The sequence below is a fragment of the Hyperoodon ampullatus genome (genome assembly GCF_949752795.1).
Source record: "Hyperoodon ampullatus genome assembly, chromosome: 5".
NCBI classification, from domain to species: Eukaryota; Metazoa; Chordata; class Mammalia; order Artiodactyla; family Ziphiidae; genus Hyperoodon; species Hyperoodon ampullatus.
The window spans coordinates 144,239,443-144,309,616 of record NC_136918.1 but is presented as its reverse complement, the minus strand read 5'-3'; the positions used below and the strand labels follow the sequence as shown (position 1 = coordinate 144,309,616).

The following is a 70,174-nucleotide window of genomic DNA, read 5'->3' as shown; positions in this document are numbered from 1 at the left end:
GAAATTAAAAGACCACCAACTTAAAACAATCTTGTTTATATATAGACTGCTATATTGAAACTTCATGGTAACCGCAAACCGAAAATCTACAGTAGGTACACACACAAAAAAGAAAAAGGAATAGAAACACAACACTAAAGTTAGTCATCACATCAGAAGAGAATAGAATTACCTGTGTGAAAATTATTTTGTATCCTGATTTTTCAAGGCTGCAGGACAACAAAGATTTTTTTCCTTTTTCTACACAGTCTTTGTGATGCTGATTTTGAACAGTGTTTTGCCACCATCTGTACTGTGCTGAGGAACTTTTACGTAGTAAACAATTCTTTTTTAATGACATTGGGTTATTTTAGATTTTGCCATTGTTGTCACTGCAAAGAATTTTCTTGTGCCAAAGGGTTTTATCTCAGTTAAATCACTCCCACGCGATTAATTCCCAGTCAAGGAATAGAACTTCTAAAAATGGATCTTGTAATGTATTCTGCGTCTGTCGTCTCATATTCTTTCTTTAACATTTTTGTATGAAAAGTTTAAACTTTAATAGAAAAGTTGAACGAATTACACACTGGGTACCTACTGTCTTGATTCTACAACGATCATTTCACATAGCCAGCCAGCTACCTATCCAACTTCTACCCGTCAATCTATCTTATTTTTATGAATCTCAAAGTTAAGTTACAAACACCAGTACACTTCTCCCCACAAAAGACTTCAGCATGCATTTCATTAACTAGAGTTTAAGCTCAATATTTTTGTATGGTTCTTCTGAAGTAAAACAATAAACAATAAAATGCATGGAATTTGCTGATTCCTGGCAAATCCACACATCTGTGCCACCCAAGTCCCAATTAAGGTACAGAATGTGATCGTTATTCCAAAAGGTTCCTTCCTGCGCCCACCCACCCCACCAGAGGCCACCGTTGTTCTGATTCTCCTCTACTGCAGGTTAGTTTTGCCTGTTTGCCTTCTTAGAACTTCATATGAATGAAATGATACCGTAGGTGTACTTCTGGGTAAGGTATAAGAGGTTTTAGATTCATCAGTGTTGCTGCATGCATTAACACTTCTTTCCTTTTTTTTGCTCAGTTGAATTCCACGGTATGCATATAGCAGTTTATCCATTTTCCTGTTGATGAACACCTGGGCTTTTTCTAATTTGAGGTTATTATGAATAAAGCTGTGTTGTGGACTGAATGTTTCTGTAGCCCCCAAAGTTCATATGTTGAAATCTAATCTCCAGTGTGATGGTATTTGGAGGTGGGATCTTTGCGAGGTGATGAGGTCATGAGGGTGCAGCCCTCATGGATGGGATCAGCGCCCTTATAGGAAGAGGCCTCTTTCCATGTGGGAATTCAGCCCAGAGGAGGGCTCTCACAGAACCTGACCTGGCTTCAGACACCCCGCCTCCAGAACCGAGAGAAATAAAGGTCTGTTGTTGATAAACGCCACTCACCTCCACCCCCTGTCTTTGGTACTTTGTTACAGCAGCCTGAACTGACCAGACAAGCTGCTATGAAGATTCCTGCAAGAGTCTTTTTGTGAACATATCTTTTCATGTTTTTCTTGGTAAAAAACCTAAAAAAGCAATTGCTGGCTTATAAGGGAGTTGTATATTTAGTTTTATAAGAAACTACCAGCTCTTTGACCAAAGAGTTATAGCATTTTACATGCCCATCAGCAGTTGCTATGATGTTGCCTAAACTCCATCTTATTAGTTTTAGACATTCTGACAAGTGTAATGGTAGCTCATTGTGGTTTGTACTTTTATTTCCTTGATGTCTAATGATGCTGAACAATTTTTCATGTGTTTGTTGACCATTTGTATGTCTTCTTTTGTGAAGTGTCTGTTCAAATCATTTGCCCATTTCTTTCTCTTTTTTTAATTGATTTATTTTCTTTATTTTTTTGGCTGTGTTGGGTCTTTGTTGCAGTGTGAGGGCTTCTCTCTAGTTGTGGCACACAGGCTCCAGGGTGCATGGACTCTGTAGTTTGTGGCACGCAGGCTCTCTTGTTGAGGTGCACGAGCTCAATATTTGTGGTTCATGGGCTTAGTTGCCCTGCAGCCTGTGGGGTCTCAGTTCCCCGACCAGGGATCAAACCGTGTCCCCTGCATTGGAAGGCAGATTCTTTACCACTGGACCACCAGGGAAGTCCCTCATTTGCCCATTTCTTAACTAAGTTGTTTTTTTATTGTTGAATTTTAGGAGTTCTTTACATATTCTGGACCCCAGTCTTTTGACAGATTTGCATTTTACGGATATGTTCTTGCAATCTGTGGCTTGCTTATTTCTTTTCTTTTTTTTTTTTTTAATTTATTTATTTATTTATTTTTGGCTGTGTTGGGTCTTTGTTTCTGTGCGAGGGCTTCCTCTAGTTGTGGCAAGCGGGGGCCACTCTTCATCGCGGTGCACGGGCCTCTCACTGTCGCGGCCTCTCTTGTTGAGGAACACAGGTTCCAGACGCACAGGCTCAGTAGTTGTGGCTCACGGGCCTAGTTGCTCCGCAGCACGTGGGATCTTCCCAGACCAGGGCTCGAACCCGTGTCCCCTGCATTGGCAGGCAGATTCTCAACCACTGCACCACCAGGGAAGCCCCTCTTTTCTTTTTTTTATAAATTTATCTATTTATTTATTTTTTGCTGTGTTGGGTCTTCGTTCCTGCATGCAGGCTTTCTCTAGTTGTGGCACAGGAGCTTCTCATTGCAGTGGCTTCTCTTGTTGCGGAGCATGGGCTCTAGGCACATGGGCTTCAGTAGTTGTGGCTCATGGGCTCAGCAGTTGTGGCTCACAGGCTCAGCAGTTGTGGCTCACAGGCTCAGTAGTTGTGGCACACAGGCTTAGTTGCTCCGCAGCATGTGGGATCTTCTCGGACCAGGGCTCTAACCCATGACCCCTGCATTGGCAGGCAGATTCTTAATTAACCACTGCACCACCAGGGAAGCCCCTTATTTATTTTTTAATGAAGCATTTTGATGAGCAGAACTTCTTAATTTTAATGAAGTTGAATTTTCTCTAATGGTTATTGCTTTCTGTGTACTTTCTAAGAAATCTTTGCCTACCCCCAAGTCAACAAGTTATTTTTCTATTTTTACTCCTAGAAGGTTTATAGTTTTAGTTTTACATTTATGTCTAGGCTCCATCTCAATTTAATTTTGAGTAAGATGTGAGGTAGGGACCAAGGTTCATTATTTTCCACATGGGTATCTAGTAATTTCAGAACTGTTTGTTGTAGACTTTCTTACCTGCATTAGATCACTTTAGTGCCTTTGTTGAAAATCAAGTGTAGTATAAATAGGGGTCTAGTTCTGGGTTCTCTATTTTGCCCCAATGATGTATTTGTCTATTGTTTGCCAGTACTATGCAGTCTGCTTGCTGGAGTTTTATGGTGAAACCATAAAACTTGAAACCCAGTAACGTTGAGTCTTCCAACTGTTCTTTTTCAAGAGAGCATTGAATATTCTATGTCCTTTGCATTTCCACATTTTATTTTATTTATTAATTTTTTTAAATAACACATTCCAGGACTGGAAGATTCATTGGCCAGCCCTTATTTTTTAAAAAATATTTATTTATTTATTTATTGACTGCGTCAGGTCTTAGTTGCAGCACACGGGATCTTTTATCGCAGCACGCAGGCTTAGTTGCCCTGCAGTAAGTGGGATCTTAGTTCCCCAACCAGGAATCAAACCAGCGTCCCCTGCATTGCAAGATGGATTCTTAACCACTGGGCCACCAGGGAAGTCCCTCCATACACATTTTAAACCAGTTCATCAACTGCTCCAACCAAAGCTTGCTGGGATTAGGGCTGGGATTTTGCATTAAAGCAGTAGATCAATTTGGGAAGAACTGACCTCTCAACAATATTGGGCCTTCCAAATCATTGAACATGATATATCCTGGTATATATTTAGGTCTTCCTTAATTTCTCGCACCATGTCATTGTGTGTGTGTATGTATGTGTACATGTGTGCAGCTTATTCATTATTAAAATCATAAAATTTCATTGTAAAAAAAAAGGAAAGTACAGAAAAGTAGATACAACAAACAGAAAAGAAAAAATCACACAGTCTGTGCTGTCGCTCAGAGACACCCACTGCTAACAGTCCGATGTGTTTTTTCCCAGTCCCCTTTCTATGCATAGCTTTTGTGTGTGTCACATGGCTTGTTAGTATAGAAAGTTGTGAGCCTTGCATTTATGACTCAAGCATGCTGTAGCAAACCCTGTTGGTGCCTGCCCACGTGCCCTGGGTCTTCCCCAAAGATGGTTCCAACACCTGTTTCTTACATCTCTGCCTGAGGTGTCTCCAGCCCTGGAGGCTGCTTGGGTGGTGCATGGAGCTGCCAGAAGCACTGGGGAGTTGATGTCACAGGAGCAACCCTCCAACACGGAGACGGGATGCTGCATGGACCTCGGTGGAGTGTTCCCTGCCGTCTCTCCCGGGTCCTCCCCTCCCGGTCCTCTCCCGTCCCCCCTCAAGGGGACCACCCTGAGCCTTGGGCCAGCTTTGGTGGGAACCCACACTAAGATGCATTTCCCTGAGTTAGAGTTAGTCTTAATTCTCTGGAAACAACAGTTTCAGTCACTGCATAATATTCCATCCAATATATTGACCATTGTTTTCTCAACCCTTCCTTCTTTTTGGTGAGCTTTTCACTCTCAAGAGTTGTACATGATGCTTTTTTGGTATCTTAGAGTAATTTCCTTAGGATCGTTTCTTGGAACAGGAATTTTTTTTTTTAAGGCTCTGAATTCATTCTGCCAAAATCCTCTTCTGAAAAATTAAACCAATTTAGAGTCTTCCCAGTAGGATATAAAAGCGCCTGTTTTATCATATGCTAAGTGGCCCATGTCTTCTAAGAGGAATTAGCATCTACTCCTAGTTTATGTAATGGAAAAAATTTTTGAACCTGAGTGATTTTTTTCCATGTCAGGTGATTCAGGAAGAAAGCAGACACACCACTGATTTCCACGGCCTCCTCCTATGTTTCGCTTGTGCAGAAAATAGCTATTATTTTTATCAGGAGGTGCTGGTCAGAACGCCCCCGGAAGCGGGGGCAGCAGCACCCACAAAGATAACAGCTTCTGGGCCGTGAGTCAGGTCTGTCCTACATTCGGAGCAACCCAAGGACGCCTCACTGAGTGCCAGGATTTGAGCACAAATTGGTTTTTCAGGTATTTTTTCATTTGGCTGAAGAAACGTAATAAGGTGAGAAAACGTGTGTAGCTGAGAAATGTGGTTTAGGAAGAATAGATTATTAAAAACTAGCTCTTCACTTTGGTCTCCAAAGAATTCCCAGAGAGTCAGCCTCTTGGCATCAACCTCATCCCTGATGAGCGAGACTTGACCTCATGTTTAATTGGTTTCCATGGTGAACAGAATAATGCCCCCCAAAGAAGTCCACATCCTGATCCTCAGAACGCGAGAATGTCACCTTGCAGGGCAAAAGGGACTTTGCAGATGGGGTTAAGTTAAAGATGGGGAGATGCTGGAGGGGGCCGGGGGGACTCCATGTAATCACAAGGGTTCTGTGAGAGGGAGGCAGAGGGTCGGTGTAAGAGGAGAGACGTGGTGGAAGCGGGTCAAGCTAGGCTGCTGGCCGTGGAGGGGCCACGAGCCCAGGAGGCTGGCGCCTGTAGAAGCCAGGAAAGGCAAGAAGGGGACTCTCCCCCGGAACCTCCAGGAGGAAGACGGTCTCGCCCACATCTTGATCTTAGGACCTCCAGAACCATAAGATAATAAATCTGCGTTGTTGTAAGCCACTACGTTTGTGGTCATTTATTTGTTCTGCAGCCACAGGAAACTACTGCTGCTACTTTCTGCTCTCCAGATTATCAAAGACCCTCACAAACACGTCTCGATGGGAAAACCTCTCCTAGAAACACCACTTTCTTAAAATGTCCAGCAGAGTAATAATTACTTTTTTAAAAACTCCAACATGGATAGACCTAGACATGATCATACTACATGAAGTAATTCAGAAAGAGAAAGACAAATATCATATGATATCACTTATATGTGGAATCTAAAAAAATGATACAAATGAACTTATTTACGAAACAGAAATAGACTCACAGACATAGAAAACAAACTTATGGTTACCAAAGGCGATAGCGGGGGTGAGGAGAGGTAAATTAGGAGTTTGGGATTAACAGATACACACTACTATATAAAAAACAGATAAACAACAAGGACCTACTGTATGGCACAGAGAACAATACTCAGTATCTTGTAATGAACTATAATGGAAAAGAATCTGAAAAAGAATGTATGTATGTATAACTGAATCACTTTCCTCTACACTTGAAACTAACACAGCATTGTAAATTAACTATATTTCAATTAAAAAAAAAAAACTCAACCAGCTTCCCAGACACAGCAACTCTGCAGAACCTGCCCAGAGACCGCCGACCCGGGACAGTGCGCGCTGTCCATGCGGACCCAGGAGAGCAGCCCCCAGCAACCCCTCTCTGTGCAAACAGAGTGGGGGGAAATGGGGTCAGATAGTAAAAACTAGCAGTAAATTTAGGAGAAAAGTTAATTCTACTACATATAAAAGATAAAATGGAGGGACTTCCCTGGTGGTCCAGCAGTTAAGACTCCCCGCTCCCAGCGCAGGGGACCTGGGTTTGATTCCTGGTCAGGGAACTAGATCCCACATGCCGAAACTAAGAGCCTGCACACCGCAACTAAGACCTGGCGCAGCCAAATAAATAAATAAACATTAAAAAAAAAGATAAAATGGACACCTTTACTCCAAGACATTGCCCGTTGGCTCCGTTACTGGGCTTCAGGTGTACATGGCCGCACCACGCGTTGGAGGGCACTGTGTAGACGCTCCTCTCCCAAGTCCGTCCACAGGGATGCATCTGCCCTCTCCCGTGGGAGGAGGAGGGGAACCCAGGTTGTGCTTTTGCTGTGAGTCCTTCCGTGGGTCTCAGCGCTGTCTCATGTCCACGTGGTCGTGTTCATGGGGGACCGCTGCCCACAGCTCCAATTTGATTCCTTTAGCCGGTCAATAAAGCAACATTAAGCACCTACTGTGTGCAAAGTGTGATGTCACTATTCCTGCCAGCTCGGGGCCATTTAGGGGAGGCTGAAACGCGTCACACTGCCGATACCTTGACTTAATTTCTGTTCTTTTCTTTTAAAAAGTAAGCTTTAAATTGTGAAAGATGTGCTGTCCCTTGGGCTCCCCTCACTGTCCCGGTGCGTCTGCACACGTGTCCCCCAGCCCTCCGGTGGGACAGAACCCACCTGCAAAGCCAGCTGAGCCTGTCTGGGGCTGTTCTGTTGTTGGCTGGCCAGTTTTTGGTTTTTTTTTACTTTTTAAAAATTTATTTAATTTTATTCATTTAATTAATTTTTGACTGTATTGGGTCTTCGCTGCTGCGCACGGGCTTTCTCTAGTTTCAGTGAATGGGGGCTGCTCTTCGTTGCGGTGCGTGGGCTTCTCATTGCAGTGGCTTCTCTTGTTGCAAAGCATGGACTCTAGGCGCGCGGGCTTCAGTAGTTGTGGCACACAGGCTCAGGAGATGTGGCTTGCGGGCTCTAGAGCGCAGGCTCAGTAGTTGTGGCACACGGGCTTAGTTGCTCCGCGGCATGTGGGATCTTCCCGGACCAGGGCTCGAACCCGTGTCCCCGGCCTTGGCAGGTGGATTCTTAACCACTGTGTCACCAGGCAAGCCCTGGCCAGTTTTAATGTTGCTGTTTCCTTGGAAACTGCTGAGCCCATGTCTGACGGCAATCAGAGTTTCCAGACTTTCTCTTCCTCTTGTATCAATTCTGGTAAATCTAGGTTTTGTTTTTTTAGGAACTGGCCTTTTCATTCAAATGTTTTAATATGTTGGTATAAAGTTGTTTGTAAAGTTCTCTTGCTCTTGTTCTCTAAATGTTTTTTATTTATATCATCTATTTGAAACTTTTGGGGTATTTTTTTTCCTTGGTCGTTCTTTGCTGAAGGATTTTCAATTTTTCTTGAGTGGCTTTTCAAGAGCCAGGATGGGATTGGTGGTGTTGATCTGTTTTATTGTCATTTCTGACTTTCTGGTGCCACGTCTGGTGCCAACCTGCCTCAGTGCGGTACCTCGTCAACCAAAAGGTGAGTGAAATCACAGGGAGAATTCACTCAGCAAATGACTGAAACTGATTAAATGATTTATATTGTGAGATGAAGATGGTCTTCTGTGTTTTAGCTTTTTTAATGTTCCAGCAATTTAAACAGTTACTATGTACGATAAGATTACTATTTTAGAATGACTGGTTAATGAATGAAACTCATGTGTGACGGCACCTGTTAGCACTCCAAGGGAAAGTCTGGGCAATTCACCTCCGCTCAGCATCTCCGTATACTGTGCGCAGGTGGATTAACCGTTGCCTCTTTGGGTATTCATGGAGCACACTCACAAAGCGGCCTGGACAGGCCAGTCAGGATGACGCAGGGCCAGCGGAAGGTCCCCCGGCCTGGGGACCTGCGTGTCCTCCCGGTGCTCACCTTTTCTCCTCAGCCACAGGTGAGAGTTTGGATTTGGAGTCCACGAGCCCATGGTTGTCAGCTTGGCTGTACCTGCTGCCACCGCAAAACCTCAGCCCACCACAGTCTCAGAAGCTGCCACGGGGCCTCGCCCGCCTTCGGGCCCGGTGGGGAGTGGCCAGCGCTGCTGGACTGAAGTCCCCCCACTTCCGGAGGCCTGGAGGACGAGGACAATCCCTCCACCACGTGCAGGCCTCGAGATGCCACCGTGCAGGCGATGTCGCGTCACACTGGGCCCCAAACCGCACACCCAGTCCTGTCTCCGCCTCGCAGGGATCAGGTCTCGATGATTTTAGTCTGTTCTGATGGGGCCCGAGGTGCCAGCAGAGCTGGCCGGGGCCCTCCCTGGCCTTGCTGCCCACGCCGAGGCCCCTCCCCATGCCCCCCACACCCCAGCGTCTGCCCAGCGTCACCCGCTCCTGTGGGTCAGGTCGGCCCAGCACAGGATGCGGGCCCCCGGCTCTGCACGCGTGGCGCTGGGCGGATGCCGCTGCATCGCTCCGTCATCCCTGTAGCCGTCGCGGCCACGTCTCCTTCCCTGCAGCTCTCCCTTCTCCCCTCGCAGCCCTCAGCGCCTCCAGGCCCCCCACTGCAGCCCTGCCGGGGGCCTGGGTCTCCCCTGAACTTGGTGCTGTAGGGGCACGGGGAGGGGGCGCCCACTCAGTCCTAACGGAACAAAGTCATCGATCCTGGTGCGTCTTCTGCTTCCTCAGCGTTTCCTTCCATCGTGGAACCCGTCCCTGCGGAGGGGACGGAGCGCGAATGCTCGGCATACTCGGCCTTGGGCCGTAACATCAGAGCAGAAACTAACTTGATGGAGGCTTCCTGCGGGTCAGGACCGCTGGATGCTCCTCCCTCCCCGCTAGCGTGTTCACTGTCTGCCGTGGCCGGTTCTTAGCCGTCAGAGCTGGGGTGGCTGCCGTGCGCTCACACCTCACCTGGAGGGGCCGCCCAGGTGAGCAAGCAGGTGGGGAGGGGGACCCCTCCACGTGAGAAGACCTCCGAGAGGCTGAGTGGGCCCCAGGAGGGGGACTATAACCTCTGACTCCCTCTGCCCGAAGGACAAAGTTCAGCCCCAACCCCCGGCCCAAGTGCTGGGGTGACCCTCCCCCTGGCCTCCAGAGAGGGGGGCAGGAGTGAGGGGCTGCTTTTGCAGAGCTGGTCTCCGCGTGGCCGCTGCGGGGACAAGTGGCCAAAGGATCAGAGACCGAGAGGCTCTGAGAGGGCACAGGGGAGGTCAGGACCCCCAGACGGGGAAGGGGGCCCCTCCCGTTAGAGGCTGAGCCCTGCCCCAGAGGGCGAGGCGTTCGCAGGCTGAAGAGATGACCAGAGCCCCTCCCGGCCTTCCTGACCCTGGTCCAGTCACCGGGACCTGGATTTCTTGCCCAGGGGCCACCTCCAGGGTCTGCATCCTGCGGGGGAGAACCACCCCAGGCCCGAGGGGCTGCTTGCTGTGGGGGCAGGGGTGGCAGGGACCCAGGCTGGAAGGGCCGGGGGGCAGGGGGAGCAGGCTGGTGCCCCCAGCACCACCTTCCAGAGCCCCTCAGAACAGCCAGATTCCCAGGTCCGACCTGGTCCCCGCTCTTTGTGGCTCGTTTATGACTCTCAAATATTCAGGCACAGCCGCCTGCCTGCATGTGTCCCGCCCACCTTGCAGGCCTGTGACTGGGGGGGCCGGCGGTGGGTCGGCCGTCAGCGCCATTCCCGTCCCCACATCCAGTGAGGAGCTGAGCTCAGGGGGACCTTCCTGGGCCCGAGAGAGAAGAGTGGAGTCGCTCTCCCAGCAGAGTCAACACCGGGCAGACACCTGGCAGGCACTCAAATGCCCGGGTGTGTTGGGGGGCCTGCACACCTGAGCGCCTGCTGTGTGCCCTCAGTGAGTCACCTTCAAACAGTCCCTTCAGAACAATCCCGAAGATAAGCATTAGTATGTTACGGTATTATTTTCTTTACTGCATTGGTGAGAACACTGGAACAGACTGGACGAAGGGGCTGGAAGACCCCTACTCCCTAGAGCCAGGTGACTGCTCTGACCCTCAGTCTCCTCATCTCTGAGATAGAAATGACCACGATGACTGCAGTCCTGCGAAAGCGCTGAACCCAGCGCACTCACAGCCCCCGAAGGCACTGCAAACCAACAGGCTGCTATTACTATTACGACCTCCGTACTCCAATTTCCTGCTCCAAAAAATCTCCGGGACACAACTAAACACACATAAAACATAAGGGCAAAGGATGCCGACCATAAAGCGAACGTGTCTTTGATCACTCAAAACACACTGGCCTTCAGGGATGTGGCTGCGCAAGGCCCGCCTTGAACTCAGGACAACCTGACCGATGACCAGCCCTGTTAAGAAGGGGACCCGGCTGACCAGGTTTTTCTGAAAACCGCACACAACCAAGCTGGCCAGAAATAGCTGGCCCGAGGAGGGAGACGCTGGCCCGGCCGTGAGTCATCGGCAGTTCCTGATGCCCACACTTCTAGAAACAGATATTCTGGGTTCCTTTGCAGAGTGGTTTCCAAAGAGGAGTTTGACTGGGCCATCGTGTACCAAGGACGCAGAGAAGCAGCCCTCAGAGCCGAGCTCGGTGTGTGTGGGGGGTGCCGGGGAGGGCGCTGAGCCCTCCTTCCATCCTGGGGGCCCGGGGACTGGGGTTCCTCACACAACCACTTCAGGCCTCTGTTTGTGTCTGGGCTCAGGACGCGATCGCGAAAGGACCCCAAGGGAGATAGGGATCTTTTGGGGGGTGCATTTCTGAGGGTTCTGCGTGGCTCTGACCAGGATGCCCTCCCCGCCGGGGTCTCTGTGGGGATCTCCGCAGCCCTCTCTGCAGATCGCGGCGTGTGCTCCAAGATGAAGCAGGCCGAGGTCACCGGGGGGGACAGACACACAGTCAGGAGGCCTCAGAGCAGAGGATCCCCGCCCCCACTGTGGGCGGCAGACCCGGCCTGGAGGGGGCCTGAGGGACAGGAGATGTGTCAGCGCCTCTCTCTGGGCCACTTTCTTCATTTGCATAAAGGAAGCAGCAAGAGGAACTTGGGAGGATTCTAGAAGACTCAGCACAGGACCCTCTGCGATGGAGGTCTGGACAGGGGCAGTGGAACCTGAGACCTCGGGACTGAGGCCGGCCGCGCCGCCCGGCTTCCATCTGCGTCCTAAGTGCTCCGACCCATTACAGTGGGCAGGTCACCTCCTGCTGCCTGCTTGTCAGACGCCCGTCCTCGGCACAAAAGGGCTGTTTCCGCCCCAAACAACCTAAAAACAGATCCGCCAGGGACAGGGGTGCTGGGCAGGTGCTCTTTCCAGGCCTGAAAGTGGGGAGCAACTGCTTCTGGAGACATTCTTAGGCCCCAACACAACAGCTCTCGACGGACTGTGTGCGGGAAACACCTCCTGCTGAGCCCAAGCTGGAGCCGGCAGGCCGCAGGCCGGGGGCCTCGAGGGAGAATGGACTCCTGCATCCCGGATCCACCCGGCTGTGTCAGCGGGTTCTAGAAGCCTGTGTTCTCATGGTGGAAACTGCCAACAGCAGTGCATCTTCCCCATTTCTGACTGGGGCGTTATCGTGACCGGACCCATGGTGAGGATGTCCTGCTGTGTGGGTTAGGGGTTGTCTAACGGCCAGAAGCTTGGGGCCGCAGGGACCCAGCACCAGGCGGGAACGGGGTCCCCCCACTGGGGCCCCTGCTGTCACCAGAGCCTGTGCTGGGAAACTGGGACAGTCCAGTGTCTCTCTGTTCTCAGCTCCCCCGACTCCCTGGCCTGGCTGCTATGTGAACAGCTGCGCTTGCTTGCTCTGGGCCCATCTGCAGCTCTGCCCGGTGACAGAGGTCTGCGGGGTCACGCCCCACACTTCCCTGCTTGCCCCTGCCGTTCCCAGCAGCCTCTCTCTCCAACAGCGTCCTCCCTTCCCACTTCAGCTCTCTCCTGCCAGCCTGCAGGCACTGCCCCCTCAAGGAACCTTCCCCCGCCCCCTGCCCTGCTGGGTGGTCCCGATAGCCTCCCCCTTCTCCTCTTGCCCCAGGGTGTGGGACCCCCCCCACCAGCCATGCCCCTGAGGAGGGGGCTTACATCCCAGTCCCCTGCATCTCTGCACCCAGCACGGAGCCGGGGCTATGCTCAGACTACAGTGGACAAACAGGCGATTAAAGCAAAATGAAAGCATCCGTTTAAAAAAATAACAGTGGTTACTCTTGGAAACTGAGAAGAGGTGGGACCTCCCTGGCGGTCCAGTGGTTAGGGCTCGGCGATTCCACTGCCGGGGGCCTGGGTTCCATCCCTGGTCGGGGAACTGAGATCCCACATTCAATGCGGCACAGCCAAGAAAAAAGAAATTGAGAAGAGGTGCGGGGTGTCGGGAGTGAGGAGTGGGTAGTTTTTTTTAAATAAATGTGTGTTAACTGACTTTCAAAAAACCTGAAAAACCCTCATGCCTTCCACCGACATTATTTGAAACGTGAAATTAAATTCTGCGACCAAAGACAAATCAGAGCTGCAGACACAGACTGCTTATCTCCAAGTCTGCTTATCTCGTGCAGGGGGGCCCACGCCCCAGGAGGATCTCAGCCTAAACTAGGCTGCAGTGATGGGTCCCACTTTATTCCAGCCCCCTCCTCCTCGAGAGCTGTGGTCACTTGGGCCAAGTACAAATGTTTGCCCAAGTATGAGTTTGTGATGGTCAGTGGGTTTCGTGAGCTCTGCTCTCCGTCACCTCAACTTCTGTGGCCACAGAGACTGATCCCAGCCGGAAACAAGACCCAGACTGGGGAGGGCGGGCGTGTGCAGGTCTGAATCAGGTAGGATGCCGGCAGGGCTCAGACCCATCCTCCAGCAAACACTCACACTGCACTCCTCTGTGGGCCAAGCAGGACCGGGGCCGGAATTCGGGGGACAGATCAGCCCAGCCCCCACCCTCAGGGAGTTTGAACTTTTATAGGGAGACACAGTTACAGACTGTGGCTAGTGCCGTGAACAAAGCAAATAGGGGCCAAGAAAAACAGACGAAGCTTGGGGCACCTCCTTCAATGTGCAAGTGAGGAAACTTGCCCCTCGCAAGCTGTCCGATATCCATTCTCTTCTCCTCCCTTTTAACACAACTCCAGTATTGGTGGTGCAGCCATGAGCACAGCTCCGAAAGTGTTCCTCATTTCCCCCTGCAATGGGGTTTGCCAATGAGATATAAATGACAGGCTGAGACTTCCAGAAAAGTTCCTTATAGAGGGTGGCCTCCACTAAGAAATGCTCTCTTCCTCGCTCCATTCTTCTTCCTGCCTGAAATATGGTTGTGAAGGTTGGAGCTCCAGTGGCCGTTTTGTGACATGAAGTGACCTTCTCAAACAGTGTTTGGGAATCCAAAGTTTAAACAGCAGGTAAGTTCTAGAGCCAAGCATTGGACTTTTGATTCTAAAACCTATATTCCTCACCCTCTCCAACCCCTTCCCTCTAACACACACACACACACACACACACACACACACATAACCCTAAGATGGAAAACAGGGGGAGCCTTTCCATGTTAAGGAGACCTTCTTGTGGGATGGAAGCCTCCTATGACTGCAGGGAAAGATCTTGCCCATGTGAGTTCGGCCTCAGGCAGAGGAAGCAGACAGACCAGATGACAGCAATTCTTGTTCTACTGAGAGCTCTAAAATCAAATTCCCAATTCTCCTCTGTGACTACACCAGATAGAATTACACAGTGCCAGCAACTTATAAATAGAAGAAAATAAATGGGGAGAAACCAGCAGATTAAGCTGTAAGCCAACGGGAGAAATTAGAGGGTGGAATTTGCTTGGTTGCTTTTTCTTGCATCCTGCCAACACCGTGGCTGGAATTCTCTGTGCTCTGCATCTGCTGTGTATGGTCCCCCGTGAGTCTCTGGCTCCATCCCCTTCTCACATCAGCTGAATCCGAGGTGACAATGCAGAACATCGTGCTCTGGAACCTCATCTGCACTTTCGAGTCTGCTTAGGACGCTGAGTCCATAGAGTGAGACAAATCAGGAGACCCGTGGTCACCTCGATGGTCTGTATTTAGTGGCGCCACATTCCTGCAGGTGAGGGTCCCCCAGAGAGCAGCCCCAGGCAGACCCCAAGGTAAGCGGGGTGGCGGAACACCATGTTAATGGCCACGTCAGCGAAGGGATGCGTTTTCTCCTCCGGCACCATTTCTGACTTGCTCTTAACCAGGAATCAGATGTGCACTCGTCTTTGCAAACGCACTTAAAGTGCACAGGACGTCGACATGAAGCAAACCGAAGGGGAGACAATATTAAAAAGAAAAGATCCAGTGCTTTGTCTCTGGAGCTGCGGAACTCTTCTGATGTGCAGAAGAGGCACAGCTGTGATCTTTTTTTGATTGCATTGCTCCGCCACACAGAAGGCGACATTGAAATACGTCAGGCGACATGGTGAGAGCCAGGAAAAGCTCATCTTCCCTGCGACGCCCCCGCGATCACTGCCCAAAGAGACGTCTGCTGGGGGCAAGTCTCAAGCAGCCCAGCCTGCATCTCAGGCCTGCGAGTTTCTTTTCTTTCTTTTTTTTTTTTTCATGGAAGAATGAGGAGTGTTTTCCTCTTTCTTTTTTCGGTCTGCGAGCTTCTGAGCAGGACAGAGAGCCTGCCCCGTGAAAGCCTTGGGCACGGGCTCCAGGAAGGGTCTAGGTACCCACATGCAGTGGTCCTGGCTGCTTGCTGTTTTATTATTATAAAACTTTTAATTTTAAGATAATAGTAGATTCACATGCAGTTGCAAGAAATAATACAGAGAGATTCTTTATTCCGTTTCCCCCACGGTAACATGCTGCAAACTGTAGAAGAGTGTCACACCAGGACGGTGACGCTGACGCAGACACAGAACCTCCGGTCCCCGCGAGGTCCCTCCTGCTGCCTTTCTGCAGCCTCACCTCTTCACTCTCGCCCCCCGAACCCCATCAACCACCAACCTTCCCTCTGTTTCCATAATTTTGTCATTTTAAGGATGCTCTCTAAAAGGAATCGTAGGTATGTAACCTTTTGGAATTGGGGTTTTTCTGCTCAGCTTAATTTTCTGGCGATTCGTCCAGCTGGCTGCTTGTCAAGGCTGTTCCTTTTGGTCACTGGTGTCTTTTGAATGGCCCATCTGTATTCGGGGAAGCGCCAGGTCATTGCTGCCCTGGTGTAGGAGCCCGAGCTCCCTCTCCACCCCCAGCAGCCCGACCCAGCCCGGATGCACCAGTTGAGGCTTCAGATTGACGGGGCGGGGTGGTGGCGGTGTCAGCACTTGACGTGTGTTTCCAGGTGCAGGTGAGCTCGGGTTGCTTTTAGCGCCACAGCGTCCAGGGTCAGGGTGGGCGGCCGGCAGTCAGGAGCTTTCCTGGCACGAGTGTGCAGGACCACGACAGGGGCTAGGGGATCCTGGGGCCCCGTCTCAGCGAGGCTTGGGGTGCTGCTTTTGGAAGCTTCCCCCTGCTTCTATGGCCTTCCAAGCCCCCTGACGTCCCTTTACACATCCCCTTCCAGCTGAACTGAACTGGCCCGAGAAGCTTCTGCTGCTGTCAACCAAGGACCCCAATCTAGGTGCCCTCTTCTCCGGAGGTGAGACGAGGCACCAGGCCCTGCCAGCCCTGAACGCACGGCTGGGGACGGAGCCCCACACGCCCGATCGAGCCCACCCGGGGTAAGGAGTCCAGCCCAGATGCGCAACGGTCACACCCCCGGCTCTCGGGTCTCGGTCTCCTCGGCTGGAAGCCAACTCGTATCCCACAACGCCTGTCACGGCCAACATCCCTGTTTAGGGGACGAGGGCCCCAGGTCTGGCTGCGAGGCTGTCACCGGAACGGAGGAGGAGACCTCATCTCGCAGCAGGTCGGGCCGATGGAGCCTCCTCCCGGGCTCCTTTCTCTGCCCTCCCCGCCCACGCACGCTCTCTCACACACGCTCACGTTTGCACGCACGTTGCACACCCATACTCGCATGCTCACAACCACACGCACACATTTGCATGCTTACACCCAACACGTGCGCCCACACACGCTCATGCTCACACTCTCACTCTCACATTTAAGGTCTGAGCTCACTTTCTGGGTCCTTTATGTGCCTCCGTCTTTAAACTCAAAGATGAGCTTGAAGCAGGAGAAAAAAAGAAAACAAAATCCGTGGCCCGCCTGCTGTTTAACTGCTTAATCTTCCTGTCTTTTGCTACCTGGGCGAGGCACTCGTTTGGTTTTTGTTTCGTTTTGTTTCTACTTCTTAGGAAATGAACCGATGGAGCCGGGCAGGCATCTGAGGGCAGGAGGCCCCGCCCTCACCCTCCTCCAGCCGGGGTCGGGGATGGGGGTGACTTCAGGCCTCGCGCCCCGCCCGCCCTGGTGGTCCAGGCCCCACCGCAGGGTCCCCTCCTCTTGTAGTCACATCCCACTAGGCCCAAGGGCGTTACCAGGTCACCCCAGGCTGGGAGTATAAAGGACAAAACCCCCAGATGCTGGGGGGGGGCGGGCAGGGGAGGCTGGCTGGGGTCCCCCAGGGATCCTGCAGGCAGGGCAGGGCCAGGCAGGAGAACTGTGCCTATTTGGGCGAAGTACTTAAGGAGGTGCCAAAAACTCAGCAGTGAGATAAATAAGTTCATTTCAATATTTTAATAAATAAAAATGGATGCCCCCAGATCAACAATAAACAAAATATCAAATTTTTAAATAAAGGCAGAATCCGGCCCTGGCCTCGCCGGCTCTTTTCACTCACCTCCCCCAACCCCGGCCCTACCCGTGGGCAGCTCGGGCCCCAAAGCAGGGAAGGAAGTAGGGGTCAGGGGTCCCTCCGTGGCTCAGAGCTCTCTGGCCTTTGCAGCCTGTCAGATCCTCATGTCACCCATGTGGCGGGGGGCTTTGAGAAGTGAGATGGGTCCCTTCCCTGGAGACCCATAGCTCTTGCCTCTGGGCGTCCCCAATACACACACACACGTGTGCACACACACATGCACACACTCACATCCATACACGCACATGTGTGTGCACAGCAGCCAGCCTCCAGGGAGCCCCTCCTCACTGCCCACGGGCCGGAGCAGTGGCTGCAGAGTCCTCATCAGCATCTGAATCCGGGTCAAAGGCCACCTGGGCAAGAACTGGCGGAGGCCCAGGCGCCCCACGGGGCTGAGTCGATGATGCTCCCTGACCGGGCCCCAGCCGGGCAGCACCGACCCTCCGACCCTCCGGCCGTGGCACCTCCGCGCATGTGCATGTGCGCTCAGCATCTACTTCCCCGGCTGGACGTCACCTCCACAGGGCACAGCCCGGCCACACCATCCACCCCTTGACTCTGCTGCACAGTCGCTCGTTCTGCTAGAATGAATGAATGAATGAATGAACCAATGACGTGGGCGGGGAAGCACTGCACTTAGCTCTCAGCAGGGGGTGTCCCGTTGCTGTGCAGCCCGTCCTGTGAAGCCCCCTTGCTGCAGGGTGGACCGTGGTCTGGTGCAGGCTCGACAGGCCACGTGTCAGCCGCATAGCTCTTCAGGGCCGTGGGGAGGGCAGGTGGGCTCGGGGGCAGAGGTGCGGCCCCCACCGGCCCCAGGGAGGGCCCGGTACGGAGAGTCCCATCCACACCGGCCGGGCGAGGAGCCTGAGTCCTGCGGCCAGTAGAGACGAGGTTCTGTCCTTCCTTCCCGCCCAGCAGTGACCCTTCTGCCCGGACCCACCCCGCCGTGCACGTTAATTGCTATTCCGAGCACCTTCACCCCCTCCTTGCTGCTTCCAGCTCTGTCAGTCCCACGATTTACAGCTGACTACTTCAGAGACACAAATGACTACTGGGACGTGGCCTTTAAATTTCGTTGAAGACAGTGGGCTGAAACGTTTGCCAACGGACTTCGCGTCGCTGGCGGGAGAGCAGTAAAACTCTCTTCTCTTCAGCGATGAGTGTCCTTTCACGTTGCGAAAGGTTCTCCAGAAACACACCTTCCTTTAAATAAACTGCCCCATCACCCCGCTCTCCTAACCCGCCGTCCCCGGGAGAAAGGCCGTCTTCCACACTGGGGTTTAGGAAGGTCCCAGACGTTCCCACGTGGCCCCGGTCCCCAATTCCACAGCCCCTCCCGCGTCCTCCCCAAGCTCGGGGGTCGGCCTCCATTCAGCACAAGCAGAGTGAAAAAAAATGATAAAAAATCAAATCGCTGACACCTGCCCACAGCCGCTCTGGGCCCCGTGTGCTTCTAAGTACTTTACACGTATGAGTTCATGGAATCCTCAGACGACCTCGGAGGCCGTCGCCGTCGCCAATCCCAGGCGAGAGACGGGGAGACAGGCCTGGCTGTCGCTGCGCCGTCGTCGCGACGCTGCTCTGGGCCCCGACGGTCCTGCGGGGGCTCCTGGGCCCGAGCCCTGCCTGCCCTGAGCTGCTAGTTAGGAAGCCCTGGGGCCTGGGGTTAGTGGACGGGCGCGTGCGTAAAGCGTGGGGAGGGATGGAGCAGCAGCGCTGGGAGACAGACTCCCGCCTTCTGGGGGCCGCTGGCCGGGGAAGGTCACGAGCCTACAGCCGAGCCACGCTGAATGCCCACAGGATTTAGGGCCGACGGCTGCCTCTCTGGCCCATGAGGCAGAAGGAGGTGTTGCTGGGAGAAGCCCCACTCCGGCCCGCAGAGGAGAGGGCATTGGTGCTGGGACCCACGTCGGGCTGAGCAGTTACCCGGCGCCGCCTTCGGACTGGGGCAGATGAGTTCTGAGAGCCTCGGGGTTCGCGCCACCTCCAGACAGGCCTCGGCCACTCAAACCCAAACCCGCCAAGCCCATCGGAGGGGTCAGAGCCCGGGAGGGACGTGAGCCTGTTCAGGACGTGGCCCACGGACTCCATTCCAGCCCCGGGGGAGCCGCTGCGCGGGACGCTGGGCCTGGCGGTGACTCGTCCTGGCGCCCCCTCCTCCGCCCTCGCGGGGTGTGTGTCCCCCCCACTCCTGCCGTTTCTAACACAGCAGAGGAGACACGGCCCCGGGCCGTGAGAGCTGGAGGGCAGCAAGACGAGACCTCTCCCAGCCAGCCCCGCGCGGGCGCAGCACGAGGTCAGGTAACCCAGCCCCGGGAAGCCTGTGGGGAGACGGCTGGAAGGGAGTCAGATGCCCCGGGCGCCGGGGCAGGGCCTGGAGAAGGGGGGCTCTGCGCCACCCCACCGTACCCACCCAAGAGGAGTCGCTGCCCCCGGAGGAACCCCAGGCAGGGCTGGTGGCCGCCCACCTGGCCTCTCGGCCGGGGCCTTCACGCCGGGTCCAAGCGGAGCCCCCTCATCAGCGGGTCTCCCCCTCCCGCCGGGTCACAGTGGCTGCCGGATGCTGTCGCCGGCATGTGTGATCCGGGAGGTATCAGGCTGCGATCAGGCTGCTGGGAAGCCAGGCAGACGGCAGGAGAAAGCGTCGGGCTGCCAGCAGCTCTCCCGCCCGTGCAGACACCAGAGGCACCAAGCGGACCTCCTGAGGCTGCGTGCCAGGCCAGCCAGGGCCCAGCGCCCGAGGAGCTGGGGAGACGGGCACCCTCGCCTGAACCGGTTGTCGGCGGGCGGCTTCCCTGCAGGCCCGGCCCACTCCAGGAAGGGACTGGCAGACACCCAGGCCAGCGGATGGCAAGTGTCAAAATCCCGAGAGAGGGCACATCAGATGAGGGCGGCAGAGCCTCAGGCACGGGCTGGGGAGCAGCGGCCGCGCGCCCACCTCCTCCCGCCAGGACAGACGGGCCAGCTTTCCTATAAACACACACACACACGTTCACACTCACAGGCATACACTCATAGCACATACACACCACAGACATATGCACACACAACACAGATACACACTCGCAAGTACACGCGTTTCACTGAACCTGAACTGTATTATGGTCCTGTGGACCCAGGCAAAGTATGAACACAAGAATGCACGGTGACACGAGTAACAGTCCCACCCCAGCAGGGTCACACTGTGAGGACCCCAAGACAACAGCCAGGGTGTTTACCAGGCCATCAGGGCCCAGGTTGAGGCCCTGATGCCACACACATGTGCGTGCGTGCGCGCACACACACACATGCACACACACACACGCGGTGCTGGTCCAGTGAGGATGTGTCCCAGGATGTTCCTGGCACTGTGGTCGGGGGTATGGGCAGCCCAGGCCGGCCAGGGGGCTCCCCCGGGGGCGGGGCTCCACGTGGCCATGAGCCATGGAGGAAGGGATGTCCCCGACACGCGTGGGAAGCCTCACAGACAGCGCAGGGGCGAACAGCAGAGGAGGGATGAAGCCCCAGCACAACGATGTGTCCATGGACCCAACAGACGGCCCTGCACCCAAGGACCAGCCAGCAAAGTCTGACTGTGGGAGTCTGAGGGTCAGAGCCCAGATTCCCCCAGAGACAAGTCGTAGGGAAAAGAAAGGGATGGAAGGGGGCGCTCTGGGTGAAGAGGGACTTAAACATTTCAATCTAAAAACAAATGGAGAAGTTTGGCAGTCCTGAAATAAACAGAATTGAAAATAGGTGTTCAAACAGAAACTTGTCCTCCCAGGAGAGGGGCCAAGACGGCAGAGCAGGAGGACCCTGAACTCCCCTCTTCCCACGGGCGCTCCCAAATCACACCTATTCACAGAGCAACTACCGGTGAGAAAGACCAGGAGACGAGCAGAAAAGATCTCCTACAACTAAAGATACAAGAAGGAGCCACAGCGAGATGGGCGGTGGGCAGAGCTGTGGTTCAGTCGAGTCCCGTATCCCCGGGCGGGCGACCCACAAACGGGAGGATCATTACAGTGGCAGAGGTTCTCCCCAAAGGGCAAGGGGTCTGAGACCCACGTCAGACTCCCCAGCCCAGGGGTCCTGTACTGGGAAGACAAGCCCCCAGAACACTGGGCTTTGAAGGCCGGCAGCGCTTAATTTTGGGGGACCCAGAGGGCTGGGGGAAAGACACCCCGCTCTTAAAGGCCCCACAGAACCTCACACACTCGGGAATGCAGGGCAGAAGCAGGAATTTGAAAAAAGCCTGGGTCAGACCGCCTGCCTTGCCACACAAGGCAGGGCCTGGCAACCAGCCAGACGGGGGGCAGCCAAACCTGCCAGATGCCCGCAGTCAGCCCTCCACAACAAAAGGACCCATGCAGCCCAAACAGGGAGCACCCCTTAGAGCACACGGTTCTCGCAACCAGAGGAGAATGCGTTCCTGGGGCGCATGGGACGTCTCCTGTAAAAGGCCACTTCTCCAAGGTCAGGAAAAATAACCAACCTATCGCATACCTAGAAATTAAAACAGCATACTAGGCAAAATGAGGCGACAGAGTAATACGTCCCAAATGAAGGTACAAGATAAAACCCCAGAAGAAGAACTAAGTGAAGGCAATCTACCTGAGAAAGTTCAGAGTAATGACTGTAAAAATGATCAAAGAATTCGGGAGGAGAATGGATGCACAGGGCGAGAAGTTAGCAGTTTTTTAAAAAGAGTTAGAAAATATAAAGAACAACAAAAAAGAGCTGAAGAATACAATAACTGAAATGAAAAATACACTAGAGGGAATCAACAGTAAACTAAATGAGGCAGAAGAAGGGATCAGTGAGCTGGAAGATAGAGTGGTGGAAATCACTGCTTCTAAGGAAAAAAAAAGAATCAAAAGAAATGAGGACAGTGTAAGAGACCTCTGTGATAACAAAAGCCATACTAACATTTACACTACAGGGGTCCCCAGAAGGAGCAGAGAGCGAGAAAGGGGCAGAGAACATATTTGAAGACATAATAGCTGAAAACGTCCCTAACCTGGGAAAGGAAACAGACATCCAAGTCCAGGAAGCACGGAGAGTCCCAAATAGGATTGACCCAAAGAGGACCAGGCCAAGACACACTGTACTTAAAATGTCAAAAATTAAAGATAAAGAGAGACTATTAAAAGCATCAGGTAGGGGACTTCCCTGGTGGCACAGTGGTTAAGAATCCGCCTGCCAACGCAGGGGACACGGGTTCAAGCCTTGGTCCGGGAAGATCCCACATGCCGCGGAGCAAGTAAGCCTGTGTGCCACAACTACTGAGCCTGCGCTCTAGAGCCCGTGTGCCACAACTACTGAGCCTGTGCTCTAGAGCTCGCGTGCTGCAACTACTGAAGCCCACATGCCACAACTACTGAGCCCGTGCGCCTAGACCCCGTGCTCCACCACCGAGAAGCCACTGCAATGAGAAGTCCGCGCACCGCAACAGAGTAGCCCCCGCTCGCCGCAACTAGAGAAAGCCCACACGCGGCAACGAAGACCCAATGCAGCCAAAAATAAATAAATAAAATTAATTAATTAATTAATTTAAAATCTTAATTAAAAAAAAGAATCTAGGGCTTCCCTGGTGGCGCAGTGGTTGAGAGTCCGCCTGCCAATGCAGGGGACACGGGTTCGTGCCCCGGTCCGGGAGGATCCCACATGCCGCAGAGCGGCTGGGCCCGTGAGCCATGGCTGCTGAGCCTGCACGTCCGGAGCCTGTGCTCGGCAACGGGAGAGGCCACAACAGTGAGAGGCCCGTGTACCGCAAAAAAAAAAAAAAAAAAGAATCTACAAGTGTCCATCTGGTCGCTGCTATGAAGGGAAAAACAATCCTCAGAAGAATGTTGAGAAATGCCTTAAGATTATTATTTTCAGCATCCTTGCCGAGGCAGGAGGGACCCTCTGTCTCTTATTCAGACTCCTCAAATGACACTCGGTTACTGCACACCTCTGGGCTCATTAGGTGCTGGCGGCTGCCACGGGCTGACCTGTGACCCCCGAAACCCATACGTTGAAGTCCTGGATCTTGGACGTCCAGCCTCCAGACCCTGAGAAGATAAATTTGTTGTCTGCGGCCCCGTGACCAGGCCACCTGTTACCACCCACCTCGCCTCTCCAGCCCACTGGCCTCCTGGCCGCTCCACAAGCCAGCATGCTCACCACTCAGGGCGTCTGCACTGCGGTCCCCTCTGCCCCTGATATCCCTCAACTCACGGCTTTGCCCAAAGGTGACCTCACTGGACCACCCTCGCCCTCCACAGCCGACCCTTCACCTCGCTCTACTTTCTCCAAGCCCGTGGTCTCTGCCTCTAGAATGCGGGTTCCATGAGGACAGGCCCGGCATGTGGTGGGCCCTCAGCTGAGGCTCAGGAGAAGAGCCCAAACCCGCGGAGCCCACAGCAGGGATGCCAGGAGGTCCCGTCAGGGGTGGGGGCCCAGCTCCATGGCCGCGGCCTGTGCAGTCGCTCAGGGTCCTGCACTCAGAGGCCATGTGCTTGGGTTCACGTCCTGCTCCGAATTCCGCATGATTTTAAAGAGGGGCCCCGCCCCACAGGCTCATTATTTTAGACAGGGTCCCGCAAACTGTGGGCCTCGGGGCCCTCATCCAGTTCCAGACACGTGGACGCAGACTCCTGGACACCATACACCTTGGACACTCTCGTCAAGGTTTTACCCTAACCCCACAGCCAATGACTGATCTGCGGGCTTCCCCCAACAGGCCAGCCTGGCCTTGAGACGCCCGACTCTATGGCGGCCCTGCTCCGGGGCTCCCGCGGGACCAGGTGGAAGGTCCCCAGCCGAGCCCACAAGCCGGCCGCTCCTTCCCAGCCCGTCCTGCGTGCCCCCTCCTCCCGAGAGCCGCACCATCAGTCACCTGGATGAGAACCCCTGTCTCAGGCTCTGTTTCCGAGAGCCAGCTGTCAATGACCCCCTGGGCCCCCTGCAGGCAAACCTGGGGTCCACATCCACCCTGGGCTGCGTGTGCTTTAGCCCGAGTTCACGCAGAAAATGGGGCCCTTCGACAGCACCTACAGACCTGGACGCAGCTGCCCCTGCACTCACAGGGGCCCCGTCCTGGCCTGAGCCCAGCTTCTGGGCGAGAGCCTTCCCTCCTGTGTCAGCTCACTTCCTCCTTCCCAGGGCCTTCTGGAACGTGCTCGGACTCCCACAGGGTCGTTACTCCGAGGGGACTTTTGCTCTCATCTAGAGAGAAATGCGTGCCTTTCACCGGAACTTTCTAAAAAGAAATTCTTTCAAAGGAAAAGCAACAACAAAATAATAAAATCTCACCAGGCCTCTCAGCTGCTTCCAGCCAACAAAGTAAAATGCTCATCGGCCCCTCACTTTCAAACAAGCACAAGCAGGGCTGTGAAGGATCAGGCCCCGGCCGCAGCTCCCACGCTGCCCACGTGGGGAAGAGGGGAGGCTGGGCGGACCAGAAAACCCACGTGAGTCCTGCGCTCAGGGGCTTCGGGAGAAAGAGGGACACCAGGCCACCATGCATTATCAATGACACTGAGCTTCAGAGCCAACTGCCCCTGACCTGCCGGCACTTCTCTACCTTGTCGGGAGTTTTTACCCTAAGAAAAGGCGAAGACAGGAAACCCTGGGGGCGGGGGGGGCGGGGTAGGTGTTCAGCACTCCCCCTGCCCGACGCCTCCAGCACTATGTTGTGGTCCCAGAGGTTCCATGGCCTGTGGGTGTCAGGCTGTGGCACCCTCCTCTGACCAGCGGTGGGTCAGGGCAGCGTGAGCCTCAGGACTCAGGCTGCGAACACGAGACCCTCCCCAGTGGGGCGATTGAGGGCGCGGAAGCCCCAGGAGCGGCCGCTCGGTCAGGGGTCACCAGCCAGGCAGGGAGGAAAAGGGACCTGACGGTTGGTGACCTCACCTAAGGCCAGCCCACTCCCAGAATTCTCCAGCGCAAGGCCCGTGACCCACCTCCCCTGCCTAAGCCAGTGTGAGTCTGTGTTCTGGGAGCTGAAGCATTCCGAATCCAAATGCCCCCACTTTCGAAATTCAACCATATCTTCAATTCACATCAAGGCAGAATTTACTTAGTTATTAAAAGGACAGGAACTTCCCTGGCAGTCCAGTGGTTAGGACGCCACGCTTCCACTGCAGGGAGCATGGGTTCGATCCCCGGTGGGGGACTAAGATCCCACATGCCACGAGGTGTGGCCAAAATATTTTTTTTAATTTAAAAATTAAAAAATAAAAGGACAGAGACAGACTGCAATGCCAAAAGCCCAAGGCACAAACCCCTCAGCCTGAGAGCAGCTGAGGCCGCTCCTCCAGGGGTAGGGGGTGGGGCTGGAGCCAGAAGCCCAGGCTTGGATGGGGATCCAGATGACTCTGCTTGGTGCCAAGTGAAGGGGGCTATGAGAAAGTCAGAGCCGGTCGGACTGACCTGGAAGGCCCGTTTCCTTGGAAACCACGTTGCCGAGAGACGTGTAGCAAGCCGCGTGCCCAGGCACAGAGCCGCACTCCGACAGTGGGGTTTGCAGCAAAGTAAGGGTTTGTTTACTGCAGGCACCCAGCGAGGGACAGGGAGACAAGCCTCAGAGCCACTCCCACCTGGTCTTTGGGTTGGAGGATGTGTTTAAGGGGAAGAACAAAGAAGCTGGGGTGAATCTTTGTCTTGTGACATTTCTGAATCATGGTTTCGGGAGTCAGGGTGTCCCAGGTGGTCCCCAGCTCAGGGGTCTGTGAGCTCACCTTGCCCTGGAGAAACGACCCGAGTTTGTATGTTAATGATGAATCTATAATAGCGATTTCAGTACGTTAACGATGGACAACAGCAACCTTAAGCATCGGACTCTGGTGGTTAGTGTCGTTACAGCCCAGGCTTGAGGCCAGAGGGGACAGAAAGGGGACGAAGTTTTGGATGAGAGATGAATCGTGAACTCGGTAAAGGAACTCAGCTTTAGGGGTCTCGGTTTCAGAAGACGGGGTCTGGCCGGGAGGGCGGGGAGCCTGCTGCGGGGTGTGCAGACCTCAGGCCTCCTCGGGGACGGTGGAGGGGTTTCTCCTTGTGCAGGTGACATGGAGCCCTTAGGTGAGAGCAGGACCTTCTGTTCTCACAGTGGGGGGGCTGCCAAGATGGGCACCAACCAGACAGTCCCCCACCCCCTCCCCGGAGGGACACCTCCAGGGCAAGGCCCAGGCCGCTCAAGTGCCACGAAGCAAATGGGGTGTCAGGGGGTGCCCGAGGGACACCCCGCACACCACGCCGGGGCCTTGGGGCCATCACCCTCTCCCAGCAGTCAGGAGAGGACCGAGGGGTGCTGGGGGCTCAGAGAGCAGCGCCGTCCCCGCCACCGGCCACCTCGGAGCTCAGGCTCAGAGCCGCATCAGGGATGCCTGCCAGCCCCGGCAGCAGCCTGCCCTCCAGCCTGGAGCAGGTGGGAAAGGAGCCAGTCCAGGCGGCTCCACACTACAGGGGAGGCCAGGGCCAGCCGCCGGCCCTCAGGGTGACGTGGGCCCACGCCCAGCAGATGGCGCTGCAGCCACCACTGGTCCTGCAGGCATCACCAGCTCCTGCCAGGCCCCAGGTGCTCTGGGGACAGCAGGCAGGGCAGAGCCCAGGGCAGGCGTAGTGCAGCGTGAGGATCAACAGGGAAGCGCTGGCTGTGAGGTAGGGGCAGCCGGGCCAAGGGTCACAGGGGGCAGGTGGTGACAGGAAGACCTGAAACCTCTCTCCCTCCCCCCTCATCAGCCTGGACCCCCACCAGGGAATTAGCGGCACTGCAGGGTGAGGCAGGCCAGTGCGGGCGCCGGGGGTCTGGGCCCCTTTCTGGCTCAGTCGGCCCTAAGCTGCTCCCCAACAGTGCGGCGTCTTCTATCCTTTCACTCTCGGGCAAACCTCCCAGGGCAAGGAACTTTCCAGGGGCAGGAGACGGAAAGGGCCCTTCAGTCTTCTGCTCCTGGGCCAAGCTCTGAGGGTTAAGACTCAGAAGAGAAAGGGGGACGGGACATGGGGACTGCACGGGTGGATTCTCAGCCGGCCCCTGGGTGCCCACCCCTAGGCACGCACACCCTACGGTTCCCCTCCCCCAGCGTGGGTGGGCCTGACCTCGTCAGGTGAGCTGGAGCTGGGGACAAAGTCAGAGGTTCCAAGTGTGAGCCTTTCTCCTGCCGGCCTTGGGCACGCGGCCAGGAGCCGTGTGCAGTGCCTAGGAGCTCAGAGCCACTCCGGCTGACAGTCGGCAAGAAAACGGGGACCTTGGCCTCATCCTGCCAACAAGCAGTGAGCCGGGAAGGGGACCCGAGCCTCGAGTGTGGTGACAGCCCCGCGACACCTGATCTCAGCCTGTGAGACCCCGAGCAGGGGCCCCACTACCCGCGCCCTGACTCCTAACCTACAGAGCTGCCATGTCCACCGCCAAGTTTGCAGTAGTTCGTGACGCAGCCGCTATCTCACACAGGATAGTCCTGCAGCTATCTCCTGCGAGACTGAATAAACATCTAAGCAGGAAAGGCGGGAGGGGAGGGGGGAGGAAATGAGGGAGGTGGGCCGCCAGGGGCAGGGGACACCCCAAGGTCTCAGGTCCAGCCAGGGAGCACAGCCCCCAAAACACCGAACGTCAAAACTGGAAGTCATGCAGCTCGGACCCCCAAGCGAGACGGAGGATATGAAAGGGCGATTGCGGGTACCGGGAGGTGTGCAGGCACCCATGTGTGGCCAGACCCCAGGGGCTGGGGGCGGGCGCTGCCCTGGAACCACCAGGAGGGGCCGGGCGCAGACCGCCCGCCTCCTGGCCTCCAGTCCTCTACGGGCGCTGGGGCAGCTGTTGCAAGATGCTGCACAAATCCTAACTCGGGTGAGTGCCTCCCAGGACAGGACAGAGGTGAGGCTGGTTTCCATCGTCCCTCCCCCGGCACCCCACGCTCCGTCGTGCTGGCACCAGGCACAGGCCACCACCCACTTGTCAGGGATGCCCCGTGACGTCACCTTATACCACTAGCCGCACCCCATGTACGGATGAGGAATTAGGCCCAGAGCAGGCGGGGACTCTCCTGGGGAGGGACCAGGCCCTGGTCTCAGCTGCTGGTGGGACTGTCCCCAAATCCACTCCACCCCACTACCCGAGGGGGGTCCCAAACCGCCCTGGCAGGTCTCTCCCCTGCGTAAACTGTCTGCAGCACACAGGCCCCTCCTCACGCCCACCCCTCCCAGAACAAGACCTTCCCATGCAGCCCTTAGATTCAGCCTGGGCCAGGGCTACCCCAACTTGCGTTAAGGAATCAAAGTAGTCAGCCTGGCTCCCCCTGGTCCCGGCTACAACGGAGTTTTGGGCCATAGGAGTGTCCGATGAGCAAAGAGGCTGACGTAAGCACTTTAGAACTTCGGGCTGTTGTTCTGGACCTTTCTCAGCAAGCCAGGGCCAACAGCCAAGAACCCCACGACACGACTGCCATCTCGTTATCAGGATGAAGCTCCGGGTCGGTCCACGTGTACTGGCACATGGCGGCGGGGGGCGGGGAGGGGTCCCCGAACTAGCTCCACAGCGACCACCCAGTCTCCTGGGAAGAGAACCTGAAGTGGAGCCAGTCATAACCGCAAAGCTGTAAAAACACGCTTGCTACTGGAAGCTCTTAGGTCACCCAGACACAGTGATATCTGTCCTAGACCCCAACTGCTCCAGTAAACTATAAATGAACGTCTAAGCCTGGTGATCAATAATCCCATGGTGGGGGCCCCTGGTGGTCCAAAAGCCTCCCTCAGGCTTTCTCCCCAGTGTATAGGAGGCCCTGAGCACAGGGTTTCTTTGGGGGTAAATGAAAATGTCCTAAGATGGACTGAGGTGACAGACACACAACCCTATGGATATACTAAGCACCACTGGATCCTATGGTCTGTAAAGTAAATCTCGGTAAGAAAGACCCTGACGAGGGCCCAGAAGACCCTCATCCACACCAGCTCCTCCAGGGCCGTGCAGGGCCAGGCCCTCAAAGGAGCCAGCGCTCTCTGGAGACACGGCTGGTCCAGGGCTGGGGCTTCCTGCCATGACGAGGGCAAGGGAGCGAGCGCCTGGGGAAGGGTCTCAGGAGCCGGCCTGAGGGTTTCCACAGGAGACCGCGCTGAGCAGTGACGTAAGTGACAGTAAGGGATTACGTATAACCACTGGATCAGACAGGAAACCTGGGCTGCCGACACGGATCAATGAATAAGTGGAAGTTTGATGAGAAACTGGGCACCAGAATTCCAGAGCCCCCTCCTACAACACTGTGTTAGCCCCCAGGGGGAAGGTCACTTTCTCAAGACACCCCTCCCAACTGCAGGGCAGGTGGAAACCCGGTGGCCTGGGCAGGACCAAGGGAGAGCCAACATCACTTCTGCAATGCTCCCGCCCAAGGGGGCCTATCTGCACAATGGGGTATTTACTACTCAGCCATAAAGGGAATGAAGTTCTGACATATGTCCCAGGGCGCACGAACGCTGAACACATGCTGAAGGAAGCCACACACTGATTTTCACTATCTGAAAACCGAGAAAGCAGCACAGAAAGTAGTTACCGGTTGCCAGGGGCTGGGGGCGGGAACTCGGAGGGGCCCAGGCATCCTCAGGGGTGAAAACGTTCTACGGAGTGTGAATCATATCTCAATAAGGCGCTTAAAACAACATGCCCCCTTTGGAACACAAGCTTTCCTGGGGCACAATGGCTGGAGGTCGTATTTAATTTCCTCATTTTGCCCGATGGGAACGTTTCCTCACACCGGAGAAACACTGCCCGTCAGAGCAACTGCAACCCAGAGCCCACCAGTGCCCACAGCTACGTAACGCGGTTACAGTTGAAGGATCCTGAAGACACGCGGGATGTTCATACAACGTGGCCTGAAAACAGTGACAGGAGAACGGCACTGGTTTAAGAACTGCAATCAGGAATGACTGCTGCTTCTTTCCCCCCAGAAACTTCTATAGTACGGCTGCTTCCATACTTTTTGATCAAAGGAATTCCAATAAAAACAAAAAAAATACCTGCCCGCACCCACAAAACAGCACTAATAGCAGCAGCGCCCTCCCTCCCAGGGTCCCAGCTGGGGAGGAAGTGACGGCTCGAGGGTGCCAGCCAGGTCACCTCGCCCCTTAGCCAGCCCTGCCCGCCAGCAGTCTGTGGTGGACGTCTCCTGAAGCCGCTTTGGGGTGGTGAAAGGAATGTTCACATACTGAGGCCTGGGGAAGTCGTTCTGGCTTATGCATGAGCTAACTTGCATTTGATGCTGACTAGAACAGCCTGTTTGTGGCCTATCAAATACACACTGTCCGTCTGCTGTAATTACTAAAGAAAAGGGCGCACTGACCAGAAGAATGTCCACGTTAAACATAAAGATGAAACGCCTCCCTTCCTGGGAGGCCAGCGCTGGTCCTCCTTTGACGATAAGTCTCCCTCCCAGGTGCCAAGGCCACGCCGACTCGCTGTGTACCTGCTGGTCTGGTTTTTTTTGAAACCTTGAAGGAATGTACCCCTGACTTAACATTCTTTGTTCTGACAGGACAGAAAACTGTGCTGAAAACCCTGCTTCTCCAGAGCAGTTCTCAGAGTTAGGACAGGCTGTCTTCCGGGTTATAGTCCTCAGTCTGGCTCAAATAAAACTCTTTTCTATTCCTATCGTAGATTGTTTACTGATTATTTTCGGCAATGGGGAAAGGCACTTAAACTTTAAGGGACGTAGACTCTGGGACTTGTCACTACCCTCCCCACTCCTGCACCCCACCAGCCCCACCCACCTCACAGCTGGACCAAAATGGGGTCCCCGGGCGTCTACTCCAGGGGGTCCGTGCTCACACACGGCTGGGCTTTGGAAACTGAGGTTCGGCTCCAGCCTCTACGGGTCCCCCCCAGGCTGGGCCTGTCGCCGGGCTGCACACACCTCGGTCCAGCAGAGGCCGGCCTGGCTGACTGAGGCGGCACGCACCTGTCACCCGGGAAGCCCTCGCCACGGCCACAGCCCTGCCTGGGAGCCACTGGAGCCCACACAGCACTACGTCCCATTTCTATTTTCCATCTAACTGGGACTCGGGCCAAGGGCTGAAACGGAATCCAAAGGAGCCGAGGGGAGGCGTGCAGACGCCCACAGGGACCTCAGATCAGATCTGCCTCAGTCACGGACAAGGGGTGGGCAGGGAACCGACCCTCCTGCCCAGGCAATGGGGTTGTGGCCCACAGCACCGGTTCACGGTCAGCTCCCAGCCCGAGCTGATAAAGTGCACGTCCGGACGATGCTGGTAACCCTCGGCCTCATCTTGCCGAGCATGTCTGAGGACCGCGTCAACACACTTCGGATGCAAAACACAAACACCCCCAGAGAACCCGCATAAACGCACCAGGGCAGGACTGGTTTGTAGGCACCGCGTGGCACTTTATTTACGGACATCCAGCGGGCAGCCGGTCCCCTGCCCAGGGAGGGCGCCTGCAGGGAGGCTCCAGTCCCGGGGGTCCGCAGGCCTGACCGAGGTCAGCACAGCCGCAGCACTTTCTGGGACGCAGGCGCTAAGTGAGGGCCCAACCCCCTTCAGTCCTGACCTCTGCCACTTCCCGACACAGTAAGTCGGGGAGCAGTCGGTGTCCAGAGTCTCGGGAACCCAGCCTGACTGTCCCGTCCCCTCATCCGTCCCGGAGCGCCCGGCGGACATCACTTCTGGCCCTCCAGGGCCCGCTTCCTTTTCGCCTTTGGCGCCTGGCCACCAGCCGCCTTCGCTCTGGCGCCCGCCCAAGGCCGCCGCCGCCTCCTGGGGGCCCCTCTCCTGCCACGGTCCCCGGGCTGCTCCCGGGGCACGGCGGGGTCAGCCCCTGCGCTCCGGCGCCGCCTCGCGGATGCCGGGCTTGGGTCTGGACACGAGGCCTCCTCTGCAGCTCTCCCTGAAATGGCAAGGCCTAGTAAACGAGGCGTCGAGAAGGCCAGCTCCAACTGCTGTGATGCTGACTGAGATGCCAGCCCCAGGGCAGCAGAGGACACACAGTGCTCAGCAGAGGCACCAATGGCCTCAGGAGTGGACCCGCGGCGGCCCCACAGAGGCCTGTGCCAGCGAGGCTGTGAGTTCCACGGCTGTCAGGCAGGGAAACCTACTCGGGCTCCTGACACCAGGGAGGCTGACCGGGTGGTGGGCCTTAGGACGACCGGCACGAGGACAGAAGAAGAAAGGGAACTGGGCAAAGGCAGGACATCTGGGGCGGGCGGGCCCAGGCTCAGTGCACATGGGGCCAGAGGGTACGCTGGTCAGAAGGGGCAGCTGGGAAAGCAGGGCCGGGCCTCTCAGTCAATGTGACAGCCAACAGTCAGCGTCCAGGGCCCAGCCTGGCGTGAGTATGTGAGCCAGTCCACGCCTGCTAAGCGGCCCTGGCGTGAAACGAGCTGGACAGGGTTGGCCCAGGCAGGAGCAGGGGTGAATGGAGAGACCCTTCAAAGGGCGCATCCCCAGGACTTGGGGCCAGTTGACCACACACAGATGACACAGGAGGGGTCTAGGTGGGGGGTGGAGCCACCACCTCTCCCTCTTCTGTGTCCCCTTCCAGCCAGGGGTGCCTCTGGCTCCTGCCCCGCTCGGTGCTGTGGCCACAGCCCATCCCACTGCAGGGGGCAGCCCCAGTGGTCTACAGTGGGTACAGGGCTGGGGGTGACGGGAGACGGGGAGGGGAGGGGAGACGGGAGGGGGAGGGGAGGGAAGAAGGGAGACGGGGAGGGGAGGGGAGACGGGAGACGGGGAGGGGAGGGGAGACGGGAGGGGGAGAGGGAGGGAAGACGGGAGGGGGAGGGGGAGGGAAGACGGGAGGGGGAGGAGGAGGGAAGACGGGAGGGGGAGGGGGAGGGAAGACGGGAGGGGGAGGGGAGGGGAGACGGGAGACGGGGAGGGGAGGGGAGACGGGAGGGGGAGGGGAGGGGAGACGGGAGGGGGAGGGGAGGGAAGACGGGAGGGGGGAGGGGAGGGGAGACGGGAGACGGGGAGGGGAGGGAAGACGGGAGACGGGGAGGGGGAGGGGAGACGGGAGGGGGGAGGGGAGGGGAGACGGGAGACGGGAGGGGAGGGGAGACGGGAGGGGGGAGGGGAGGGGAGACGGGAGGGGGGAGGGGAGGGGAGACGGGAGACGGGGAGGGGAGGGAAGACGGGAGGGGGGAGGGGAGGGAAGACGGGAGGGGGGAGGGGAGGGGAGACGGGAGGGGGGAGGGGAGGGCAGACGGGAGGGGGGAGGGGAGGGGAGACGGGAGGGGAGACGGGAGGGGGGAGGGGAGGGGAGACGGGGAGGGGAGGGAAGACGGGAGGGGGGAGGGGAGGGAAGACGGGAGGGGGGAGGGGAGGGGAGACGGGAGGGGGAGGGGAGGGAAGACGGGAGGGGGGAGGGGAGGGGAGACGGGAGACGGGGAGGGGAGGGGAGACGGGAGGGGGGAGGGGAGGGGAGACGGGAGGGGGGAGGGGAGGGAAGACGGGAGGGGGGAGGGGAGGGAAGACGGGAGGGGGGAGGGGAGGGAAGACGGGAGACGGGGAGGGGAGGGGAGACGGGAGACCGGGAGGGGAGGGGAGACGGGAGGGGGGAGGGGAGGGAAGACGGGAGGGGGGAGGGGAGGGGAGACGGGAGGGGGGAGGGGAGGGGAGACGGGAGGGGGAGGGGAGGGGAGACGGGAGGGGGGAGGGGAGGGGAGACGGGAGGGGGGAGGGGAGGGGAGACGGGAGGGGGGAGGGGAGGGGAGACGGGAGGGGGGAGGGGAGGGAAGACGGGAGACGGGGAAGCCTCTAAAATCAAGGAGGAGAGCGCAGCGAGCTGAGGGGCCCCCTGGAGGACGCCACGGGAGGTGCAAGTGGAGGCACGGACCAGGTCAGATCAAAGATGGAAAAGGGTCAAGAAGAGGCACCAGACCGGAGCCACAGGGAAGGAGAGCAGGGAACACAGGGAGTGGCCCAGGGGCCAGGCAGCAGAAACAGCCCCCGAGCAGCGGGGCGTCGGGGCCAGGGCGCCACATCTCCAGGACACAGGGGCAGTGGGCGCTGCGGAGCAGCAGGCTGGGGAGGGGGAATCACGCCTGGAAACAGGCCTCAGTCACAGGCGACATGAGCGTGGAGGACAGAACGCAGGTAACGAAGCCCCAGCCAGCAGCCCGCCCGCCAGGCCTACCTATCTTGCTCTGCAGCTGGGATTCATACAAGCGCTTCTTCATCCTCACCCGTCTCCCACCCCGTGGATTCCTGTAGGCTTTTTCTGGGATGTCGTCCTCAGGGAAGAGGCCTAAAGACCAAGGCGGGCCGTCAGGAGGCTGTGGGCTGAGAGGCTACGGTCTGTGCGTCCACTGCCACCAGCACCACGGCCGCGAGCTGCGGGCAAGGAGGCCCCGGCCGGACTCCGCCACAGCTGCGGGCAGCTCCCTGGGCAGCAACAGACGGCGCCCGGAAGAGCCGGTTCCTGGAGCGCTGGGACACGTCTCGCTCCATCCTACAGACGCTTATGTTGGAAAGGGGCAGGTGACCGTTCTGGGTCCCGGTGAGTTTGAGTCACACAGGTGTGTGCGTCCGTCTAAGCCCACCAGATGCACCCAGTATTCGTGCGTTCCACTGAACGTACATTTCACCTAAAAAACACTACCCCAGCATGAAGTATTTGGGAGCACAACCTGACTGAGGGGTGGGCGGGGGGAGGCAGAAACACGGGAAAACAAGGCCACTAAACTGATGGCGGAACCGAGGTGGCGGACATGCAGGTATGCGCTGTAACGTCCTTTACGACTTTGCCACGTGTCTAAAATTTTTTATAATGAAATGTTGGGGGAAAAACGCTTACATCTTCTATCTTAAACCTTCTAGGAAACGGCCTTTCAGAACAAGCCACGCCGGCTCCACCAGCCACACACCGAGAAGTGGAGCTGGGCGCTGCAGCGCCAAGCAGCAGGGCGGCAGGCCTGGGCACTTACTGGAAATGCAGGTTCTTGGGTGCCAGGTCAGCCCCTCCCGCACACTCAGCCCTGAGATCCCCCGGGCTTCACTAGGACAAGGGCCGCTGAGGCCCGCAGCCTGCCTCCCCCAGAGAAACACCACCTCTGGCCTCTGTGCACCCATCCACGCTGTGCGAGAACACGCCACCCGATCCACTCCCAAGAGGACAAGATGCCGGCTAGGCCTGGCGGCCCAATGCTCACCTTCCGAGAGGGCCTGCAACCTGAAAGAACGAGAGACGGTCACCCGCCATGGCCTCTGGAGAAGGGGGAGCCGCCCCCGGGAAGCCCCTTCACGCCCGAGCTCTGAAGACGGCTGCCCTCCCAACTGGCTGAGGCCACCAGAGAGCAGAGGGGCGCGGACACAGCGGAGGGCCCGGGGCTACTCACTTCCGGATCACTTTGTAGAGGCGCTTCCGGTTCTGCGGAGGGGTGTCCTGGCGACTGGCCATCTCGAACAGTCTGTTGGCAATGGCCTCGTAGTCGAACTGTTTCACAGACAGACACCATGGAGGCCAAAGTCAGCCCCCCGCAGGTGCTCCCAGGATGGGAACCAACATAGAGAAAGAGCACGAGGACCACACGCCAAGGCTGTGCCCCAAGGTCCCCCGCTGCTCCCCCCTTCCCCTGCAAACGCTGTCCCCAGCACACACGGCAGCAGATGCTCCAGGGCAGCGCCGCCCAGTGGATCACGAGGGGCCGCAAGGTGAGCCTCTGCACAACTGTAAACCCTCCGGGAGAAACGAGTAAAATTAATCTGATAAATTTAACCCAGGCTACCTAAAATCTTATTAATGTATCAAGTAATCAACTTCTGAAATGTATCAGGAAGGACCCTACGTGTCCCACTCGCCTGAAGTCACAGATCCTGTCTGCTGAGCTCTGACCCCCGACTCAGCACACGCCACCCTGGCGGCCCCGCGAGCTGCAGGCAGACCTGGGGCGGCTGTCGAGCAGTGAAGCCGGAGCCCAGCCTCCCGGCACCCAGCCCCCAACTCCACTTTCAACAAATCTGCGCTTCTTTCTGCAGACGAGGCTCCGGGGCAGCTGTGTTCCTCCAAGTCCCAGCTGGACGGATGCCATCCTGCTCTGCCTTCCAGAGGCCGGGAGCTCAGCCCACGTGGAGCCCGGCCACCCACCTGGAGGATGGTGCCGGCGCCGTCCTCCTCCTCCTCGTCGTCCCCCACCTGCTCCTGGCCCGCGTCAGGCTCAGCCCCACTGACGGACCCTAGAATGAAAGGGCCCCAGGGACTCAGACACGCCTGGTGCCGCAGGTGTCACGGGGCCCCAGCACCTGGGAACCAGAAGCCCTGCCTGCCAGGGCCCACACCTGGGCAGGGGAGCCCACAGCACGGGATAGCAGGGGCACTGACGGCCTCCCCCTGAGGGCTGCAGTGCCCACACTGGCCTGGAAACGAGGGAGCCGTCCCAGAGAAGGTGGGGCCCGACCAGTCCAAAAAGTGAAACCAGGAGGGGATCATGAGTGGGCATCTTAGGCAGCAATCGCAGGGCCAGAAGTCCCAGGATGAGGAAGAAAGGTGGCTGGTCCAGCCACGGGGCAGCCTGGATTGAGGGGCAACGGGAGATGAAGCTTCGGGTGAGGAAGCTTTCGCTGGCCAGACATCTGGGGCCCTGACATCACCACCTACAGAAGACAGGTTCGGTCAACAGCTGGCCGAGAGGCACAGGCATGTGTGGCACAGAATGAGGACAGCAAGGCTGCAGGCAGGCCCTAGGCCGCCATGGGCCCCTGGGTCAGCCTGTGCCGGCGCCTCGGGCTACTGAGGAAGAGGGGGAGGGGAAGGGAGGGCCAGGAAGGACGTCCAAGACGGCCGGACAGTGTGGCCGGGGTGCTGACCGACGAGAAAGCCCAGGGCCGCGCCAGCAAGGGCACGGGAGTCAGAGGCCACAGAAGTCAGCCCTCGCTTCTACCATCAAACTACCTTCCTCGCGGGCACAGGACCGGCCAGTGGGGAAAGGACTGTCCCTTCAACAAACGGTGGGGGGGGGCACTGGACATTCACATGCAGAGGAAGGAAGTTGGACCCTTACCTACCACCATATACTAAAATTAACTCAAAATGGATCAAAGACCTAAAGAAACAATAAAACTCAGAGGAAAACGTAGGGCAAAAACTTCAGGAGATTGGATTTGGCCACGATTTCTTGGATATGATGCTGAAGGCACAGGTAACAAGAAAAATTAGACAAACCAGACTTGATAAGAACTTAAAATTTTGTGCATCAAAAGGGACTAGCAACAGAGTAAAAAGGCCACCCACAGAGCGGTAGAAGATACCGGAAAATCAGGTATCTGGGGAGGGGTTATTATCCAGGATATAGAAAGAACTCCTAAAACTCAACAACAAAAAAATCTGATTCAAAAATGGGCAAAGGACTTGAACAGACATTTCTCCAAAGATATATGGGCAGCCAATAAACACATGAATAGGTGTTCCCAATAATCATTAGGGAAATGCAAATCAAAACCACGATGATACTACTTAGCACCTGTGAGGATGGCCACTACCAAAAAAAGACAACAACAAACACTGGTGAGGGTGTGGAGAAACTGGAACCCTTGTGCACTGCTGGGGGGAATGTAAAACAATGCAGCCGCTATGGAGAACAGTATGGCAGTTCCTAAAAAGTTAAACACAGAAGTACCATGTGATCCAGCAATTCCACTTCTGGGTATAGACCAAAAAGAATTGAAAGCAGGGTCTCAAAACAGATATCTGTACACCCACGTTCATAGCAGCATTAACCACAACAGCTAAAACATGGAAGCAACCCAAGACTCCATCTAACAATGAATGGAGAACAAAATGTGAAATACATACGATGGAATATCATTAGGCCTCAGAAAGGAGGAACGTTCTGACATGTGACACGGCGTGGATGAGCCCTGAAGGTGTCACGCTGAGTGAAATGAGACAGACACAAGCACAAGCACTGTCTGATCCTACTGACATGAACCACAGAGGCGTCAACAGTCAGGTTCACAGAGGCAGGAGGCGGAACGCTGGGTGCCAGGAGCTGGGCTGGGCAGAGGGAGGAACAGGGAGTGTTGAACGGGGACAGCTTCACTTTGGGAAGGTGGAAAGTTCTGTGGATGGACAGCGGTGATGGCTGCACAACAAGTGCGTACGCATGGTCACAGTGGCAAACCTTACGTTACGTGTATTTTACCACGACAAAAGGCAACAGCAGAAAAGTCCTGAAGCTGGTGGACAACACACACCCCTGAAGCCACAGGACACAGTGCACAGGTCACCCGGAGGACAGTCACGAGACCAGCTGGCGTCCCACGAAGACCCACTTTAGCATCCAGGTGGACAGGCCAGACTGCACACCACTGATGCGGAGCCCACGGGCCCTGCCCCCAGAGGCTTCAGGGGGATGCTCACAAGTGCCACCTTCTACTCGTTCAGTCACCCACCCACCCACTCACTCATCCAGCGCGACCTAGCGGGCGCCTCCTCCGTGCCAGGTGCTGCTCCGAACACCCGGTACACAGCATGGTCAACGGTCCCCGTCCTGGCAGAGCTGACATCCGGTGGCGGAAGCCAGGCCAGAAAGATGAACAAGTGATTTATGTAACTTCAAGTGACTTACGCCAGAAAGTGAGAATCACCATGGAAACGCCCAGTGAGCGAGGCAGGGTAGGGGCTGGGAGGCTGCACTTTAAACAGGGCGGTCGGGGTAGGGCCTGGAGGGACAGAGGGCAGAGACCCTGCCAGGGAGGGGAGAACAGGGCAGACGCCCCGGGGCAGCAGCAGAGCCCGGGAAGTCATGAGGACACGGACGGCCACGGGGCACGGGTTAGGGGAGTGGACACGTGTGCTTGTTCCCAAGGTGACCCTGGCTGCAGAGCTGAGAACAGACTCTGGTGGGGAGGGCAGAATCGAGGGGACGGGGCAGGAGACGAAGGCCGGGCTCCCGCAGAGCCACCGCGGGCTCAGAGCAGGACAGGCCCGTCGTCCCGATGAGCGCGGCCCTCACCTTCAGGGGGCTCCCTGGACGGCGCGTCCCCATCCTGCTCCTCCTCCAGTTCCTTCATGAGATCCTCGATGGCCAGCGGGGCCTGTTCCACAATCGCCTCAAAGATGCCTCGGGTGATGTTGTGCAAAACCAGGGAGCTAAAGGGCAGCCGCACCACAGCCACCCGTCAGGCTGGACCCTCCGGGAAGAAACTCCGCCTCCCCGTGCCCGTCTCTCCTGACCCCAGCCCCTCAGCCCCGCTGGCCCCCCTGCTGGCCCGCCATGGGCACACAGCATTTCCTAAGGGCAGCCCCCCTTGGGGACTCAGCAGAACAGAAGAGGCGAGCAGGAGGGAACCACACTCACTCCTGAGTCCGGGCGGCAACCGTGCAGAAGGGCCCAATGAGCCTGAGGTTCTGGTCCGCCGTCAGCTGTGGGGACAGTGCGGGGGCTCGGTTCCTGGGCCGCAGGCACCCGAGCAGCCCGGCTGCCGCCCTCACCCTGCCGCCTACACCTACCTCGTGGGCGCCCACTTTGGTCAGCTCCTCCAGGAAGATCTCGATGAAGTGGCTCTTCACTCCGCTGGGGGCCTGGCTGTCGGGGTGCAGGATCTCCGTCATCAGCAGCTCCAGCAGCTGCTCGGTCTGTCTGGGGAAAGAAAAGGCAAGTCCAGCAGCAGCACGAGGGGCAACAAGGCGACGGGTTCACGCTGCCTGAGCGGGGGGCTCTGACGGGACACAGTCACAGGCAGACGCCCCGCCCACCAATACAGGAAGACCCGATGACCTGGGTCTGTGCCGGCACAAAGGACCCCTGCGAGTATGGATCCACGGGCAACGGCCAGGACCACGACACACAGCAGGGCTGAGCCTCGGCTATAGAGCAAGAGCCCACCGTGTCTGGTGTCCCTACTGTCCCCGCTGGGAACTGTGCGGGAAGGCTCACCAGGACAGAGCAAACGCAAAGGGAGATGGAGGCCAGAGAAGGGGACGAGTTTGCCTCCCGGGTCCTGCTGGACCGGGCCTGTGGATGGTCACACGTCACATCAGACCTCACCCAGGCACGTGGGTCTCACCTGTCTCAGAGGCCTGGGGAATCCCAGATCAGAGAGCTCCAGAGACCGGTTGTTAGTGGCCCAGACGCACCTGAAACTCCTGGGTGCTCGTTAATATACAGATACCTGACCTGTAAAGCATGTATCCTTCAAAAAGCTCCCTGGACAATGCTGATGCTGGCAACACCAGGGTGTCTTCCACGGCTCAGCAGAAGGGAGGCAGGCCAGGGGCCAGGGACCTCCTCTGCCAGGCTGCTGACAACAGCCACATTCACACGGACAAAAATGTTACACTTACAGCCTGCTACTCTTCAGAACGGAAAAGGGCTAGAAGAGCAGATACAGCGAGCAGGGCTGGTTATCCCAGGGCAGTGGGACGTTACCGGTTTCCTCAAAAGGATCTCTGCACTGAACTACTAGTGACAACGAGGATGGAACTACCTTCATGGTAACAACCACGCCCCCAAAATTAACAGAAACAAAACCGTCCCTTTAACACTGAACCCCGCTTCAGTCACTAGCCACCCCCCAGATAACACAGTCCTAAATCCGGAAATGAGCGAGACTCCCGGCCTCAGGTCTTCAGAGAACTTTAAGGATGAAAATCACTAAAAGAGGCCCCTTGCCTAAAATGTAGAGTTCCCCACGGTCATTCTCAGCCTAGATCAGTAATTCCAGTGACTGCAGTCCAAATCCTGCTGACCTTTTATGGGGGCAGGGGGGCTGTTAGGCCAGGGACTAAGAGTTTAACTCTGCTATTCAGAAAACGAGGAAGTCCTAGAATAACATGGCCGTAAGCTGCATTCTCTAGTCTGGCAGCTATTTTGGCATCTGGGTCCTAGATTTATTATCCTTGGGCCTAAAAATAAACTCCTTTACCATCACGTTTTCATCACAAACCAATTCAAAATATACTGTTTCTAAGCCCTCTCCCCCAGTGCCCGCCCTCCCCAAATCACGCAGCATCAGGACAGTGATGTGAGATGTTTTTGACACATTCTCAGTAAAATAAATAAGCGTGTGCGACACCACTTGTGGACCATGCAATTAGGCACCACTTTAAAAGTATCAATAATTGTCGGGGAGTCCCCTGGTAGCCCAGTGCTTAGGATTCCGCGCTTTCACTGCCGTGGCCCGGGTTCAGTCACTGGTCGAGGAACTGAGATCCCACAAGCTGCACAGCGCAGCCATAAAAAATATAGGTATATATATTTTTTTAAAAAGTAATTGTCTGCTGGAGTTAAAATTGCTTTTCAGTGTTTATAAAAAGTTTCCTGAGTTCTTTATAATGAACATCCATCACTCTCATAAGTAGAAAAAAGGTTTTTTTAAAATTTTAATTAATTCCAAAAACCTTAAAATGTAAATGCTCAGAAACCCACTTTCTGTTGTGATCTCAGACTGCCCCCGGGGGGTTTGGAAACCTGCTGCTGTAACCTGGATGCAGAGCCTCAGGCGAAGGAGCAGGTCCAGGCTGCAGGAGCCCCGCCCCTGCCTGGTCTCCAGGAGGGGTTGTGGGAGGAGCTAAGACTCCGCAGAGCCTAGCCCGGCCCGACCTGAGGATCCCCCCCAGCCGCCAGGTGCCAGGGCAGGCCTGAGGTGAGCCAGAAAACACAGGCCCTTACAGTTTGGAGGGACACACACAAGCACCGCTGTCAAACATGTGAAGTCTGGACGGCTCAAGTATTCGTAGAGCTGAGAGCAATGACCGCTGATTAACGAGCTGAAGGTGCCACGTTTTACAAGAACAGCTGCTCAGCGGCGCCTCCTCTGGTGAGGGCTTAGTTCTGATCCAGTAACAACTCACCGTCGAGGCTGAAACAAACGTTCCCACGAACACGTGCTCAAACGTAATTTTAAAAATGCCTTTGTTTCCAGCACTAAGTCAGCCTTCAACTGACAAATGAGGAGAGACCCAGACCGGCCCGAGTGGCACAGGCTGCCGCAGGCCACTCTGGGACACTGACCTCTCGTCCCATCCGCGTGTCTTCAGGGCCTTCAGTGACTCGTGCAGGACCATCCGCATGAGCTGTGGCACAGGAGGGGACCCCGTTAGTGGCACCACCCAGACCTCCCCTCTGCCCCGGGTCGTCTGGGAACCCCACTGCACATGGCAGGCCCTGGAGAGCTGCTGGGGACCTGGGCCTGTGGGAGGCACCCAGTCTCCCAATAGCAGCAGGACGTCGGGCTCACAGCAGGGACACGGGGAGTGACCACACACCACAATCGGCAGCTACGAAGGATGGGCTTGTTTCCAGAGTGAAAATGGGATGACGTGGAGCTCCCCCAGGAGAGCGGAGCCTCGGAAACACCAGGTCTGCGCCGGAGACTGTTTCCTCTGAGTCCCCTGAGCTTCTCCCCACCCGAGGGAGAAACCAGTTTCCTTCTCTGCCCACAATCCCCGGCACAGTGGCTGACTGCCCGGTTTCCCTACTTGCCAGCATGAACCCAACAAGCCTGCAGGGGGGACCCGTAGTGGTGAAAGGCGACAGAGGACACCTGCGGTGCCGCCAGGAGGACCAGCCTCTAGAGCAGGGCTGCACTGCCAGACGTGGCCACAGGGGGGTCGTGGGAAACAGGCCGCAGACAGCAGCAGAACCCCCGACCTAAGGCCCAGCACTGCATCCTGGGACACAGCCCCTCTGAATTATGAGCGGGCGTTCTGTAACCGTGCAGAGCCCGGCGCCCCGCCTGTCCACACGCCGTCCTCCTTCTCTCCGGAGCCCTGTGCTCGCCCACCAGCTGTCCTCACTAGCACCTGACATCACACACGTGGGGACCGCATAACCCTGGACCAAGACGGAGCGGGTGGCCGGCCTGAGGGGCAGATCACGGGGACCTGTGCTCAGCGAGGCCTGGCTGCTGCCCCATCCAGTGTCTGCATCGGGCCACCTGCTCTCAGACAGCAGCACTCATCTGGGGACTGTCCCCAGGCCCAGGGGACACCAGTGCAGTAACAAAGCTGCAGCTCAACAGGGGCAGCAGCAAGACACAGTCCAGTTTTTCCTGCATTTCTGAGCGCAAATCAATGACCTAAATTCACCAGAATGCAGCGCAGGAATGGAAAAAGACAAGGAAGATTCTGCACGCTATTACATAAACTGTCCCTGCCCAGAGAAAAACACCTTCCAAAGCTGGCCCCCCACGAGCAGACCCAGGGGTCTCTGTCCAGGGCCCGAGCTCTAAGCTTTGCTTTCATGGCAGCAAAGCAGCAAGGGCTTCGCCACAGAGTCTCCCCCAGGGGCAACTGTGACCCTCCTCCCCTGAACCGACAGTGTGTGCAGAACCCCAGCACGTGCACCCCACGTGAGGCCGACGCTCCGCTCACGGCCCAACTAGGCTCACAGGGAACAGACCGCAGGGCGCTCGCCACCCAGCAGCCTTGGTCCTTGGCACTGCTGGGGCAGTGGGGGACTCAGGGGCCGGGATGCTGGACGCCGTGCCCCAGCACCGCAGGGACCCCGGTGGGGAGCAGGCAGCTTCCTCACCAGGTAGAACTTGTCCAGGCGCAGCCTATCGATGCCCATCCACTCGCGGTTCATGGTTTGCCAGAATGTCTGAAGGAACAGGTGCTCTGGTGGAAAGAAAAGGCCAGAAGAGAGTCGGGGGGTGGGCAGGGGAAAGCGGCAGCTGCCTCGGGAGGGGAGGGGAGGGGAGGGGAGAGACCGTGAAGAAGCCCTGTCAGGACGTCACATGGCACCGGCCTCGGGGGTGCTGAGCCCGGGGGTGCTGAGCTGAGAGCGGTGCTATGGATTTGGCTTAAAAACGGGGCTTTTAGGAACCTTGGAAAGAAAAGCAAATCCCAGCTACAACCGCAAACTGAAGCCACATCCTCTGAAGATCAGGCAAAGAGCACTCGAAGCCCCCAGCCCGAGAAGCAGCGCTCAGGCCGCTCCTCCCCACACAACCACTGCCACTGCCCCACCTCGGCTGGGGCTAAGGACCCTGCCCGGCACCCACGCCCTGCCCCAGCACTCGCCCCACTGAATCCACCGACCTGATCAAACACAAAACCCTGCCAATAACAGTATGTCAGAACCGGTGTGCTACGGGCTCAACCAGGTCCCCGGCCCACACCCTGATCCCTAACCCCCAACCCCTCGGGATGTGACACAGTCTTCACAGAGGCGGTTAAGATAAAAGGTCACCGGGTGGTCCTAATCCCATCTGACCGTGTTGCTAAGAGGAGATCAGGACACAGACACACAGAGGGACAACCACGTGAGGACACAGGAGACGGCCGTCTGCACGCCCAGGAGAGAACCCTCGGGAGAGCCCAACCCTGCTGGCGCCCTGACCTCGGGACACAAAGGGCCCCCCACCTCTTCTTTTAATATTTATTTATTTATTATTTTGCTTGCACCGGCTCTCAGTTGCGGCGCTCGGGTTGTTCATTGTGGCATGTGGACTTCTTATTGCAGCACGTGGGATCTGACCAGGGACAGAACCCGAGCCCCCTGCCTTGGGAGCACGGAGTCTTACCCACTGGACCACCAGGGAAGTCCCCAGAGGGCACCTCTTATCTTCCACAGGACAGGCCTGCATTCACTACCTCATTCAAGCGTCACCAAGTGAACGCTCTGTACCTGGCCTTCTATTGAGCACAGAAATGCTTCTGAAGGTTCTTAGAAAGTAAAAGTTATAGAGAATGGATCTCCTCCAGTGATTACTCAAATGCAGTTAAGAGACTCTCCCGAATGGAGAAAGTAGTTACTGTAACTGCACACTCCCTACTCTTGACTACTTTGCCAGCTTAAGCATAACTGAACTAAACCCACCCACACAGCTGGGGCACCACCAGCAACGGTCCCGGGGTCCATGCCAGCAATGCTGCCCAGCCCTAGCTGCCCTCGGAGCAGGGTAGGGGGTGTCGCAGATGCTAGCGCCCAGGCCCCACCCCCAGAGCTTGACCTAATGGGACCAGGGTCTAGACATCAGGATTTCTAAAGACACAACGGGCAGGCCGCAGGGATGAGAACGGTTGAAGTTGGTCAGAACGAGAACACAAGAGTCAGAAAGAGGCTCTGCAGGAGCCCCACCACCATCAGGTGAGATCCAGTCAGACAGCTGCTGACACTACACCGCCTTCCCCTGCAATTCTGAAATATAAGGGTTAGCCCTCTAGACTCCTGAACTGCGTCTACTCTGGGCAAGTGAGCAAACACGTGCAGGACAAACAGAAGAGCATCTCCCACGTCAGCACCAGCAGACGCCAGCCGGGACGGGGCCCTCACTCCCGCTCTCAGAACGCAGGCCTCACGTCCGGGGGCTGGCGCGACCACGGCGGGGATACTCACGTGCATCTGTGCTCTGGAAAGCGTGGATGAGCTGGGAAATGGTCCTGCCAAGTTCTTCCTGCGCAGGAAACAGAACAAACGTGATCCTACAGCAACGAGCAACAGCAGCAAGGATCCTCGTCGCGGGATCTGGCTCCATGGGGCCTCGCAGCCCAGCGGGCTTGGGGTTTGCAAGTCTCACACTGGCCGCGAGAGGCCTCCCCTGAAGGCCAGGGCCCACAGGACCTCACAACAAGCAAGGGCAGGGACCGCCCGCATGACCGACGCTGAACCCTGAGCAACGGAGGCTGACAGGAAGGGGCGGGAGAGCAGGAGCCTGGGAGCACACAGCCACCTGGCCAGCAGAAAGGGGGCTGATGAGACCCCTGCAAGTTACCAGCTGCCTGCCTGTGTCACTGTGCCAGGCATCACCCGGTGCACTGGCTAAACAGACGATTCCAGAGCCTCCCCTGAGAGCTTCTAGTTTATCAGGCGTGGAATACAGTGCAGGAATCTGCATTTTAAGTAAGTACCGTCACCACCCAGGTGATTTTGAACAGTAAACAATTCCCACTGGGAAACACTTCTAAAAAGGCTAGTATCTTAGGGCAGTGAAAGTGCTCTGTAAAATACCATAATGATGACGTACGTCATTGTACATTTATCCAAACCCACGGGCTGTACATCACCAAGAGTGAACCTTAAGGTAAGCTATGGACTCTGGGTGATGATCACGTGTCACGTAGGTCCATGGACGGGGACACAGGTCCTGCTCTGGTACGGGTGATAACTGGGGAGGCTGTGCTTGTGGGGGGTCAGGAGGCACATGAGGAACCTCAGTAGCTCCTCCTCTCATTTTGCTGTGAGCCCAAAACTGCTCTAAAGAATAAAGTCTGTTTTTCTAAAAAAGGCTAGCAGGGCTTCCCTGGTGGTGCAGTGGTTGAGAGTCCGCCTGCCGATGCAGGGGACGCGGGTTCGTGCCCCGGTCCGGGAAGATCCCACATGCCGCGGAGAGGCTGGGCCCGTGAGCCATGGCTGCTGAGCCTGCGCGTCCGGAGCCTGTGCTCCGCAACGGGAGAGGCCACAACAGTGAGAGGCCCGTGTACCGCAAAAAAAAAAAAAAAAAAAAAAAAAAGGCTAGGAGAAAAAATACTTGTCTCAGAAGACTTGAATTCCGTCCCCTGGTTTCCAGCATTTCAGCACTTATTTGCCATCTCTGACAAACACAGAACAGACAAGCCGGTTTTCAGCCATGACGTACACTGGCATTCAACAGTGTTGCTGCGGTGCTCAACTCAGCAAGCGCAAGACTCACTCCAACCCAAGGCCCTGGCCCCTCTGGCCATTAAAAGCAAAAAAAGTAGCGAAGCTGTAAAACTCTGCCCAGCGTGTCTGCAGTAGTAAAATGAGGGTCGCCAACGTGCTCGCCTGTCCTCCCACTGTCACCGCTGCCCCAGCTCCTTCTGTACCCTCCCAGGCACTCACCTGGAGGAGTGGCTTGTCCTGCATCCACATACAATAGAACAGTCCTTTCCACACCTTCAGCAGCTCGTCATGAGTGAAACCACCTGCACCAAAAACAGCAACACTCAGAACAGATGAACCCAACTTTTGAGTGCCAGAACACAGCCAGAGAAATGTGAACGCCTGAATTAGACCAAAGTCATCCTACTGTAAAGGTACCTGGCCCTCCCTCTCAAGCCATCCTCCCAGCTCAGAACCTGCTGGGCCTGTGGCTGGAAGGACTCCCCCAGATAACTGTCATTTCATTCATTCAATAAACATTTACCGAGAATCTACAAGTAACAGGTGCTGTACTCCATTTCTGTAGATTCAAAATTGAGTGAATCACCATTTCCTGGTCTGGATGGTGCCTACTCAGGTGAGTCTGTTGGCAACAATTCACCCGGCGTTACACCTGGGCTTTGTGCACTTTTCAAATTTTAAAATTACAAGTTACCTCATTCAGGGTCGTTATGAAGGCAGATACTGAACATATAAAATCACCCAACGAGTATGTACTGAGGTCCTAACTACGTGTCGGGCACCCTGTTCCAGAGCAGTGGTTCTCAGACAGCAACAGGAGCCCATCACCCAGAAGGTTTCTTAAAACGGATTTCTGGCCCACTTGTCAGAGTTTCTGATTCAGCAGTACGGGGATGGGACCCAAGGATCTGCATTTCTAACAAATGTCCAGGTGATGCCGAAGCTGCTGATGGGGGCCACGTTTTGAGACCCACATTCTGAGAATCACTTAGGAAGCATGTTCTCTGAGGACTGTACACTACGTGAAACTCAGACGATAACCCAATAATTACACAAGAAAAAGACTACCAACAGTGATAAATGCCGCTCTGAGGAAAAAACACAGGGTGCCCAAACAGTGAGTAGCAGGGATAGCGGGATATATGGGCTGTTGCGGGGACCGGTTCCCAGAGGAAGGCAGGTCTTAACTGCGAAGAGGAAACAAGGGGCTGGGGAGGGGAGCCTCCGCATAGGGACACGTGCCCACTGCAGCAGGAGGTGAGCGCCGCGCACCTTCAGGGCAGCCAAGGTGGGGAAGGGGCGGAGGGCCAAGCGCTCAGGCGGGAGCACGAGCGGGAAGCGGGGGACGAGTGGAAGCATTGCCGCGGGCCCCTCCCACTCAGCGCGACCACGTGGAGACTCCACGAGGTTGGGAGGTCCCCTAGCCCGGGTGGCCGCCCCGCGCCCCCCACCCAGCCCGTCAGCCGAGGCGCCCCCGCCCACATGCCGCCAACCCCGAGCCCACCTTCGGCCCGCTGAGTCCTGGCGACAATGTATTTCCGAAGTTTCCTCACCGCCCGGTCTCGGGTCACCTGCTCGTTCCCTGCCAGGCGCTGCGCCAGCTGGATTTCTGGCGGGAGCTGCACCCGCGGACCCATGGCAACCGCGCCGAGACCCCAGGGTATCAGCCACCCCACCACTTCGCCTGGGCGCACGACGTGACGTCACACGACCGCGCCGGCTTCTCCCAGGCGCAGCGTGACATCACACGCCCGCGCCGGCCTCTCTTGGACTCAGCGTGACGTCACGCGCCCGCGCCGGCCTCGCCCGGGCCGCACGCCACCGCCCTCTAGTGGCCGGGCCCGGAATGACAAATCCATCTGGCTCTGCCTTGGCGGATAGTCAGTCACTCTGGACACAGGCAATTAAAAGGAGGTCATTAGCGTTTGCCCGCCTTTGGGGAGTGGGGGGGCGGTGCCGTAGTTTCCCCCCGGCTGCTGAGGGAAGGCACTTCTTTAGCAAAGAACGCCAGCGAGCACAGGCAGAGGAAAGCCCCCAGTGAATCCAGTGAATGTTGGGTCAGCCAAGGTCATCACAAAATGCCACGACGCCGGGGGGCGGGGGGGTACGAGAGTATCGCCCCCGCCCGCAGTGTCCTGACGCCGTCGGCCGGTACCCCACCTTGCGGCAGCATCACCCATGGGGCAGCCTCGTCCAGCCTGTAGGTCCGCGCCTGGCCTCTGGACACAGGAAGGCCGCGCACGGGGCATGAGGAGGGAATCGCGAACCCGATCTGGGACAGTCCGCATCGCTTCACAGTGTCATGAACGAAGGAATGGGTGAAGCATGTGTAAAGGAGGGGATGCAATATACAAATCTAGACCGGACTCTGATTTTTTAAAATAAGCTAAAAAATCATTTGGGGGACAACTGGAAAGCTTGCATAGAAACTAGAGGTTAGGTTATATTGCAGAATTATTGTTTGTCTTCTTAGGTCTAACAATGGTGTTTATGTAGAATGGGCCTCAGCAGACTTTTTCTGTAAAGGGCCATGTGTCAGGCGGACCCAAGACGCCCAGATTCATTGATTCGCTAGGAAGACCCATGGCTATGATTTATTATGGCAAAAGGATTCAAGGCACAGGGAAAAGGCTTGTAGAGCGAGCTAACTTCCCAGCAAAGAGCTGTGACAACACATTAAATGTCAGAAGGAGCTTGTTAGAGACCAGAGCCCAGGGTTTTTTGGGACTTCCCTGGTGGTCCAGTGGTTAAGACTCTGCGATTCCACTGTAGGAGGTGGTCTAAGCTCCTAAATGCTGAGCAGCACAGCCAAAATGTTAATTTAAAAAAAAAAAAAGCGCCCAGTTTTTATTATGAGCTAGTCACAGACACACACGGAAACTCCGGACTCCCAGAAAGAGAACAGATGTTCAGCACACGCTGTGTTGTTTGTACAAACGGTTCAGACCCAGTGAGGCACTCTTATCACAGTTACGGTGATGGGGACCCTCCCCAAATCCACATTCCCAGGTGCCAGCTAAGGGCCAAACTCATAAGCAGGACTTTGTAAGGATAGCATGCAGGCCTTAGGTTAACGCTTCTCTGCACAGGTGAGGTGGTAAATATTTTCAGCTTTGTGAGCCAAAACAACTGCTCCTTTAGTGCAAAAGCAGCTACAGGCAACATGCAAATGAATGTGTGTGGCTGTGTTCTAATAAAACTTTATTTACAAAAACAGGTGATGGGCCAGATTAGGCCCAATGATCATAGTTTGCCAACAAGTGATGGAGAAGAATGTCTCTACTTTTAGGAAATAACTGCAAAGTGTTTGGTGGGGGTGAAGTGTCATGTCAATAAATAGAGAAACAATCACATACAGGGCACACAAGCAAATACGTCAAAATGCTAACAATGGTTGACTCCAGTGGCGGGAATACAAGTGTTCATTGCCCCATTCGTCCAACTTTTTCTGTTTGAAAAAGCTATTTAAGTTCTTTCACCAGCAGAGGCGCTGTTGAACAGGACAAGATCCCTGCCTCACCAGCCACGTCTCAGCGGAGGTGCGGGTCAGTGAAATAACAAATCCATGTACTCCAGAGAGGAGGGCGCTACGTGCTTTTTCCTAAAGCAGGAAAAAGAAGACAACAAAGCCTAAGGAAAAGAGCAATGTTAATAGACATTCAGTGAATTTCTGACAGGGAGTTTCACCAAAAGAATGCAATGAAATGCACCAACATATACTTTAACAATATACCAATACTTGACAGCCTATACAGCTATTAGACACTGACAGCTAATGAAAGATTTGTTGCATATTCAGTGTAACTAAAAAATACATGCTTTTGTTCAGACGAAGTAAAACTTATATTTTAAGGCAGGATGATAAAATGAAGCATAAAATTCTCTCTGTCCGTTAGGGCCTTCTCACTCCCCCTTTGATGGCAGTGTGCATCCGCATTACACAATAACGGGATCTCCTCAAAGGTGGGAATGCCTGCTCCACCATAAAGATCAATTTTTTTCCTTTCTTCTGATGCTGGCAATGTGACTTCTTAGAAGAATAGTGTACTTTCCCAACTTCGTAGGGGGTCACGGTGACCTGCTGCTGGCTTTATACATGCTACCTGGACTATGTATCCTTGGTGAATTTTATTTAAAATGTCAGTACGTCAGTATACGACCACGCCTTCGACTTCTAACAGGCAGAACAGTCTTTCAGAATTTTCTGAAAGACTTCCTCCTGGGTTATAATCCTCAATTTGGCTCAAGTAAAATTCTTTTTTCTTCTTGTCAATTGAATTTTAATCGACAATTCTAAATGCAAAATTATCCTTCTTTAGGAGACTTTTCAAAGTCTGCTGTGCATCGCAGGTAAGAACCATCCGTGGATACTAAAATTAGTGGCAAAAGGATGATGACAGGCATGATGTTTGCATAGCCTCAAAAGTACTTATTGGTTACAATGGGGAAAATAGTAACCTTACAATGGAGAAACCCGGTAGACATGCCTTCACTGAAGATGGAGATCTACATCACCAGTGCAAGGCGTATGGACATCACATGCCCTTGAAATGATGCACTGAAAGGACAGCATCACCTTGGTGGTGTTCCTGCCCCAAACACACAACCTCCACCTGTTTAGGAGAAACATCAGACAAGCCCAAACTAGGATCTTCCTCAAAATAAACAATCCATACTCTTTAAATGTGTCAAGGTCATGAAAGACAAAGACTGGGAACCTGTCCTCAGGAGACGTTACCGGGAAGGACCACGTGGGAGGAGCCTGGGTCAGACAGAGGACTGTGGTGGGACAGCAGTGAAACGTGCGTGGATTCTGGACACAGGTTCATCACAGTGCATCTCAAGGCTCATTTCCTACTTTTGGTAACTATGCTATGTTTAGGCTTGTATGAGACATTAACATTTAGGGAAACTGGATAAAGAGTTTACAAAACCTTTATAGTATTTTTGCAGCCTAAAATTATTCCAATATAAAAAGTTTTAAAAATTAGAAAAGCAAAAACAGAAAGTCTGACAGGACTTGGGGAAGGATGTATTTTCCCACTTCTACACACATTACACACCCTCCACCCCATCCACCCCGAGGGCAGGGTTTTTCTCTGTCCTACTCATCTGCACCCAGGACTGTGCCTAGGAGGTGACAGTGTGTGGAACAGCTGTGACTAGCTCACTAGGTACCAATTAGCAATAGACGTGTGCTCATGTCTTCCACAAATAACAAAGACCAGCATCTCTCATTTCCTGCAGCATCATGGGGATCCACTTCTCATCCTGAGGTTGTCCTGCTTGTTTTGTGTAGAAAAACCCCTGTTCGTGGATCCTGTGTGTTTTCCTAGGTCATGGTCTTTCAGCTCCAGGCTCAACTTGGTGAAGAAGTGTGGGACCATCTTTGAAGCATAATTTTGCATCTGTGCTAGGAAGCGTGTATGTGATGTGCTAGGGAGGTGACTCCGTTTCCCGGAGCTGCTGTAACCAAGTGCCCAAAACCGGTGGCTTAGAGCAATAGAAAGTGATTGTCTCCCAGTTCTAGAGGCCAGAAGTCTGAAACGCATGTGTCCACAGGGCCACGCTCCCTCCGGAGGCTCCAGGGGCGGGTCCTGCCTGCCTCTTCCTGCTTCTGGGGCTCCTGGTGATTCTGGGCCTGCGGCTGCATCGCACCACATCTGCCTCTGTCCTCACGTGGCCTCCTCCCCTGTAGCTCTGTCTTTACATGCTGTTCTTCTTGTCTGTCTCTCTGTGTCCTCTTGTTTCCTTATAAGGACACCAGTCACTGGACTTAGGGCCTGCCCTAATCCACTATTAACCTCATCTTAACTAGTTACATCTGCAAAGAACTTATTTCCAAATTAAGGTCACATTCTGAGGTTCTGGGTAGGTGTGATTTTGGAGGACACTATTGAACACGCTACAGAAAGTGTGAAGAAGATACAATAAGTAACAGTCCCTACCACCTAATGAGGGCCTACGACGTGCGAGGACTTTATACATCTTAAAACAATCCTGCAAGGGAGGCGTGGCTTTTGCCCTTTTGTAGGTGAGCAAAGAGGCTTACAGGTTATGCTCTTGCCCAGAGTCTGAAAAAGACAAGGCAAAGGTAACGCCCAGGCCAGCCCGTCTGCCCAGCACAGCCGTGAGCGCCCTACGTCCCGACCAGCACCACTTCACAGGTGGCAGGTGGTCCCTGTGTGCAGTTAGCAGCACGGCCCGAAGCAGAAGGGCTGCGCCTGGTATAGCTCCGGTGCTGCCTTCTTGAAATTCTTAATACATTTTGAACAAGGGCCCAATGATTCCTTTTGCACATACATTAGACAGCCTGTCCACTGTCGTGGCCCAGCCACTCCCCCTCCGGGACCCCCACCACGTCCTCTGCGCAACCCGCTGCTCAGAGCGGCTCTCCAGACCCAAACCCATTCTCTCCATATTGTGTGCTTCTCCCCCGATATTTATCCCTCAATGGTTATTATAGAAAATCAGGGCAATAAAAAAAGTTAGGGGAGGAAACCAATCATGGTCTCATGGCCTAAAAGAAAAATTTCTGACAGATCTGTTCTTTGTTTTCTGTGCATAAGATTTGTATTAATTATATGTTAATATATTATAGTACTCACACTATATTGACAGTTTTGAAACTGCTTTTCAATAACATATCTAGCATTTTCCCATGATATTAATTTCTCAAGAATATGCAATATTCCAGAATAAACCTTTCTTCTAAAAGCAAAAAGGCCTTTAAATAAAACTTTGGGAAAATACTGAAAATCACAGAAAGTTGTTAAATACCCATTCCCCACCCCATAGTGATGGCTACTGTTAACACCGGTGAATATCCGTCAATCCCGCAGGTGCCTGGACCCCACCGAACCCCAGGGACTCGGAATCTCCAGGGAAAAGGGCTGGGAACTCAGCATTTCAACAAGCACCCAGTGCTGCCAACATCAGGGCCCTAGCAGACACGCTTTTGTAAACACTTCTTCCCAAGTACACAGGGCTCCTTGCTATGGACAGAGGCTGGGCATGGAGGCGGCTTCTAAATTCTGGGATGGACATTTTTATAGATAAATCTTCTGTCCATCCATTATATTACTTTTCCTTAAAATAAATTCCTGGCATTAACTGCTTTGTTCTTTTTGGCCACACCACATGGCATGTGGGATCTTAGCTCCCCGACCAGAGATTGACCCTACAGCCCCTGCATTGGAAGTGAGGAGTCTTAACCACTGGCCACCAGGGAAGTCCCTTTTAGATTTTTTTTTTGATGTGGACCATTTTTAAAGTCTTTATTGAATTGTTACAATATTGCTTCTGTTTTATGTTTTGGTTTTTTGGCCTTGAGGCATGTGGGATCTTAGCTCCCCGACCAGGGATCGAACCCGCACCCCCTGCATTGGAAGGCGAAGTCTTAACCACTGGACCACCAGGGAAGTCCCTCAATTGCTTTAATTTGCAGTTTTGTTTTTGATTTACAGAAGTGTGTAAGTGTAACTGAGCAGGACCCTTTGGGGCCTTGCCAGGACAGGCTGTCCCCCCAGCATCCTCTGCCTGCCTCCTGTCTGTAGAAAAACTTTAGCCAAAGAAAAAACTTAATCAGAGAAGAGACAACATGTAGAAGCAAAGGAAAGCCGTCAAACAAGACAAAATAATATAGTTTAGGCATTAAAGACAAGGACCTGGGACTTCCCTGGTGGCACAGTGGTTAAGAATCCGCCTGCCAGTGCAGGGGACACAGGTTCGATCCCTGGTCCAGGAAGATATCACACGCCGCAGAGCAACTAAGCCTGCGTGCCACAACAACTGAGCCTGCGCTCTAGAGCCCAGGAGCCACAACTACTGAGCCCATGTGCCTAGAGCCCATGCTCCACAACAAGAGAAGCCACCGCAATGAGAAGCCCACGCACTGCAATGAAGAGTAGCCCCCACTTGCCGCAACTAGAGGAAGCCCACGCACAGCAACGAGGACCCAATGAAGCCAAAAATAAATAATAAATAAATAAGTAAAATTTTAAGTTATAGAAGTATAATAATAAAAAAAAAGTACTTTAAGAAAGAAAAAGACAAGGACCTTTTGGGACTTCCCTGGCGGTCCAGTGGTTAGGACTTGGCACTTTCACTGCCGGGGACTGGGTGCAATCCCTAGTCAGGGAACTAAGAGCTCGCAAGTCTTGTGGTATGAAAAAAAAAAAAAAGAAGTTAAGGACCTTTAGTTCCTCCTCAAAGTCTGTAGATAATATTCTGAGCCATGTCCTTTGAGCCATTTTGCAGATACTGAAATCCCCACCAGATGGAAGAAGTTAATTACATGATGACAAGACTATAGCCGTGACATGAACTGCTGGTCCATCTTACACAATTCCAAGAACTGGCCTCAAGGGGATGGGAACAAACCAATTCTGGAACTGAAGATTAACTGTACTTAAAACAATCGAAGGACACTGATCACATCACCACATGAGTAATTTCAAGATGACTATCAGAGCTGACTGTGCTCTACTGTGTGTAGCTCCCCCCAACCCGGGCCTGTGCACCCCTGAAATGCCCCTTTAGAATCTCTTGTTGGGCTTCCCTGGTGGCGCAGTGGTTGAGAGTCCGCCTGCCGATGCAGGGGATGCGGGTTCGTGCCCCGGTCCAGGAAGATCCCACATGCTGCGGAGCGGCTGGGCCCGTGAGCCATGGCCTCTGAGCCTGCGCGTCCAGAGCCTGTGCTCTGTGACGGGAGAGGCCACAACAGTAAGAGGCCCACGTACAGCAAAAAAAAAAAAAAAAAAAAAAGCTGGGTCGTCAAGGAATGAGATGAATGTCAACATTTTTCAGGGCATTTGGGTAGAAAAAGTACTGCTAATTATGGGTTAGACTTCTGTTAGTATAGAAATTATAGGCAATGATTGTGGTAACATCATCAACTCACCCTAGGGCTCAGACACCGTCCCAAGCATTTTATGCTCATTAATTCACTTAGTGCTTCATTTAAGCACAGAGAGGTTCAGCAGTTACTCCTATGCCACACAGCAGGTACCAGGAAAGGGTGGATCAGCATTCAAGAGTCTGACCTTCAGAGCTCGCCTTCCATGGCAGCCGGAAAACATGTCTGGACCCAAACCTGCAGCAATAAAGCAGCAATGACTATACAGACGGACAATGGGCAGACCATGTACATGTGATGAGAGACCCACCACCTGTGCAACCACCATCCAGCAGCCAAACCACAGCCTCTGCAGCCGTTGGCCCAGAATGTCAGGAGGTGGCTGTGACAGTCACCTTCCCTAATTTTTGCCCCATCCCCCTTCTAACTCAGGACAACCAGAGAAGGCCAAATATGCCCCTGAAAGCAATCAAACAGGACGCCCCGCTTGTAGTGAGCCTGCCCACAGCCTCCCCGGGCCCAAAGGATCCATCAGGACAGAGCTAAGCTTTCCTTTTTTCTAGTATAAGCTGCCCCCTCCTCTGCCTGCCTCTGAGTCTCTGTCAAAACCCAAGCGACGGTGGTGGATCCCCTGCTACAGCCAGCTCTGAAAAAACAAGCCTTTCCACAGGTGTTACCCTCCTAGCTCTAAAATGTGAGCACCTGCAGACACAGGTCCAGCAGGCACAGAGGGTCAGGCATAAGGAGACGCCTCAGGGTGCCCCCCACCCCCCGCCGCCACCCCGAGCTTCAGGATGACAAATGCCACAGAACCGCCTGCCTTGCCCTTCTGGGTCATTATTTTCTGAGGCTTTGTTTTTTTTTTTTTTTTTTCTTTTTTTTTTCTTTTTTTTTTTTTTGCGGTACGCGGGCCTCTCACTGTTGTGGTCTCTCCCGTTGCGGAGCACAGGCTCCGGACGTGCAGGCTCAGCGGCCATGGCTCACGGGCCCAGCAGCTCCGCGGCATGTGGGATCTTCCCGGACCGGGGCACGAACCCGTGTCCCCTGCATCGGCAGGCGGACTCGCTACCACTGCGCCACCAGGGAAGCCCGAGGCTTTGTTTTTGACACAGAGGAGTTTTCCATTTGTATGGGGTCAAATCTGTCTCTCATTCATTCATTCAGTTATGCATTGTGAGAGTCTTGAAACCCAGTCCTGTGACTGGTTTCTAATGAACACTCATGCCCCGGTGTCTGTTCTTGTTTTTCCCTCTTGTCCTAGCCCATACCTGTTTGATCACATTTTTGCCTAATGAGTAAGGAGTAGTGCAGGTCAGGGGCTTGGAGCCACAGAGGTCCAATAAGCATCACTGTTTATGTGCTGTTCTGAGTCATCTTCCAGGGCAAGATGACCTTTACAGAGTATGTGGACACAGACTCCGGAGTCACAGACCACCAGACCAAAGACACGTAGACGGCGGATGATTCAGATGATTCACCCCAGCTCCTCTGTCTTCCCCTTTAAAAACTGCTAACTCAATGTTTCTGAATGTAAATTGGAAGTGCCAGTTCAAGTACACTGCCTATTTTTAATGATCCTTTATTCACTCATTGGTAGGAGTTATTTATATATTGTCAGATATGTGTAATGAGAATATTTATCCCAGTGGGTGGTTTGTTTTTTCATTCTCGTAAAAATGTCTTTCAATGAATAGTTCTTTCTTTTCATTAAATGCAAATGATCATTAAGAAAAGTAAAAACTGCTAACTCAGACCGATGAGGAGTGGATCTGAGGCTTCCCTCCTCCCTTGCTTGGAACCCTGACTTTGCTGCAAACCCTGCTGTCAGGGTTTGGCTTTCTGTGCTTGGGCCTTTGATGGGTGTCAGTCTCTCCTTCCCCTCCCTCCAGGGCTCAACCACACACGTCCTCCCATGCTTCCCTGAACTTACAGACCAGGCTCTGCCCTAGAAAGTACCAGAAAGCCTCACCTCCCCACACACTCGCTCACGGGCCACTCCCACTGGGCCCACCAGGAAGCGAGGCTGGGCCTCTGCCTGCAGAGTCAGCGCCCAGCGATGGGAGAGGCCCAGTGCCCACTGAGGTGCAGCCCTGTCGGTTGGGGGGGCAGCTGGATCTTCTGAAAGGCCAGTCCTGTCCAGACAGCTCCCAGCGCAGGCCCCACCCTGCCCCAATAAGATGGGGACCCTTCCCTTCCCAGGATTTTGAACCCTCTCATCCCAGGATGTCTCAACCCCAAACCAAACCCCGTCAGAACCAAGCCCTTAACTAACTCCATCCACCTGACCCCACCCCAGCCTGAGACCCTGGGAGTCATCACCTCCCCATCACTGGACTCCTTTGGGCCTCTTCTGTCCACCCACGTCAGCCCTTCACTGTGTCCCCGGGTCACACGCCCATGATGTTCACAGCAGCCCACATGACAGGCCGGCCCAGGTGGGGCGCTGGGCCGGGCCATGCGATGAGGGGCGCCAGGCAGGCAGATGCCCGCGGGAGGGAGGGCCTGCCAGCCCACCCCTGCCCCTCTCCCCCAGCCCCCCCAGCTCCCGCGCTGGGCGGGGGCTTCTCTCCCCTCCGCCCTCGGTCCAGCTGCCCGCTGCTCTCCGGACCCCAAACGCCCCTGTCGTTTCAGGACCCACTACTGTCATCTCACGCAGTGGGTCAAACTGTGGGGACCCGGAGACCAAGACAGGACAGTGGGGTCTGGGGGCACTGTGTGGTCCGGGAGGCCAGGGAGGAGTCAGGATGGGCCAACTCCCCACCGCGCCCTGCCCCGCACCGGGCCGGTACCCCCGAGGTTCCCAGCAGGGCAGCGCCCGCCCAGCCACCGCGAGACCCGGAGCACCTCCCTTCCCGGGAACCTGCGGACCGCGCCCGCACTGCCACCCACATCCTGCAGGGCCCCGCCCACCCCCTTCCCGGATCCTGCGGCCGCGCCCCCATCCCACCCTATGACTCAGCCGACGGGGGTGGCTGACACCAAACCCAGGGAGAGGGGACAGCCCTACAGCACACGACCCTTGGTCCCGAGAAGGTGCCTGCCGGGGGTCCCAGGCTGCGGCCCGCTCCCGCCCACGGCGCATTTCTATCAGGACGCCTCGCGCCTCATTCCCGTCCCGGGCGCCCGGCACCCCATTTCCGGTCCCGGATTCCCCACCAGCCGCGCGCCGTGGTTCCGCCCGCGCGCCACGTGACCGCCGCGCCAGGTCCGGGCGCTGGATTTCGGTCAGCTGCTCCCGCCAGAGTCCGCTGCTCGTGCGCGTCCGCTGCTCCCGAGTGACCGCCGCCTGGTGTCTACGCCCGCCCGCCCCGCCTGCCGCCGAGATGATGTGCGGCGCGCCCACCGCCACGCAGCCGGCCACGGCCCACACCCAGGCCATCGCCGACCAGGTCAGGGCCCCGGGGGGCGGATGGGGTCCTGCGGGCCCGGGCAGTCGGCAGGCATCGCCGCTGGGACAGAGGCGGTGCGCCCGAGCGCATCCCGCCGTGGGCCGGACTGGGCGCAGGCCGATGCCCCTCCCCGCCTGGGAAGCGCGCCCGCGAGCGGAGGTGGCCACAGGGGTAGTGCCGCGACGTGCCCGTTGGGGACAAGCACTTAGAGAGCAAACGGTACAGTAGGAGGGGTGAAGTAACCCTGAGTGAGTCCGGGGACAGGTCCACAGGCGTTCTAGACTTAGGCTGTTATTCTAGCACTTTTGTGTACGTTTGAGGTTCTCTCCAAATGAACAGCTTCGAAATGCAATCCAGCCTGGGTCGCGGAGGCAGAGCCTGGTTCGGACCCTGGGCAGCTGTTGGGCCGGGTTCCGAGGAAGGCACCTGCACCCAAGGATCAGGTGAGGGTGGGAGGAGCGGGGCCTGCCCTGCCTGTCCTCGTGTGCCAGCAAAGTCGGCTCTTGACAAGCAAGACCCCTTCCCGCCTCTTCGTGGTTTTCCGGGCCTGAGAATTCCCCGCTTGTCATGTGAACTTTAAATGTGTGTCAGCTCACTTGGGAGGGAAGAGTCACTGTCTCAAACGGCCCCTTCATTTGGGGTCAGTTCCTTGAAAGTGATACGTCAGTGGACCGTTCTCACTGCCCCTGGGAACAAGGAGGCTGCCTTTGTGCTGGGTGGTCTCTGTGAGGGGCATGGGCACCATCTGGTGGCCCTTTGTACTGACGCTTTTGGGACAGTCTGGGCTGCACATGAGAAGGTCAGAGGCCAGAGACCGGCCCGGTCAGAAGGACGTCGCGGTGCTGCATTGCGCCCCCGCCTCTTCCAGCCCTGTCCTAGGGCCCTCCCTGGCCCTCTGCCCGACCTGGTCCCCTCAGGGCTGGAAACTGGCAGCTTCCTAAGTGACCCGGGGCTTTCTGCACACCCCCTGGCTACAGCCCAGCTCATCTTTCTCCTGGCCGGCAGGCAGCGGTGTCAGTGACCTGCCGTCCCGCAGGCCGTGGCCTGGCCTGGCATTCGCTGCCTGCACATGCTCTGTTCCGCCACCTCCTTTAGGGTTTTCTCAAGCCACTCAGTCCTTGCACAGGGCGGGGGCTCTGTGCAAGCCCCCCTGAAGCAGAGAGAGAGACGATTCCATCTCAGACTCCCAGGAGGGTCTGTGGGTGTCACTCACCCCCCTGGTCTTGTAAACTGTCTGCAGGGTCAGTTCCCTGCAGATCTGGCAGGCACCTGGCAGGAAGAAGGGCCCCACGGGGGAGTGTTCAGACGCAGGTGGGCACCAGCCCCAGGGGACACGCGCACCGCCGTGGGAGCCGTGGCAGCTGCGTGGAGAGAAGGCGGCCCTCCTTCTCACTTCCTGACCCTCCCTCCTGTCCTTTCTGCCCACCTTATCCACAGGGAGCCCCCCTCCCTGAAGGCCTTTGCCACAGGGACTCGCTGGCATGCGTGGCGGTGACCCCCTCAGCTCCCAGAGCAGCACGCTTCCGGGCTTCACTGAAATCCTCCGACCCTCTAGAACTCGTCCGGTGACTGCAGTGCAGAGTCAGCGTGCTCTAGTGCCTGCCAGTAATCCAGAGAGCAGCCAGAGCACTTTGAAACTAGATTAGGTTTTAAAGTCAAGACAAAACAACCTGCTCCCCTCTTCCTCCATAAGAATGCTCAGTTCCCAAAAGGCCAAGACCCTGGAAAACAGGACTAATCCGAAAGTGTGATTACCGTTTGACACCAAGGATCAGGAACAGCCTCCGCCCAAAGGCATTGCATCCTAGAGAAATTATCTAAAACTGCAGCAAAGCATTTTTCCCTGCAAAAGTGTGTTATCTGCTGCATTATCTGTCACACAAGAAATTGGGAATACTTAAGAGAATTAAGGCACATCTAGAAGATGGAAGATTAAATTTAATATTAAATTTAGTTTAACATTTTTAACTGTTTTAGCTTTCAATTTTAAAAGAGTAATTAGGGACTTCCATGGTGGTGCAGTGGTTAAAAATCCTCCTGCCAATGCAGGGGACACAGGTTCCATCCCTGGTCTGGGAAGATCGACATGCCGCGGAGCAACTAAGCCTGTGCACAACTACTGAGCCCGTGTACCACAATACTGAAGCCCGCATGACACAGCTACTGAAGCCTGCATGCCTAGAGGCTGTGCTCCGCAATGAAGAGTAGCCCCCACTCGCCGCAACTAGAGAAAGCCCGCAAGCAGCAATGAAGACCCAACACAGCCAAAGATAAATAAATAAATAAATAAATAAAATTTCTTTAAAAATAAACAAAAGTGTAATTAGGAACTTCCCTGGTGGTCCAGTGGTCAAGAATCCTGCTTCCAATGCAGGGGATGCAGGTTCGAGCCCTGGTCAGGGAACTAAGATCCCACATGCCGCAGAGCAACTAAGCCCGCATGCCACAACTACTGAGCCTGTGCACCACAACTACTGAGCCCGCGCGCCACAAGGGAGAGCCCGCATGCGGCAACTGAGACCCGATGCAGCAAAAATAAAAATTAAAAAAAAACATTTAAAAGAGTAATTAAAAAACTGTATATACTCTTTGCAGTGAACTGTTTGTTAAGTAAAAGAGAAAAACAGGGTATGAACTCACATACGTTGTCATGATGATGAAAATATCAAACCATTCCATGCCTGGAAAAGAAAGGGAAAATGACACAGAGAAATAGTACCGTTGAAACTCGGCAGAATTAGAGAGCTGTTTTCTGTACTTTATCATCAGAACCGACAATTTAATGTGTCTGCTCAGTTGTGAAGAACGGTCGTGTGATAGAAAGTCTGTAGAGGGCTGGCATCAGAGTTCAGCCGTGACATTTAATTCAAGTAAGTGCACGTGTCTCTCCATTCTCTCCTCCCCCAGGTGAGGTCCCAGCTGGAAGAGAAGGAGAAGAAGTTCCCGATGTTCAAGGCTGTGGAGTTCAAGAGCCAGGTGGTCGCCGGGAGGGTCTTCTTCATCAAGGTGGGATGTCAGCCTCTTCGGAAGGCCTGGCCTGAATTGGGGGCGCCTAGGTGCCTGGGCAGGGGTGCTTAAGGGGGTCGAGTGGCAGCCCCCAGCTTCAGGGGGTTGCTGGCCATCTAAAATGAGCACGCGTGTGCACGCGCGCGCGCGTGTGTGTGCACGTGTGCGCACAGCCTCCTGGAGGGGAGGACCGAGCCTTTCGGGGACTCGGGGCTCTGATGGAGTGTGTGTCGGTGCCGGGCGCTGGCTGGGGCAACGAGGGCGTCCCCTGGACTCGGAGGAGGAAGGTGGGAATGTCCTCAGCCCACTCGCTGGTCACCTGAAGGGACATGGCCTCCTGGCACCCAGGGCCTTTCTCCCAGTCCAGCCGAGTCCAGTGGAGCAGGGGTTCAGGGGCCGCACCCGCCCCTCACTGGACTCTCTTCCCAGGTTCAAGTGGACGAGGACAGCTTCGTGCACATTCGAGTATTTGAAAGCCTCCCACATGAGAACAAGCCCTTGGCCTTGGCCAGCTACCAGACCCACAAAGGCAGACACGACGAGCTGACCTACTTCTAGTCCCGATTTTGCAGAGCCCGTCACCCATGTGGGTCTCTCCACTGCCAACCTGTGTCTGGGACCTCACGCGGTGCCACTCGGGGGGTGGGGGGGTGGGGGGGTGGGATGCACCTCTCCGGTGTCTCTGTTCCTCACTTTCATTGTGTTCATTTTTTTCTCCCAGTCAATGATCTTAAGTAAATTACTTTCAAGGAGGGTTTGTGTTATCTTTAAATATATGTATTTTTTCAGTGTTCACAAATTTTCTGTTTTGGGGTTTTTTCTTCATCTGAAGCCGTAGTCACAGTAGGGAGGTGTCACGGGGTGAGAGCTGTCCAGGGTGGAGCCCCCGCTGGACCTCGTGCGGCCTGAGACCCCTCCCCCTGAGCAGCTGAGCAGGGGGTGGGGGATGCCCAGGTCACAGCAGGCGGGCTGTAGACCCAGGATTCCAGGAGCCTGTGTTCTAACCGCAGCTCCGCACGCCTCCGTTGCTGTGACTGTATCCTGTCTCTAAAATACAAGATTTGAGGGAATTCCCTGGCGGTCCAGTGGTGAGGACTCTGGGCCTTCGCTGCAGAGCGCGAGGGTCAATCCCGGTTGGGGAATTAAGATCTCGCAAGCTGCATGGCACGGCCGAAAATGAATAAATACATAAATACGTGAATACATTTTTTTCAGCAAATCCGATTCTAGAGCATTAGCTCGAGATGTCTTCAGACACACTGGCACATTTCTGGCTCTGGTGTAGAGATGGTCAGGTGTGGGCAGGACAGGTGGTAACCCTGCAGGTACTGCCGAGCGCCATCAGCCTGCAAGGCCATCACGAGCTCAGCCTCTGGGCTGCACGTGTTCTGCACCGTCTCCCACCCCTGATACCCCTGCCCACCTGACGCTCCCCGTGCCCGCCGGCACCCAGGAGCCAGTCCTGCACTTCCTGGGCATGTAGGGCATTCCTGGCCGCTCAGGCCTATGCTTCCCTCTCCGCTTGGCTGAGACCTGGCTGGTGACTGGCCTGGAGCTCCAGAGGTGGTAGAGGTGCATCTGGAAGGGAAACGTGTCAGTCTGTGAGGCACCTGCCTCAGGTGTGTGGCTGTTGCCTGGTCTCCAGGGGCGGGAGCTGATTTTCAGCCGAGGCGAGTGTGGGGGGCTGCTGGGCATCTGGAGGAATTAGGGGTTCAAGGTCCTCAGACGTGTCCTTCCGCACGTCCCCACCCCAGGCCTCAGGGCCCATTTCTCCCCTTTAAGGACCCTACTTCCAACGCAACCCATTTTCTTGGTTTCCCAGGGCTGCCAGGCCCCAGGCGTCCCTGGGCTTGTGGCTGCATCATGCGTCTGCCTCTGTGTGTGTGTGCCCCTCCCCACCCCATCAGGACCCCAGTTACCAGATTTAGGTCCACCCTAGAGCAGTGTGACCTCAACTAGTACATCTGCGAAGATCCTATTTCCAAATAAGGTCACATTCTGAGGTTCTGGTGGCCCTGACTTATTGGAGGACACCACTGATTCTGGGGGAGACACCAAAGCTAAATTTAGCATCCTTTTCAAGGGTGCTACCTTTATAACAAGACCCTGAATTCTACACTCAAAGTGGGCAAACTGCGTGTAATGTGAATTATATCTGAATAATCTTTAGCAGTGGGGAAAGGGATGGATGGAAGAGGGAGGAAAGTGCCTCCTCTCCTCTCCCTTCCTTTCCCCCATCCCCCCAAGGTCATGGATGACAGCCACACTCAGGGAAAGCAGAGCAACACGATGGAAGGGGCCTGGGACAGCCTCGTGCAGGTTAAGGCTGCCACCGGGGCCAGCCTGAGTCTGCACCTCATGGGGAATTTCTTCAGTGTCCTAACTTAGGCAGAATTACAGACAGGACGCTGTGTGGCTGAGATCCCAGAGGCCCCTGGAAAGTTCCATACAACACGTGTCCCAGTGCCCGAAACCTGTGGCTGTTACCTTATACTGCAAAAGGGTCTTGGCAGATGTGATTAAGCTAAGGGTCTTAAGATGGGGAGATGTTCTTGGCATAGCCGGGTGGGCCCAGCGTCATCACAGGGTCCCCGTGAGAGGGAGGCAGGAGGGTCAGTGTCAGAGAGACTGAAGGTGGAGGAGGGGCCACGAGCCAAGGAACACAGGTGCCTCCAGAAGCTGGAAAAGGCAGGCAGGGAAGAGTCTCTCCGGAGCCTGCGGAAGGAGCCAGCTCTGCCCACCATTTTCAGACATCTGACCTCCAGGCTGTGAAAGAATACATCTGTGTTGCTTTAAGCTCAACTAGTGGGAACGTGTCACAGCAGCCACAGGAGACTGTCACCAGGAGGCGGAGTCCGGGCCAGGAGGGCCTTGCTGGCGAGCATAGCAGCACAGGGTTGGCAGAAGCGGAGAGGTCGAGTCAGAGGCACTTGGGACAGGATCCCGCGTCCTCCCCCGCCCCTCCCTGCCTGTCCAGCAGGGCCAGGTGCTGCCCAGAGGCGACCTGAGGACTTATTTACAGAGATGTGGGCTGATCCTGGGGAGAGCAGGTACCTGCAGGGCTCACAGGACCAGCGCTGTCACCACCCAGGTGTGAAGGAAGCCGGAAGGAGCATGAGGCTCTTGGTCAGTGACTGAAGCCGGTCCTCAGAATCGGGCAGGGAGGGGCCGGGAAAGGGAGCCCAATCCTGCGGGAAGCCCGCCTGGAGCCCACTGCCCAGTGCATCCAAACCAGCCCTCCCAGGGCAGAGAACAGAGCAGGAGAGGGAATCTGGCCACGGCGGGCAGGACAGTGCAGGTCCTTTCCCGAAAGAGGGATGTCAGGTCCTTTCCCGAGGGAATCAGCTGCCCTCCGGCCCCAGCAGTAACCGCTGCTTGGTTGGCTGTTTAACACAGCTTTCGGTCCTAGTTCACAGAAGGGAGCTCCTCTGGAAAAAAGGAATCACACTTCAACACAATCACCATGAAAATATTTATTTGTGATAATCATAAGTCAGTAAGACCAGTACAGACAGACACGGCCTCGACAGCACTGGAACGAGTTTTACGTTTAAAACACATCCACACGCGCACAGGTGGGGCTGGTAGAGCACGGGGCTAGTGAAACCACTGCCAGAAACACAGAGACCCCCCCGCCCCCCGCCAACTTGCAGCCGGGATCGAGGTGTGTCCCAAGGCTGCATCACTTCCCCCGAGAAGCCTCCAAAATCTGAGCTCAATTAGGGAAGAACTGGGTTGGCATCGACTGGCCTGAGTCAGTGCCTCGGTCCTCCAGTGGGTCCAGTTTTGCAACTGTTGGGGGAAATCCCAACGAAAATTCTAAATTAGAAAGTATGCAGCTTTAAATCTCAAAACATTCAAAACGCCACCCACATACTTCTTATCCTTCAGGGGCTGCATGGAGTAAATTAAGATTTCACTTCTATTTCCCCATATATCAACATCTGCACCTCCCATCATCAAGATGACAGTCCCAGATATTTTGCAGGAATGCACTACGGCTGGAGTTTTGGGGCACAATGGGGGGGTTGCTGCCAGGCTTACTGATTCCCCCTTTCTGTCCTGACCCCCCACCATGCCCTACACCCACCCTCCTTGGGCCAGAAGCTGGGTCCTCGGTGAGAAAGCAACTAGTGGTCCAAAACCCGCTGACCCAGCTCCGGCTCAGAAGAGCATGAGAGGGTGCCCAGCTCTGCATCCTCGGACGCACAAGGACTAAGGGCTGCCTGGGGGCTTCATGAGCACAGGGGCCCAGGGTGGCGTGCCCTCCTCTCTGTCTGCCCAGTCCTGGCCCTTGCAGGGCAGTGATGTCCCAGGCCAGGGTGAGTGGCCCGTGGCCTCACGAAGGTATGTCCTCCCAGAACGGGTTTCCTGCTGCAGAAGATCGGGGACCTGCCCCATGCTGATGTGGGGCTGGGAGCTTCCTTCACTGCAACCCTGGAGCTTGGGGCCCCTCCCTGAGGGTCAGAGATGGACACAAGGTCTCCCGCCCTGAGCACAGGGCTCTGCTCAGCTCCGACAGTGGAAAGCTTTAAATACACCTGTTTACTCTGCCAGAAGTTAAAAAGAAAATTCTAGGAAGAACTTCCCATTCATATAAAGTTGTAAAATTGTCTCTAGGTCAGACCTAAGATCAAATGACCAAACGAACACACCACGTCGTGAGCGCAAACCTCTAACGAAAGGCAGGAATGTAGTTTGCGAGACATCGTTTCTTAATCGGTGTCTTTGCACATTAAGAACAGGAAGCGTTCTGAACCAAGAATGAACTGCCGGAGTCCGCGGGAAGACACGCGCTACGGAGAGCTCAGTTTTAGGAACTAGGGCCCCAAGCAGGCCGCGTGGCAGCGGGACACGTTCACGGGCCTCCTCCCCGTGCAGCGCAGCACAGACTACAAAGCCTGGTTCCAGTCACCGGACAGGAAAGACTAATGCCCCAAAGAAAAAGCCCCTAGAGGGCAGCTGCTGTGTGTCACCTACCAGGGAGGGGGCAGGGACCTCCGCCCTCGTTGTCCCCTCCTGGCAGAGGCCGGAAGCGCGTGACTGGATTCTGAAACCACAGCGCTGTCTGTAAAAACAGGCAGTTCATGACACTGTTGGCTGCAGAAGCAAACACATGCAAGGGTACACCAGCTCTGCACACAGCTCCAAGGCCACCCTTGTGCGGGCGGTGCCCGATCCCTGCTCTGTGGGGGCCCAGCCTGACCGACGCCCATGGGCCGACCTGGAGAACATGGAAGGGTCTCCTGGGTGGATGTGCATCCTGACCAACAGGTCCAAGTTCAAGGCTTCCTGGCCTAGGGCCGTGGACCTGGGCTCCCAGAGCCGCCTCCCCCAGAGGGCCCACCAACTGACGTCCTCCCTCTATAGACACGGGGGCAGCTCTCCAAGGGGTCCCGACGCAAAGAACCACAAGAGGTGATGCGAAGCAAAGCCCCCTGCAGCCTGGCATGGGATGGAAACGGGTAGGCTCAGGATCTGAGAAGTGAGTCTGGGGGCCACGTGGCTCCCACCCACTCAGAAAGCCAGGACGGACCACATTCACCGCGTCCCTGCTGGCACATAACCCACTCCGCTCACTCACAATTGCCCTCCTTCTGGCCCAGGCAGGGGCTGGTGGCTCCTGAGCCAACCCCTGCCCCATGGGGAGACATGTGTGAATGAGGCCTGAGACCAGGCAGGTGGCCGAGGCAGGGATTCCGGGTGATTCTGGCGCCAGAGTGGAGCACAGCCCAGCCCCGTGGTCACGGGTACTGATTCACAGACACGGGCCCCGCCGCTGTAGGCAGGTGGTCCTGAGAGGGCGTGTGCACACTGGGGGTCCAGCGGCCTCCAGACGGAACACTGTCCCCCCTCTTCTCTGCCTTTCAACTGATGAGTGAACGTGAGGTTCAAGCGATGAGGTCAGAAACGCCAAGCCAGGCTCGGCCACTGCAAAATGAAACGTGCTCTGAAGACCGGTCTTAACAGTTTAAGGACAGGACAACCAGCAAAGCATCGTTGTCCTACCCCCACTGGCCTGCACGGCAAGAGCAGCGCAGACTAACCTGGTTACCTTTGCAGGACTTGGCAATGATTCAAGACTGGTTAAAAAACAAGGACCCTATTTTGGAATCCATCTTTAAAGTCTCCAGGACAAGGTCTGAAATCTATACTCTGGTAATAAGCAAGCAATTCAGGGCCCATATATCTCTCATCTTAAAATAAATGATTATTTTCCATGTTACTAAACTGTGGAAAGTGAATATAAAAAAAAGGTTAATTCTAACTTGGACCCAAACTGTATCAAAACCCGCTGCGACTGCCATGGATAACTTCTAGATGGGAAATTCTGAACAGAGACAACTGGGGCCCTCTGCTGGCATCGTGACAGCTAGACTAGGTCCCAGCAGAAATGAGCCTGAGGTACACAGGTTCGGCAACATCACGACAAAAAGTACACTTTGCTCGGGTGGGGAGGTCAAATGTGCTTTTTCCCACAGAAGCTAAGGTTCCGGAGCCTTGATCTCCTTCTCTTAGGACAGGGGGTTCAGGCCACAGCTCTCCAGATGGCTGGGGCTTTATGGCTGAAGGAGATAGAAGAGTTCATGATTTTATGCGAGGAACAATTCTCATTGTTCTGTGTATGATATCAAGAATTGAGGGTAAAACCCACTGCGGGGGCCAGGACTCTGACATAAAACTTAAAGAACCAGAGTGCATTTTCCTTCAAGTTCACGGTGCACACAGAACAAGCCACTACCCCCAGCACCATGTTTTCAGGGCGCATCTTCACCGTCTCATTGAAGAGAGAGAGAGATACTCTGGCTCTTTCCCTGGTCTTACACTTGTTCTCCAAGGTTTAAAAAAAAGAACAAGGAAAGAGAAGAAAATGAAGATTTCCCGCTGGCTGGCGGTGTGGCCGTCTCCCCAGCCACTTGGCAGTGACAGTATTTTCCATTAAAGGCTCTGCGGAGGCCCAGGACCCTGGGGGACTATGGCTGGTCCCTGGGCTGCCCTGCTGGGGGGCTGTCCCCCACCAGGCCACAGGCGTCCCCCTCCTCCTGGGCCAGCGGGCCCTGCAGGAACCAGGAAACATGACAGGGACACAGATGCCCTGACCCACCGGCCGCTGAGGGGAGCTGAGGCCCCCCCACCCTGCGCGCAGGCACTAACGCCTGAGAGTGACATCTGGAATGTGAGCAGAGTGGGGAAGAAAGAAAAGAAGAGGGTGCAGAGAGTCCAGTGGAGACTGGCCTGCCTTCGTCCGGGGGCATTTCCAACAAAGGGCAGAAGGCAGTACCGAGGCGGCGAGAGTCCTAGAGACGTGGGCACAGCCAGACGAGGGTGGAGGCTCCAGGAGAGGGCCTGCCTGTGGGGCGAGGCTCGGGGTCGGGGACAAGGGCTGCCCTAGGAGAGCCTGCTTCCCCAGGGACCACATCCGGGCCCTAACATCCTCCAGCCTCCCTGCTCCCCTCCAGACTGTGGGCTCCTGAGAGATGCAAACCTCTGCAGCCCCCAGAGTCGGGGAGGGTGCTGAGGATGGGCAACCCTGCCTGAATCCATGCCTGGGGGTCCTCAAAATTCTGGGTAAAGTGGGGCCAGGGAGGTCACCCCCGCAGCGGCCGGCTGGACTGGTGACAGGGCCTGTGCCACGGCCGGCGCTGCCCCAGCCCAAGGTGTCTGACAGCCGCTGCTGTGAAGCTCCGCCCCCGCCCGCTGTGGGGAGCTGCGGCGGCTCCAGGAAGCCTCTGGTTCCGGGCACCTGGCTGGCACAGGACGCGGGACTGTGGGGCTGCGGGGCTGCGGGGGGAATGGGGGCGGGGGGGTCAGATAACTGGCCGGTGGGGTTAAGCACACCAACGGGGGGGGCAGGAGCCCCCCCCTGCCCTCTGTACCTGCACACTGACACGGTGACACGACACGGCTGCCACCAGCTGTAGGTGGCAAACACACAGCACCTGACCTGTTCTGCCCTGAACTGGGTGACTTTTCCAAAAGGAGCCCCACACAGTGATCTCCCCACAGGCGTGCTCGGCCGCGTGCCAGCTTCTGTCCTGTCGCCCAGGCGGTCCCTAGAGACGCTCCGAGTTACAAGGCAGTCCCCCGACACGCGTGAGATGGGCAGATTTTCGGGGTCCTGGAAGGTCCCCGCCAAAGTGTGCAGCGTCTGTGCATCTGAGCTGCTGGA

The 70,174-nt window shown here is 55.6% G+C and overlaps 2 protein-coding genes across 2 annotated transcripts; one reads left to right on the top strand and one right to left on the bottom strand.

The window, feature by feature from the left end:
- Nucleotides 1-31,590: 31,590 nt before the first annotated feature.
- RRP1 (ribosomal RNA processing 1) lies at nt 31,591-48,389 on the bottom strand (the record flags this gene model as incomplete). The annotated part of the gene is made up of 13 exons (XM_079704876.1): nt 31,591-32,114; nt 34,362-34,472; nt 35,377-35,396; nt 35,563-35,660; nt 36,312-36,400; nt 39,178-39,314; nt 39,523-39,587; nt 39,675-39,800; nt 42,174-42,239; nt 43,699-43,784; nt 45,508-45,565; nt 46,972-47,054; nt 48,257-48,389. The coding sequence occupies 13 exons, from the start codon at nt 48,387-48,389 to the stop codon at nt 31,888-31,890; spliced, it is 1,299 nt and encodes a 432-aa protein (XP_079561002.1). The 3' UTR covers nt 31,591-31,887.
- A 10,369-nt stretch (nt 48,390-58,758) lies between these two features.
- On the top strand, nt 58,759-63,207 carry CSTB (cystatin B). The gene is made up of 3 exons (XM_079705344.1): nt 58,759-58,998; nt 61,906-62,004; nt 62,434-63,207. Exons 1-3 carry the CDS (start codon nt 58,933-58,935, stop codon nt 62,560-62,562), a joined length of 294 nt encoding a protein of 97 aa, XP_079561470.1. The 5' UTR covers nt 58,759-58,932; the 3' UTR covers nt 62,563-63,207.
- The last annotated feature ends 6,967 nt before the right edge of the window (nt 63,208-70,174 follow it).

What these genes read in the sequence shown, in the direction of transcription:
- CSTB (XM_079705344.1), top strand. Translation starts at nt 58,933, where the DNA reads ATGATGTGCGGCGCGCCCACCGCCACGCAGCCGGCCACGGCCCACACC. An exon ending in CCCAGGCCATCGCCGACCAG is followed by an intron (nt 58,999 to 61,905) that starts GTCAGGGCCCCG and finishes CTCCTCCCCCAG; the next exon opens with GTGAGGTCCCAGCTGGAAGA. An exon ending in GGAGGGTCTTCTTCATCAAG is followed by an intron (nt 62,005 to 62,433) that starts GTGGGATGTCAG and finishes CTCTCTTCCCAG; the next exon opens with GTTCAAGTGGACGAGGACAG.